At 32.7% G+C, this 55,431-nt stretch overlaps 5 protein-coding genes across 7 annotated transcripts in view; 3 read left to right on the forward strand and 2 right to left on the reverse strand.

The window, feature by feature from the left end:
- Positions 1-1,539, reverse strand: part of LOC101252969 (uncharacterized) — a 4,077-nt gene extending 2,538 nt beyond the window's left edge. For all 3 annotated transcript variants that reach the window (XM_069293340.1, XM_004253192.5, XM_010316592.4), the window contains exons 1-2: positions 1,013-1,539; positions 461-545 (exon numbers count right to left, since the gene is read on the reverse strand). In XM_069293340.1, coding sequence (XP_069149441.1) covers positions 461-545; positions 1,013-1,195 — 268 coding nt within the window. In that variant the 5' untranslated portion in view covers positions 1,196-1,539. The remainder of the gene's footprint in view (positions 1-460; positions 546-1,012) is intronic.
- Positions 1,540-4,392: 2,853 nt separating this feature from the next.
- On the forward strand, positions 4,393-9,508 carry LOC101252673 (protein GET1-like). Its single transcript, XM_004253191.5, has 7 exons — positions 4,393-4,624; positions 5,345-5,424; positions 6,229-6,299; positions 8,104-8,174; positions 8,259-8,340; positions 8,549-8,598; positions 9,120-9,508. Exons 1-7 carry the CDS (start codon positions 4,526-4,528, stop codon positions 9,189-9,191), a joined length of 525 nt encoding a protein of 174 aa, XP_004253239.1. The 5' UTR covers positions 4,393-4,525; the 3' UTR covers positions 9,192-9,508.
- Positions 9,509-10,734: 1,226 nt separating this feature from the next.
- On the forward strand, positions 10,735-13,112 carry LOC101252375 (uncharacterized). The gene is made up of 2 exons (XM_004253190.5): positions 10,735-10,887; positions 12,059-13,112. The coding sequence occupies exons 1-2, from the start codon at positions 10,871-10,873 to the stop codon at positions 12,834-12,836; spliced, it is 795 nt and encodes a 264-aa protein (XP_004253238.1). The 5' UTR covers positions 10,735-10,870; the 3' UTR covers positions 12,837-13,112.
- A 10,947-nt stretch (positions 13,113-24,059) lies between these two features.
- On the forward strand, positions 24,060-29,512 carry LOC101252068 (probable serine/threonine-protein kinase PIX13). The gene is made up of 6 exons (XM_004253189.5): positions 24,060-24,421; positions 24,793-25,121; positions 26,626-26,761; positions 26,845-26,987; positions 28,161-28,284; positions 28,878-29,512. Exons 1-6 carry the CDS (start codon positions 24,340-24,342, stop codon positions 29,309-29,311), a joined length of 1,248 nt encoding a protein of 415 aa, XP_004253237.1. The 5' UTR covers positions 24,060-24,339; the 3' UTR covers positions 29,312-29,512.
- A 6,939-nt stretch (positions 29,513-36,451) lies between these two features.
- LOC138342126 (uncharacterized) lies at positions 36,452-36,910 on the reverse strand. Its single transcript, XM_069294314.1, has one exon. The coding sequence runs from the start codon at positions 36,908-36,910 to the stop codon at positions 36,452-36,454; it is 459 nt and encodes a 152-aa protein (XP_069150415.1).
- Positions 36,911-55,431: the final 18,521 nt, after the last annotated feature.

A 55,431-nucleotide genomic window follows, 5' to 3' on the forward strand; every position in this document is an offset into this window, starting at 1 on the left:
GTTTGCAAGAAACTAGAACATAATAACTACAAAAATACAGCAAATATTAGTATATTCATTTCAGTGATACCATACAACAATCAATATTTACCACTGCATATGCTGGGTTTAAAACTGATTAAAGGTTAAGCTATATCAACTACCATATTAAAACTCTGTCAAGAACTTTTACCTACTATGATAGATAATACTTCAATTCCTATTGACAGACAATTCTAAGGCGAAAGGTATTATATCCAAGGTACTAACTGAAGCTACCGAGTGAGAAGGACATGGAATATTTAATGAGTTTTGGTCACAGATTTTGACCTTCTCACACAATGTGCATCAATACAAAGTGCAACGGCAGTGATTTCCAGCTGAAGGGATTTCATACCGACCCATATAACAGTGGATGTGATTAAATCTGGAAAATGCACAATATAAGCTGTACAAATTAATAGAAGTTACACATCCTCACCTTTCTTAACTGGCTTCTTTAGAAATAACCTCATAAGCAATGTCATGATAAATAAGCTCCAAATATGAAGAGTATCTAGCTTTCCCTGCATTAAAAGACCTCCATCAAATCAAACACAATGTTTTTACTTCATAATTCAGATGAACCAAGTTTTGACCCCAGCTACATCTTTAACAGACTTAAAACCCCAAATGATTAACCACCACAAACAAAATACTATTATCATTGCTAAAGCTATTGAGGATAGAAAAAGTGAGTATTATCCTACCCTCTTCCTTCTAATTCCAGGAAAACGGAAACCCCTAATTGCAATTTCAAGCCAGATGATAAAATTCTTCAGAACTAGCAAGAGAGGCAGTATAAATTGGGGAAAAGAATCACACTTTACATAAACTGGTAGTACTATTACTAATATCATAAATACCAGCATTATGTGAACTAAGAGTTCCATTAGAGATTACATTTCTAGGGTTGATGAACTCTAATTTGAAATGAAATGAAATAAGGAAACAACGAGATTGGCTTGGCAAGGAAGATGAAGGTATAATTTACCTGCCGGAATAACAGAAAGGTGGGATAGGCAAAAAGGAGAAGAGTAAATAGGCATAAATTGAAACCCTTTTCTCTACTCCTTCGAACCACAATATGGTGAGCGTCAATGGCTTCAGGTGGGCCTTTACCCACTTCATGTACGTATGTGTATTTTCCTACTGCAATGGCCAATGCCTCCGCCATGCCACTGTTACTCCGGCATCAACGTCGACGAATTGCAGATTTGATCAGGGATTCAAGAAGATAACTCTCAACGGGTTGATCCGGACCCATCAAAGAAAACACTTATGCTGTTTAAACTCTATAATAACTATTATTAGTAAATACATTTGAAAAGAAAAATAAATGTGATTAAAGTCAAAAATGGAATTTTTGGTAGTTAGATATTGTATTTGCACATTAAATTTATCTTGTCAAATGAAATTATTTATTTCATTTAAATACTCTTTAAATTAATTTTTTAACTTCAAATTATTATTTCATGTTGAAATTGAAATAACTTAACAAATTTTATATCAAAATGATGTTTCTTTTTCATTCATTGACTTTTTATGCACATTAATAATGAAAATAACACACATGATTGATATATATATATTACACATTCAAAACAAGATGAGTTATTGTGATATCCCAGAAATTAGAAAGTCGAAAAGGAACGAAAAATGTAAAAACATTGACTGAAGTGAGGTTCTACGAGTCCAATCAACGGACGTAGGGTAGTACGAAAGGAGTCGCAGACATGGAGATGATATTTTAGAAAATTAAGTTTCTAAAGTTTGACTACGAATGAACAGGACGAATTGTATGGTGGTTGATAGATTGTAGATGACACTCGTAAAATTGATTTAGAGATTTGATTTAGGACCTCGGTCCTACGAAAAGGATTTGACGGGATGTCATTTTATCTACGGGTTGTAGGAAGGTCATGTAGTAAGGGTCCAAACTTAGTGAAATTTTGGAATGAAAGTTGACTTTTATGAATGACTTATGGACCGTCAAAAGTTTGATATGTCGTTGAATGGTCTCATGGAAAATGATTGAATATTTGGGATACTGAAGTTGGTTCTACGGTTGACCAATACGAGCCGTAAAAATACCTAAGCCCTGTAGGTCGCAATCGTAGGTCTGTCGAACAATTATTCTTGGAGGGTATTTTTTGGGTCTTTTCATATGCATTTAATGCCTATACTACATCGTTTTGATCATGATTCTAAGCCCTATAACTATCGTTCCCCTTAGAAAATTCTCCAACTCCCTCACTTAATCAAATTCCAAAACTCTCTCTAAGGTGTTCTCTTAAATTCTCTCCAGATCAAGAAAGAAGAATATAGGGTTCTTTAAGGTCAAGTCTCCTTATTCACCATCAATTCTGGAGCTTCAACATCAACGTATGTAGGGAATTCATTAATGAGTTTCATTTACCCATTGAGCCTCTAAAAATTCTTTAATTCTCCAATTCAATTGATTAGATTTTCCTTCAATTTCTCATGAGTTCTATTTGTATAGATTCATTTGTCTGATTTTGATCATATTACGACTATTTAGACTCAATTGTATTTTTTAATCAATTCAAGTGAACTCATGCATTGATCTAAAGCCGAACGAGTGACGACGACGACGGCGCGAGGGGATATCTTCTTCTTAGCTCTTAAAGAAGTAATGGAAGTGTTTCCTTATATAAGGACAACAATTTCCCTTTCTTATATAAGGACAACAATTTCCCAAATTATATTCTCTCTTTTTCTTTTCCCATTCATGCATAAGTTCATGAAAGTTTTTCTCACATACATAAGAAATGATGAATGGTGAAAGGTTCTCTCAAACGTGGTTTAAATAGAGTTTGGATTAGTATCTTAATTGTGTTTTTCAATGGATGATGATGATTTTATGTTTATGACTATTCTTTTGAGATTTTTACTTAGCACGGGAGTATATTGAGATGGAGGCTCTCCCGTTACCGTTAGTAGAGGTTGGATCTGTAGTAGCAATCTTCTTGTCCCTAACTTTATACCTCAATAGGTTGTATTAAGTAAAATAACTAGTGGATCCATCTAAATTAAAAGTTTAAGGTTGTTGTCTTGATAACAATGCCATCTCTTTTCGGTGTGAAAGCAAGACACCAAATTCTATGTTATAACTCACATGGTTTATGTCAGTTAACGATAAATTTCCCACAAAATTAACTAAGGTGTTTTCAAATGTTTTATGAAGCTTCCTCTTATGATTTTAAGATGCATTGATCATGTTTATGATTATGATTCTATTTAAAGTTTTTTACTCTGTTAGCTTGATCATGCATATCATGTCTTCAGAGAACCTTTCTCTAATGACTTGGAGTATTAATCAACGTAAAAGAGCAGCTAACATTGTTTTAAACCTTAACTTAGAGTAAAAAGTCAGGTTTTAGGCTAGTAATAGGTGAAAAAAGTTTGAAATGCGTTTCTTAAAAAGATGACAAAAGACTTTCACGGGGCCATCTATGGTTCGTGATTTATTCAACGAATCGTAGATCCCATCCGTGAAATTCATACTAAATTTTAAGGCTCAAATTTCATTCCAAGAGTTTGAACTGTAAGTTACTGCATATACCGTAAAATTCATATTCTATTTTAAGACTCAAAAGTTCATTCCGCTATAACAATCAAAGTTATACAAATTTGTACCATGTATTGTTTAATTCTTACACAAATACTAGATTTGAGTATGATGTTATCTAAAAGAATAGTCTTTAAAGATTATACTAGCATTACTTTTAAAAATAAAAACGAAAATGGTCAAAATAGTTCCTGAACTATGTGAAATAGATCAACTATATCATCTATTATATTTTGGTATTAAAAATGCCCCTGTCTTTGTCTCAAGAGATCATAAATCCCCCCAAGAGTTAACAACCCAAATTTTTTACCGACTTGACAAGCCACGTAGACTAACCATCCACCTAAGTGTTCTTAACTAGAATTCACTATAAAAAAAATTGGATCTTTAGCAGCGAAATAAGTCACCACAAAATTCCAAAATATCGCTACTAAAGATTTTCAGTAATTTTTATCATTAGATTGTAAAAATGATTTTGTATTTTTTTTCTTTATAACACGTATATTATTTTCTAAAAATCACAAATAACATCGACTAAGGTGGCATTTGAAGATACTATTTGTTTTATTTTTAATATCATATTTAAATACATAAAATATATGAAAAAGCATTGTGTTGTAAGAGATTGAACAAGTAATTTTAGTAATATTATTGTAGATATATATTACTTTTACAAAATTAGGTCATAATTGAAAATTAATTGTCAAATTCTTTTATTAAAAAAAAAAGATTTTAATGGTAAAACATTTTTTTATCCCAAATAAAATCGAGGATAAAAGAAAAAAGCGTGAAAAATTCAAAACTTTGCATCAGAAATCAGAGAAAGGAGAAGAAAACACGAAATGCGGAGATATTGGTTCAGCAACAAAGATGAGGAATCCATAAAGTAAGCAGGAGAAAGGGTTGGAGAAGAAAATGGAGACATCAATGGAAGGATCCGTTGCGGCGCCGATTATATTCCTTATCGTCGTCGCCGTTCAGTACTTTTCCCGTCATGTCGAACTCAATACCAGTGTATTTTCTCCTTTTCCCACCTCTTATCAAAAATTTATATTAATTTCATAATGTGTATGATATTTGGATTCATGTGCCTCAGTGTTTTTATTTCTCATCCGATACATTGTTGATTTATGTGTTTGTGTGAGAGAAACTGTGTACCTACACATATACAACAATTTATACTTGCATATCATATCCAGACAGATGCGGACCTATGTGTGTACGTATGAGGTGTAACTTCGGGAAAAATTATGTATATATGTGTATATATAGCTTGAGATATGAGATATATTTCATCAGACACTTTAAGAACACTAAAACTGCACTAATAGTGTAGTGGTTTAAACCATGCGCTCCTCCTAGGTGAATATATGGCTAAAATATGGAGCATGTGGAAACAAGATGTTTTATGTTGACAGTCATGCCACTAGTAAGCTAAATGTTGCACTTGGTTGAATGTTGAGTTATTTATCTGTACTACCGATATATATATATATATATATATATATATACGTATACACACACAATTGATCGCATAATATTGATCTTGTCTTTTATTTGAATAATCCATTTGTCAAGAGTTTAACACAAATGAAGTCATCCTGTTTATAGGTCAAAGTTTTTTTCTGTTTCTGTTCAGATAAATCACAAGTCTTCTAATCCTTTTTCTTAAGCAATTAATTTGTTTTATTTTGCTGTTTGACTTATCTCTAATATAACAGTCTTCATTGTCAGAGAGTTGCTGTTAATGCTGCGGAGTTGAAGTTGCGTGCAGAAATTAAGCAGCTGCAAAAGGAAGCGAATGCCATGTCACAGTAAGTGATTCCAATAGTTCAAGTAATTAATCTTATCTGATCTTGTATAGGAATTCAATATCTTCTATTGTAATTCGTGTTACTTGCAGTTCTGCACATGAGTGTTATATTTTCTCTATCTCTTAAAGTTCACTTGATCTATATTAATCTTTGATTATTTCTCTATGAATATGACAAGTTACATCCTTCTAGTAATTCTCTGTCACATTCTATATGCTTTAATTATACTCGAGGTAGAGTTTAAGATGTCAATTTGACTTTTACCTTACCTGATCAAAACAATATGCTTGTTTGACTTATATTATAACAATGACAATGGATTAGAATGTTAATGTAAGCTTGATATAGAAAATCATGTATCAAAGTTCAAAAACTTGAATGATTTAATGAATCTGAGTTCTTGAAGGTTGCAAAATTGTAATTAAATGAAACGCTCTCTAACATTTTTGAATGTTACGATACCGAAAGGGTGTCATATGGTGGAGTTTTATTTATCTTCATATCTATACGGAATGGAAGACTATATGTTAATAGTTAATGGTAGATGGTGAAAACAAAAGTTGCTGTTTTTAAGTAGACACATGGTTCCAAAAATTTCCCTGTTATGCCGTATAAAACTTATGATGTGTCTTAGGAAATGTTCAGGTTTCCAACCAAAGTACTAGTATTTATTCTGTTCCTTCTGGGATTTTAGTTAAGAAAGCGAGAGTTGCCATAGGCTGGTAATTCACTTTGTAGGTGATAATAATTTTGTACAGTATATATGATATGTAAAAGCTTATGTTGTTTTCATATTGATTTCAGGCCTTCAACGTTTGCACAAGCTGCCAAACTAAGGAGGACGGCAGCAGCCAAGGAGCAGGAGCTTGCAAAAAGTATGGCATATACTACCATACTAAGAATAGATACTATTGTTTATCCATAATTTTTATAGACTTGATTTATGGGAATGCTTCTGCATAGGTTTGAAATTCTCCATCAAAGTATAGCTGGACAAGTAAAATAGCATGTAGAAAGAAACTTAAGGTACTCATATTAGAAAACACTATAGTAAGAAATGGCAGTCAGAGTCCCGAATACTCTATTTTGTCTGGTGTACTTGGGCTACCATAGAAAGCAAGCTAATAGAAAAATGCTTGGAGATACTTCTGTCAAATTTAGCTATGCCAGTACTAATTAGTCTTGTACCAATATTCCTAAAGTATATGGGTGGTGAAACAACCCGACTGAGATATCTTTAAGAGCAAAACATCCGTCCCTCTAGGTTCAGAAATAACAAGGTTTGGCGTGCTAATAGTTTTACTTCAACATCTTATCTTTTCTCGTACTGACCCATGATATTCACTCAGCACTTCACAATTAGCGTGCACCCTAATTTTCTGGAGGATGTGGGGAACAAGGGTTCTCAAGGCTGTCATTGCAAATGGTCAGTTCCATTAACAACGTGTTGTACTCCATGAATAACAAGCTAGGCATATTAAAGGGCCAAATACACCTCCCTTTTTTTTAGGACCTAAAATTACTTGAGCGACTATCCTTTTAAGTAGCAAATTTCCATAATTCTCTGATTATTGACACTTTTTTTCCTGCCAGTTAGAGCATAAATAGTTAGAAACCAAGTCTACTATCCTTCTTATGGTTAAAAACTAATGACAGCTTGGTGTGATTTTCTATTAAAACCTATGTTGTTCGAACTCTTCAAAATTGTTGAAGGGTGCGTGTAGGATCCTACGAAACCAGTATTGTTGGAGGATCCTATACGGGTGCGGCAATATTTCTGGAGAGTCCGAGTAACATAGATTAGGACGATTTATGAATTTTTTTTGGAAGATGTAGAAAAATCTCTACATGATAATCATCCACTTAGGAGGAGCAATGATTGAGTGCTAACAAAAGCTAATGGTGGCGGTTTGAGAAGAAAGTAATTCATATCAAAATATAAATGGAACATAATATGTGCACATGAGTAGTTGCTAGTGTAAGTACACTCAGAAAATGTAGACCAGTTCTCATATATGGAAAAAGAACTAACCAATAATATACACATATCATGCATGCTATTTACAAATTAGATTTTGTTTATTTATGTAACTACTGAAGGAGTCAACAAGAAAGTTGGAACTGCAGCTAGGTAATCTAGAGAATAAGGGTATTAGGATGTGTAGAAGTAAATCTGCATCTGAGTGCTGCAAGTTACGTCCCTCATAAGAAGAACAAAGGTGATCTGAGATTAAATGGGATTGTGGCACTTATGTGCAGACAAATTCAATCTTGGTTCAGATTCCTAGAAGAATGGTAATATAGATGCCGATATGACACATTGAATCCATCCAGACTTAGCAAAGAGAAGAACTTAATGGATACATAAGAACCAAATTGGCGGCACTCTTGTAAGTTGAGAGTATTGATTAGTCATGTTGGTATACTCACATTTTATCTCATTTTTGCCAAAATTATTCTAGTTGACTTTTAGATTTGTATGTCAGTGAAAGAAATAAAGAGATCCTCTAGTATTAGAAAACCCTTAAATTTGTCGTAAAAATAAATTATTGAGTAAATGATTCTCAGATGGTTATCGAGGCGAGGATTCATATACCTGTTTCAAATATAATGAGATTGAGGTGTATTTGCTGTTCCTGTTGTCGTTTACTCCTAATAACTACATTTAGTTCCATACAGATCAAGAAAAGCTCATGAAAGAGATGAAATCGTCATATGATAAACACAGAAAGGCCCTAATGGTTGTAAAGGTAATGAATGTGAGCTTTGCTAGTCAAGACATTGATAACATTTGTTAAAATTGTAAGATACTTAATCTCAGCTACTGATCACAGGTCTTGACTTACTTCATGATGATTGTCTGGTTTTGGCGTATCCCTGTGGCTTCCATACCTAAGCAGCTCCTGCAACCCTTCGGTACTGTTATCCCCTAGTATTTTTGGTTTCTTTGATCCTGCATGTCATTTTATCAACTTTAGGACGTTTGTGATATATTCTAGTAATATTTGCTGTGCCATGCCTTTCGATGGGATAGACAGTAAATATATATTTATTGCTTTCACCAACATTGTATGACCGTGTCACTGACCGTGTCACTGATGTGCTGTAACTTTCCATGTTGCAGGTAGGATATTGTCTTGGCGGTCTGGAGGTTCATCGAATGAAAATGTGATGGTAACTATCGTGAGGTTTAGCGTTGATTGGAATTTTCTTTTAGGAAAAATCGCGACTGTATGAACTAGTAATGAACTTAGGTCTTGAGTTTGAACCTTTGAAGGTTGGGAGTACTCACTCAATTTCTGGGAATATATCGTTCCTGATATCTTGAGACAATTTTAAGAAGTTAGGAAAAGATAATTTGTTTTTTGTAGGTGGTGTGTGCGGGGGTTGGGGTGCTTATTCTCTCGTATTTCCATCAGTCCTCATTTCCTATGAAATCCCAAGTTCAATCAGCTATGAGAATTCCTTGATCGATAATTTTGGTGTCCATTCACTTAGAAAAATGTGACTGAGAGTCTGGAGATTCAATCTTCTTTACCATTACTTTCTGTGATTCATTTGTAACGTTTATTATGTAAAATCTTGTCCTTCTTAGTGTGCCAATGTGCTCTAATCCAGTATTCATGAATCATGTCACTTCCAAAAATGCCTTTTTATTGAAGAATGTTCGATTAACTCTGTGTATGCAACTGCAGGTGGGAGTCATTCCATGGTTAATGCTGTCCACTAGAGTCAGCAAACTTATCTGCCGGAAAATATTCAAATAGGAGAGTAAGGCTCTAGATACACATCAATCGAAAAGAATCAAGATGGTCAGTCTACTGATGTGTATTTATTTGATTGCAATTAATATTCACATCGATTTGTAGATGAAATTTTGTCCTCAACGAGTCGAATAATACTGTATCATTTTTGACAAGATACATTAGTGTGAAGAGTAAGTCGTAAACCTTTGTATGGTAGTGCCAACAGTGGCATTGCCACAAAAAGCATAAAGCTATGCTCACTATAGCTATAGAAGTGTGGAATCATGAATAGTAACTGAAATAAACATAGTTATAGGTATCATTTTTTCTTTTATCAATATTTCCAGGTGCCTTGCAAAACTTACAGTAGAAGCTATACTTCTGCTCAAACGATTGATGAGATTTTATGTATAATGTAAGGGAAATGATCTAAACACGATACAAATAATGTAGTAAAATCATATGATAAAAAGTCGACAAAGAACTTTTGATTGATGTTGGAGAGAAAAGTCATTCATACTCCTAATTTATTTTTCGAAGAAAATAAATCTGTCCCCAAATACTTAAATTGAAGGTAAGGCCGTTGTTCTTTCTTTTTCTTCATTTTTTCAACCTTCAAACAAAAAATAACAATATGAACTTTAATTTCTAGCATCGATAGTGTAAAGGGGATCTTTTTTTAACGCAATTGGATTAACAATGTAGACTTTTCAATACGAGGGATAAACATGAACCCGTTTTATACCTAACTTTTAAATGGTTGAATTTCAACACTCTGCAATACCGTGTTGCAAAAGATTCAGGAGCTGAATAATGTGTACTTGAGTTTTCTTTGGTATTAAGAGGTCGATAAATAGCTTTGACATCGCAATTGGTGATTTTGAGAACTATTGATAATGAAATGTCAAACTTAATTTGATGGTGCAATTGATCACTGTTCGAGTTCCATTAAAATTGAGGTTTGAGGGCGATTAATAGAAAAAAGAGCACCTATTTAATGGCATAATGTTGAAGAATATTATTGCCAAATGATGACAATTTTGTTAATTGAAATTTAAGGGCAAATTTAAAATAGTTTATTGGCTATTAGTTAAAAAAGAGTTCACATATTGAAAACGTTATATCTGAAGTCCATTAGGATAAACCAATCTAACACATATTTTCACAAGAAACGTAGATTTAACCAAATGTATTTACAAAATAGAGGACATTACTGTGAAATAATAACAATCTTGTTATTTGAAATTCAAGGACAAATTCAAACTAATTTATCAATATTTATTAATCTTACAGTTAGTAAATAAAAAATAATAAAATCTTATTTTGAAAACTTTATATTTTTAAGTCCATAAGAATAACTAATCTAACATATCTTTTTAATAAGTAGATTTTAAAAAAATGTATTTTACTGAACAGAAGACAAATTTGAATCATTTCATAAATTTTGTGGTCAAATTAGACCTCTGCCCCCTTTTAAATTGAAATAAAACTAAAAATATTTAGTCACTAAATAACGACGTCGTTTCGATTTAACTGCCTAAGTCTAAATAATGAGTATATATATATATATATATATAAAATCTCCTCATAATACAATTGAGAGCTTTCTGGGCCTTTACACAGCACTTGTTCGCTAGGGTTTCGGTGCAGATTTTTGATTTTCGCTTCATCTGAATCGTTTTCTGCAAACTTGCGAAGCTATGTACGGATCAAGGGGGTAAGTTTATCTTACTTGATTCATTCTTCTCCTATCTGTTCATGTGGGTGTTCTTTCTTTTTCTATGTCGATGTTTGTTTTCAAATTTTGTTTGTAGCAGTTGACGAATTTATATGATGCTTTCTGTTTGTGCCTTGTAGTAATTAATTATTGATTCTTTTTCTAGGTTGATTTTGCCTTTAGATTGTAAAATTAACACTTTCTTTTGCTATATATGGGAGGGTGAATTCGATAGCATGGGGTTTCTGAGCTGCTCTAGCATGCTTGTTACTTCAAGATTATCCTTTGATTGTTTCAACACCATAACTGAAGGATAAATTACAGTTACATGTATCTATAACAATTATCCTATATATTAACGGTTCATTATAACCCCCAAGTTTTTTTCTTTTGGTGTTTTATGATCTTTATAACAACATTATGATATAGCATCCAAGTAATATCCGTTATAGAGAAGTTTGCCTCTACACCTTTTCAGGGAGTTGTGGATTTCTGGTTCAAAAATAAAGTTACTGATCTCTAGGAAGTTCTTACTAGCAATAATTTTTTTTTTGTGAAGTAATTAGTTCTATTGCAGGCATCAAGATGAATAATAGTTACAAAAGCTTAGGAGCAAAAGGTCAACTCTCCTTTACATTATTAATTAAGAATCAGGGAGTGGACATAGTTCAGAAAGGAATCAGGGCAATCTAGAAGAGATAAATAAACCCAACTATACAAAAACATGAGGCAGTTAGCTTTTAAAGATTGGTATCCTGGCTTGGAATGTTTAGGTGATTTCACCCTTTTTTTATGTGATGGTGGAAAACTTTTGGGTTATGATCGTGTTCTTCAGCATGATTATCTGCCTTATCTAGCTACTTCGTTTTTGTTGCTAGATATATTAAGAACATATTGAAGGTTAAGAAATAACCCCTTTAAACTTGATAATTTTATGGTTCTGGTTTATGCTTAGGTATTGATTTCTCCTGATGTCTCCAATTTATGTGTTTTATTATCTTTTAATTATGCTTTTCGGTTGGAAGCATGTATGAAATGTTGTGTTTTTGTTTGGAGAAAAGTAGTATATGAAACTAGGTGGTAGGAGAAAATATGGGTCGGGTTTGGTTTCTTATTAACAAGGTTGAGTGGGGGAATTGTTTTTTTTCTTTTCTGGGTATCAATAATGAAGGGCAATGTTGGGGAGCGGGGGGTTTTCAGACGGGTACGAGATCGGCTCAAAGAGACCAAGAATGATGGAATCAAATCCCTACTTCGCAGTGAACAGCAGTGCAAGTGGCTATCAGCAGGCTTTTGACTATGATAACAGATGTCAGCCTTCTGCCTTTCCTGTTGTTCGTTTAAGGGGTCTTCCATTTGATTGCACTGAAATTGACATTTACAAGTTCTTTGCTGGCCTGGACATTGTGGATATTTTTGTGGTCAACAAGGATGGTAGGTTCTCTGGAGAAGCATTTGTTGTCTTTGCTGGTCACATTCAAGTGGATTATGCTCTTCGGAGGGATAGACAGAACATGGGGAGGAGATATGTAGAGGTTTTCAGTTGCAAGAAGCAAGATTATTACCAAGCTATAGCTGCTGAGGTGAAGGAAGGAGGTTATGAATCTGACTACCGTGCTTCCCCTCCACCTCGTCCAAAGAGGGCCCAGAACAAAGATCAAATGGAGTACACAGAGATATTGAAGATGCGCGGTCTCCCTTACCGTTGTAAGAAATCTGATATCCTCAAGTTTTTTGGTGATGAATTTAACCTTACAGATGACAAGATAAACATTACCTACCGCTCGGATGGAAAAGCTACTGGTGATGCTTATGTGGAGTTTGCATCGGCTGAGGAGGCAAAGAAAGCTATGTGCAAGGACAATATGGAGATTGGATCAAGGTACATCGAGCTATTTCCTTCATATCCAGATGAAGCAAGACAAGGTGGATCAAGATCACGACGATGATGGAGAAGATCTCCTAGTATGAAATTTTTCATTTTGGGTTTAGACATTAAGTCCAGTTAAAGACTTTCTCACCCTGTTCCCGTATTATGTTTTCTACACAATATATATGAACCTGTGGAAGTTATCGAACTGTCCGTCTTGGATGTCTTAGTTGTGGTATCGGCCAACTCACTTTCAACTCTTGTGCCATCAATTGATTGTCTTTTTGTTGTGTTGTTTCGTTATGCTCAGTATTCTTGCTTGCAAGTCAATTACATACAAGATTATATGTCTTTATTTCTTTCTCCAATTTATTATGTAGATTGTTGGCCTTTCTGGTTTTGCTCAGAAGGGTTGGGAAGGCCCAGGTTACTATTTTCATTGTCTGGGTACTTCTGTTTGTATGCTTATATCCGTTTGCTCGTTTGCTTCCTAGAACGCTTCTCTTTCTGTCTTCTTTATAATGATCTGACTCGATTGAGGTGTGAGGTCTTCAATTTCTACTTTCAAGTGTCAATTATAGTAAATATGACAAGTTTAGTGTTCTGTTATAGTAATTATGATGACTGATGAATTAGAGAGAGATTGAGTGTTCTGTTATCATAGGAGATTATTTATGCTATTGTCATGAGATGATTTAAATCTGTGTTGCTAAGAGAAATGCTGAAAGAGGATTCAGTAATTTCCAAGAGATTACAAGTTTGAAGTGAATGGTATGTTCAAAAACTGCTTTATACAAACACAACCCCTTGAATTTGCTAGTAAAATTTATTTAGGCACTTGAATTCTAACTTGTTCCAATTGAACACATGATAAAATGTTCTTATCAGACATTTTCAGTTCCAAGTTGTGAATTTTTTTTGTGTATGTTCTTAAGTGCACATTACGTTGATTAGTTACTACCTAACATATTATTTACCTTCTTTGGTTATACACAGTATCCTCAGTATATCGTAAAACCTTAAGCTTGTTTCAGTTGAGTTTGATGTGATAATCGAAGTGAATGGTACATTTATTGTGGTTAAGTTAATTACCTAATAAACATTTGAGAATGCGTGCAATATTGAATTGAAAGTGTATAACAGGAACACTTTATCATATAGTAAGTTACAGTTCAAATGTTTAAATTTCAAATTTAAGAGGTTGTTTATGTGTTTTGAGCCTTCTAAAAATATTAGGATATGTTCATCTCATCTTTGGGTAACAATTTATTAGTGGTCAACTCCCTGGAATTTGATTTACTATTGTATGGTTGACACTTGAATAAGCTTTTCCTAAGAAATAAATCAGCTTGTAGCAGTTTTTACTGATGTTTTTTTTCTAGGTTACTAATTAATGCTTACTATTGAGAGTTGCATGAATTGTGTTTAAGTGATATAATTGCATTTTTCTTTAATCGGAAAAGGGCCTAAAATACCCTTAAAAGTATTGAAAATGGTATAAAATTACCCTTCATCTACCTATTGGCTTCAAAATGCCCTTTTCATCCACCTATTGGCTCCAAAATACCCTTGTCATCCACCTTTGGGTTCAAAATTGACCACTTATTTAATTTTTTTAAAATTAAATACTTTTTATAATACTTGGCGTTCAATTTTTAATTATAATTTAATTTATTAATATAATTTAAAAATCAACTCACTACCCATTCATTACTAACTAAACCCCACCCAAGTAATAATCCAACTATAGAATAAAAATCGTCATAAACACTACTAAAACACAATGAAATTATATATTCTTGAAAATGACATCCAAAATTATTCAAGTCCGAATCGAAGTCCCAATTAAATTTAAATTGAGCTGCTTATTTAAGAGGACACTTTCAATAGGATTGATTGAATTTAGAAATTTATGTTTGAAGATAAAGAAGTAATACATCCCGAATTAATTCATGCACTTTTTTATAATATAATTTTATAAATACTTATGATTTGTTTTAAAATATTTAATATATTATTTTAAAAAAAAAGTTACCTATGAAGTTACATCACATAATTGAGACGTAAGAATAATTAAGATGTACATAGTCTGACTTTTAAGTTTATCGATAATTTTTATTTAGACACTTGAATATATGATAATTTATTTCTATAAATATTTTCGCCTCAAATTTTTAAAAACACTCAATTGGCAGTAGATTTTCTTTTGTTGCTTTAATAATGTAACAGATTTATTAATTTGGAGGGGTTTAATTCGCAATGAGTGGGTAGTGGATTGATTTATAAATTATACTAATAAGTTAAATTATAACAAATAATTGAGCGCCACTTATTTAAAAAATATTTAAATAGTTTAAACATAAAACCGTTAAATAAGTGGTCAATTTTAAACCAAAAGGTGGATGGCAAGGGTATTTTGGACCCAATAGGTGGGTGGGAAGGACATTTTGGAGTCAATAGGTGGATGGAGGGTAATTTTATACCATTTTTATTACTTTAAAGATATTTTAGGCCCTTTTCCGTTCTTTAATTATATCCACTTGCACTCTCACTACACAACACAAAATATAATTTGATAGAACTGCACATGGTTTGACCAAGCAACCTTTTTGGTGAATCTTCAATATGTAGCATTAGCATTTTCCCTGAGATATTTTGAATTATTCTTCATTTTGATATCTTATTTTAAGTGAATGAGAAAGAGTATATAGTGAATCTTTGACTACGTGAAATTGAATAAATATGTTTTTATTGTTAATGGTTAATTCAGAAATATTTTTATCGCTAGTAGTTTCATCTAAAAATACTCTTATTACTACTTAATGAATCAAATATCCTATGATTAATTGTCGTTTCCTGATAAAGTAGGGGAAAAGTATTTCTTAATCTTGTGTGAATTAAAGTAAAGACAAACATTTGTTAATTAAAAAGAATATTCTTTGGAAAAGAATAAATATAAAAAGAAAAAATATATATTTATTTGAAAAATAACACTTTTTTTATCCATTAAGTAATAATATAGTATTTTTAGATTAAATGACAGAAATATTTTTAAAAACATATTACTATCAACAAAAGACATTTTTATTCAATAACACATCTTTAAAAATATTTTAAACTCTTTTTCGTAGTTTTTTTATTTATATAACACACATTGCCGGCTCAATTGTATAAAAGAAAAGGCATGTGCTTTTACACTCTCAAATTTGAGAACCTCATTTTCCATTTATATATAATATAATAGCTTACAGATTTGTACGAGATTAAGAGTATGTTTGGCTTAGCTTAAAAGCTGGTCAAATTGATTTAAAAGTTGGTTTTTGACTTATTCAGCTGTTTGACAATACTCAAAATAACTTATTTTAAGTTAAAAAAAAACTTATTTTAAGCCAAAAGTTAAAAGCTGGGATAGGGATACTTTTTTTTTTAGCTTATAAGCTGTTTTAAGTTGACCACATTTTTATCTTTTTGTTCTTAATATTTTTATACAATCTCTAAATTACTCACATAACCCTAACATCTCTTTCTTTCATTTTTCCCTTTTCACGTTTGGCATAGCAACTTCAACACTTTTATCCAAACGCATAACTGCTGATTTTAAAAATAAGTTTCAACACTTGCAAAAGTATTTTTTTAAAGCTACTTTTATTAAACCCATCCAAATGGATTAGATCCCAAAAAGTTATTCACTTCAATTCCGCTTATATTTAAAAAAAAGAAGTTGTTGAATGATTTATAATAGATTATGATATTCCCTTATCATAAAGCATAGCTGTCCTCTAGGGTCTAGACTCTCAAAAGTGGTAAAATCAAAGCTTATTAGCACTTTGATTATATAATTATCATATAAATAATTATTGACCATTATTTAATCTGACCAATCTTTGTTAAAGAAAACTCCTCAACTTATTACACCAATTATCGACTAAAGTAAACTCAAATCACCAATTAATAGTCTGCCACTTTAACATGGTTTGAAATTTGTATGCACTTTACAAGTGGCTCTTTAGTATTTCAACAATAATGTCTTTCTCCTTTGTTTAAAATTTAGAGAATAAAGTTATCGATATCTATATTGCAAAGGTTTAACAATATATCGCGAAAATTTAATAAATAATGGGAAAATATACAAGTATTTTTTTAGACTATGATGAAAATCTCACATACACACCTAACTAAATTACAGTCCTATTACCTCATGAACTTTTTTTTAAAAAAAAATTTTGTGCACCATTTTGACTTATGTAGCATTTGAGTATCTCTCACACGTCTCAATTACTTGAGTCACGGAGTCTGCTATATAAACAAAAGATGTACAAAATTATAAAATAATAAATTTAAAAAGATAATAGAATCTTGGTTTAGTTGAGATGTGTCTCTAAAATTCGAATATTAATCTAGGAAATACTTAATACATTTTTCCATAAATAATTGATAAAATAATCAAATGTAGGTAAATTGATCTTGACATCATTTTTGATTTTTCTTCTAGAAAGAAGACTTAAAGATTTGATCTAAGTAGTAACTATTTGTTTATTCATAAGATGAAGTATATTATACATCAATTCTGGTGTCATTGACAAAAGAATCTTTTTAATTTTCCACTTGCATTTTCAAACTTTGACTTTCTATTTTCTAACGTAAGATGGTTGAATTTTGAAAGTGAAAAAAAATTATCCTCTCCCTATCTTCATTTGTTCGTTAAATTTTAATTTTATATATGTATTAAAAAAATAATTATTAATATAATATTTTCTATTTTATTTCTATTAGTTAATAATGTATGAACAAATTTACTCATTTATATTTTTCAAAGACAATAACTTAATGATATTCCCTTCGGATTTTTTTATATGTTATACTTTTGATTGCACTTGCATTAAGAAATTAAGAAACTTTACCGTTCTATCCTTATTTAATATTTTCTTAAGACAACTTTTCAATAAATGGTGAATATGTTAGATTTCAAAAATTAACATGTATTTGGATGTCTACTTAAATTTTTGAGTTTTCTAGACTCAAATTTTTTCACCAATTGATCTAAAAATTTAAAAAGTTTATTAAAGCTTCAACTTTCAATATTATTTTTTGTTTTTCTTCCATTTTTTATTTTTAATTATTTGTTGAGATTTCTTTTCAAAATAAAATTTTATAGAATAAGGAATGGAGAGAGTAATTAATCAAAGTACTCCAACATTGAGTACTACTTAATTACTTATCAGTTTTCGTAGACTAATCAAAATATATATTTTAAAGACTATTTAAATATTATACCAAAGTATAATAGGAAAAATATGATTCAACTATTTATGAAAATGAATAACATATAAAAATAAATTGAAAAGGCATAAAAAGATATCAGATAAAAGGAAAGAGCCTATATGTAACAACATTTATTGGGATTGAAATTAAATTATTACAATTTCAATATAATCTGATTTGTCACATCATATGGTTAATCCAGACTAGACTAACATAAATAAGATATAAAGTTAATTGAGAATTTGATGTTTTCTAATATAGCAATAATTATAGCTTAACTACCCATGTATCAATTCCACCACATATCAACTTTGACCCAAACAGATTCCTGCTATACACACGAGTGGGGGTGGGGTGGAATTAGTAGTTCAGTCAACATTTTCATTACGAGAGTTTAAAATATAAAAAATAAATATATAAAAAGGTTCGGTCGAAGGGAGGGTTCGCTTTTGATTGGAGACGTTAGGAGTATTGATAAACAAATACGAGCTCTCTCAGTTTACTTTTACATATTTGAAATTTTAAAAAATAGATTTCACTTTTAATAAAATAATAATTTTTTTCTGTATACCCTAACATAAATTGTTTATTCGTCAAATTTCTTTTCTTTTTTTTTTAAATGTAATGTTCTTTTCATTAGAAGCATCAATCTCTTTCCTTTCCTGTGTATGAGTGGAATTTTGAGTAATCGATGAGACTAGTAAGGATTCTCCGGTGTGTAATTTTTCTTTTTCTTTTCATGAGTTTTACATTGGTGATACTCTCTTATATGTCATCACTTCACTTCATTTGGGGATATTATGTTCTTGTCCTATTTATCTTACATAATTTTTTTTTATTTTAAAAAAATTAGTTCATTAAAATAATATTTTTTATTTGATAACTATTTAATATCCTTATCCCTATTTTATATTTTATTGTGTTCCACTTAATATTTTATTGTAAAGAAAAATCAACTAAAATAAGTATCAAAATAACATTAATAATGCCAATTTGATTAATGTTATCTTTTCTTGTTTCTTAAATTATTTTATGTTCAGTCAAAAAATGCCACATAAATTAAGTTGAATCGAGTTTTTCGAATATTAAGGTGTGTGAATAATTATTGGAAATAAACTAAGAGACAAAATATGTAGAGATTAGCTGAGAGTTAAGTAGCAACAAAAACCTAAAGCTCACTAAATTAAGGTGATACACATGCAACAAAAAAATCAACTAATAATATAATGAATCAATACTTTTAATATTAAGAAAAAATATCAAATTTTTTTTTTTGTTAAAAATAGAAAGGAGAAATTAGGGGGAGAGAAAAATATTAAAAAGAAATAATTGCTTAAAAGTGTTATCAGTTACAAAAATTCAAAACAAAGAACTAATTGACAATTTATCAAAACACATCAACTTTCATCTCTTTCTTCTTCTTTCACCATTCTAAAAAACACGTTTATCACCATTGTTCTAAAAATTCAAAATTTAATTTTCTTAATTTTTTTGAAGCAGTTTATTCTACTAAGGCATATTTTAACGTTACGAAATTATAATTTATCTTTTAAAATGTATGAAATTTTATGAAGTTATTTGGCTATCATGTTAAGATTATGAACTTTATGTATCTCATTTTAACCAATTTTTCAGTATTCAGAATACAATACTCATGTATTCATGATATAGGTATTCATCCATCTTACATATGTATTTTATGTTGCTTATTTTCAATATTACTTTGTATATCAAATAGTTTGTATTTAGATTTGATTTCGTATTCGTCCTAATGTATACCATAAAATTTGTATTTAGATTTGATTTCGTGTTCGTCCTAATGTATATCATAAAGTTCTGTATTTATATTTTGATTTCGTATTCATTCTCAACTATAACAAAATACAATTTATTTATGTATTCATTATATGTGTATTCATCCTAATTGCATCAGTCAAATAGTTTTGCATTTTATTTTGCTCATTATATATTTATACCAACTAGTTTATTTTTGATTTCGTATTCATTCACAATTTTAAATAATCAATATACATGTTTGTATTTAGATTATCACTTTGTAAACATAAATTTGAGTACAAACTACAGAACATTCAAAATACTTTCAAATACTTTTGCGAAACAACTAAATACCTAAATGCTAATGTGTATTCTACTAAATTTGAAATATAAAAACAAATTAAAAAAAAGATCGACAAAAAATATTTTAAATCCTAAAAATCTAAAATACATAAATATTTGATGAGTAAGTTAACAAACTCACATAAAAACTAAAAAAAAAAATGACAGAAAATCCTCAATGCATACAATCCAAAAATTCAATATAATGTGTGATTTTGAAAACAAAATCTGGCAAAAGAAATAATGAATTCAAAAATACCTTTATCAATTAAGAGATTTCTTGATTAATTGATAGATCTGAACAAATTGTTACGAACTTGAATAATTAGTTCTTCAACAATGAAGAAAATAATGGTGAATTTTGATTGAAAAAAAAAAGGAAAAGCGAAGATGAGGATGGTGAAAACTGAAAGTTGATGAAAGCGAAAAAAATTGAAAAGTGAAAAATGAAAAATAAATTTAATGGTACTAAAACAGAAGTGTAAATGGGTAATGGAGAAATAAATTTGAATACAAATTATTTTCTAAAATATTGACATTTTGACATTTTTCAATAATTACTTTAAATTGTAGATATTTTTACTAATTAAGTTTAGAACTGTGACTAGTTTGATAATTTATCCTTTTTTTGATTGGGTCATTTTTTGTGTTTGAGCGTTGAAAATATTTTGCTGTGTTCTCATTAATACTTTTCAAAGTCAGGACAAAATAATATCTTACCAAATTGTGATCATTCAAACATCTTTTGTTTTTGTCAATTGAGTTACTGTTTTTGTCAACTGAGTTAATTATACGTAGAGTGACAAACCAGAATTTAATGTTTACGAGTGTAAAATTTTAATTCATTTAAGTTGTTAATTTTAAATTAATAATTATTCATTATATTTTTAAAGATAAATATAAGATTTTGGACTAAAAATACTAATTTCTACTGGAAAATCATAAGTTTTATTTTAGCTCCACCCCAAATTGTACACACATAAATATCCAAAATGTGGGTGTTCGTTTTTCTCTGTTAATACCTTTATCTTTATTCATTTAATCTTTTGACTTCAATCTATTGGTAATTTAAAATTATAATAAAAAATTTGAAGGATATATTTATTTCTTTTTGTCTTGATAAATTTAGATACGTAAAATTTAACTTCATTTTTTTTAACCCCTTTTAATAACAAGAAAAAAATACTAAACGATACGTAAAAGTATAACAAGAGTATGAATATTCCAAAAGTGTAATACACAACAAAATTGAGCAATTTGGGTTAATATACATTATATACGAGTTAGTTTGGATCTATTTCCTTAAATTAAGTGGTTAAAAAACCAATGAAATATATGTACATTCCTTCATTTACTTTAAAGATTATAAGTTATAATTTTTCTATATTAATATGATAATATAATACAATCTTAAAATATTAATTAAAATTCAACATCTTTACTCAAAAGATATTTTGGGCTAGGAATGGAATGACAGCTAAATTGGAATAATGCTTAGTGCAACAGCAGTACTATGTTAAAATTCCATTGACAAAGTCTGATCAATTACCTAAATTAAGTATTCCCAATAATAAGGATTAGTAATATATTAATTAGATTAAGAAGTGCACTTGATTAGAATAATGATTGCTCGATACATTATTAGGGTACTAAGGTAATATACATATATATATATTTTAAGAAATGGGTATTTTTTGGAAAGAAAAATATTCGATTAATAATGATATTATCAAATTGGACAACATTTTGATTATTGGATTATTGGAGATCGATATCATATTTAAATAGAGTACACAATTTTATTATGAAAAAGTGAATGTGAATAGACTAATAAAAAACTTGTAAAATGGAAGTGCTCAGCCAAAAATTTCATTTAAAATAAAGTAAACTATAACAATGACCTCAATATAGAATGATCTTTGATATCGTATGATAAAATTTCTAATAAAACAACCTTTGCTTTAGAAAATTTGCTAGACAAAAGTTTTGTGTCTATCAAACATAAATTGTGGGCATAAATTAGTCTTCGCTTAGATAGCATAATTTTAGGATATTTCAATAAATCAAAAATAGTGCATGTTTAATTGATCACAAGCTAAAATCTTAATTTTACGCAAAATTTAATGTGTTGCTCTTGCTCAATAGATCACAAATCATGATAGATGGATAAGATTTGATAATATTCATTCTTACATATCATTTGAATTAGTCACAAATTATCATGTATACACAATAATTGTTTGAAGGATATAATTTTATAACTTTACCTTCGTCATTCTTCTAATTTATAAAATAATATTTTTCACTTTTTAAATTTAAAACGTGAATTGCTAAATTAATCTAAAAAAATAATAATAAACTTTAATCATAATTAATTTACTAGTAAAGTAACTTAATCAATACGAGTCATACATAATATATAGAAAGAGAAATTGCATTTATCTTTTAAATTCCGTAAGTTGATCCCAAATTTCCATCTTATAAACAAAGTCAACTATGCACATTTACCATTAAACCTATGTCTGATGGACAAGAAATTTTGTCAAACGATTTTTTTTTTCTCAAGATTTTATCATGCACAAAAGTACAAAATCACCCCTTATGTTTTTTTTTTCAATATTCTTTTAAAAAATAGTGTGAATATTATCTACTTTATATCCGACCCTTGCAATCTTTATTTTTATAGCTATTAATATTAAAATTCTATTTACAATGGGAAAAGGGTCTGATATACCCCTCAACTTTGTCATTTGGAGCTGATATACCCCTCGTTATAAAAGTGGCCCATATATGCCCTTACCGTTATACAAACGGCTCACATATACCCCTGCAGTTACAAAATGACTCATATATGCCCTTTATTTAACAGAAGTTAAAAAATTAGTTTTAAATTTATATTTATTACTTTTATTTTTTTTAAAAAAATTATTTAGGGACATATATGATTCTTCTATCAAATTTCAAAGTATATTTTGATTTTTTTCATACATAAATTATTTTTTGACTTCTTTTATTATCATTATTTGAATTTTTTATTCTTATTTTGTTTTTTTTCTTTCATTCCTTAGTTTAAAGAATAAACAATTAAACTATTTTTTGTGTGTGTATTGTAATTTAATTTCGTATTCGAAGAAAAAATTTGGTCATCTACAATAAGTTTTACAAGAATATTAGTGAAACATAAATAAATTTGATTATCAAAATAATAATTATAAATTAGTCATTGAAATAAAAAAAAGTCAAAAAAAATATGTTTGACGAGGATTAAATTTACTCATATGGGATTATATTTTTTAGAAAAAATAATAAAAATTTAGATTAAAATTATTATTTTTTTCATTTCCATTAGAGGAAAAGGGTATATGTGAGCTATTTGTTTACAAATAGGGGTATATATGCGCCACTTTCATAACAAGGGATATATCAGCTCTATATGACAAAGTTGAGGGGTATATCAAACCCTTTTCCCATTTACAATTAGTGTGCATGCTGTAGGTATATATTTGCCAAGGAGTATATAATATTGTATTACTCATTGATTGATGATGAATTCATGAGATTAGTGCAATTGATAGAAAAAAAGAGAAACTATTCGATTCTCTTAAATTTGACATGAATTAATTATTTTCTTAATAGGTATGTCAATTTAAAAGCGTACAAATAAAAGTAAATATAAATTAATTATTTTTTTAATAGATATATCAATTAAAAAGTTTACAAATAAAAAGGGACAAAAAAGTATGATTTACTCTTTTAGACAATTTATTAGTAATATAAACAAAGTTCAATTTATGCATATGTATTTTAAACAATATGACTAAATTATCTTTGTCATGTAAAAGAATTAGTAAGAAGAAAAAATGGTTAATGTAAACGGCAAAATTGGGCATAATTAATTTAATGGTGACTCGGTCGTTGACTTGCATTTGAGATTGTCATTGACACCATCACATAAACTTCAACTATCAGCTAAATTAGGAAACCACACTGTAAAATCCCAGCAATTTACAGTTGAAAATTTTGGCGCATTATATCTTATAATATAATATGAAGGAATCAACAACAATATTAGTAGCTTTTCCCTAAATTCCACCGCTTTTTGTCAAAAGTTTCAACTTTGCTCTAAAAATCAAGATTTCTCCTTTTGAATGATGGTAGCAATTTAGTATTGAGCTGAGAATAAGAAGAAAGTGTAAAAATTGATGGGGAATTGTTTTGGATCAGAGAATCTTGATCCTAATCCTAGTAACAAAAGCAACTCATCAACTAGACCTTCTACCCCAGGTACACACAAACATACTACCGTTTTCTCTTTGTAGGTTAAAAGGTTTGTTCTTTTTAGGAATGATTTTGTTCGAATTCCCAAATGGGGTTTTGCTTTTGCTATTTATGGGGAAAATTTTGGACTCTTTCTTGATTTTCTGTATGTCAAATATTCTACTCTTCTCTCTTTGTTGAGTCTATACTAAAGGACCCAAAATGGCTTCTGTTTCATTTTCTTGGCAATCAGAACTTTTGTTAGGACTAGTTGACCATAATTTAGAGGAGTAATTTATGTTGTTTGTAGTTTTTGGTAAAGCCCCTTTCAGATTTCATAGCTTTTAGCTTAATTGGGAGTAAAAAGACTAGATTTTTGGGATGTATTTTTTGTGCAGATACATCAAAGAACTACAGTGGTGGTGTTGGATTTTCGACTAGTAGTAGTACTGGGCGTAGCCGTTTTTCAGCAGCTGCAAGCGAGGATTCATGTTCGAATGGAGAAATATTGCCTACTCCAAATTTGAAGACTTACAGTTTTTCTGATCTGAAGGCTGCCACAAGAAATTTCAAGTCTGATACAGTTTTGGGGGTGGGAGGCTTTGGGACTGTATTTAAAGGATGGGTCGATGAGAAGACGCTTACTCCAACTAAAGTTGGAACTGGGATGGTTGTTGCCATCAAGAAGTTGAACTCAGAGAGCATGCAGGGATTTGAAGAGTGGCAGGTATGAGAACTTTTGATACAATTTATAGGCATTTATTCTTTGCAGAATGTTGGACCTTCTTGGTGGAAGAAGCCAATAGTTTGACCTTTTTTGTTGGAGAAAGATCTTTCATTACACAAACTAGGAAAATGCCCATCAATGCAAAATGCATAAGCTACCTTGTTGCTGATCATTCAGGGACAATTATGTGGCATTGGTTGTTAAATATGCTGAATAATTTGGGTATCCTGTTTTTGGTTAACTATTATGTATGAAACATTTTCAGTTTATGTTCGTTAGTCAAGTAAAACCTGTAGTTAGACAGGCAAGTCAATGATTAGACAGTGTCTCTGTAACAAACTAGGATTGCCTCTTACATGGCTGAACTCTTTGATGAAGTTGAATGAATAAACTACTAAAGTGATATAAAAATGTATGTATTGATACATCTTTATAGGGGATTCAATCTTGAAGCAGTTATTGATACAGTTTTCAAGCTGAAAACACAGATATTGATCTTGTTAGTTCACATTGTGTACTGATTATACACAATTACTTGCTGAATGTAAAGTCCTCTGTTGGTTTGATTTGAGTTCATATTTCTCCATTTACATCCCAACGATACAGATAAAAAGTATGAGCAAAACTTTTGTAGTTTGCATAGCTATCTATACACAGATTTGTGAAATAATTTCTCATCTTGTTAGATTTGAGCTAACAATATCATATAATGTGTCAAACTTCCTCTCTTACTCCTAATCACACACTTTGAGCAATGAGTACTTATCTGCTTCCTGTTATAATACTACTTTGGTTTTTGTTGTTGAAACAATTTCTAGCAACTTCAAGTTAACTTGTTGCTGAACAGATTTTCTGCAACTGTATAGTGGCCCAATATTTAATTGATGTCTACAGGTAATTGTAGTGTGCAGAGATATGAATAGTATAAGAGCTATCTGGCGATTTATATTGAAGGCCTCTCCAAAATTGTGGTGTCAGACTTAGCAAATTTTATATCAGATAGGTAGTTTGTTGAGTGGATGAGGAAGAATACAGCCTCTGAACATCCAACATCCAGCCAACTCAGGAAAAAAATGAACTATTATAAAAAATTGACCCATATTTGGAATATGATTCGAAAAAAGATCAAGGGTTTCCATATGTATTATTGTTGCGATCTATACTAAGCAAGTGTACGTGGTCGACAAGTATTATTCCTATGAAGACTTATAACTAACTTCAGACTAAATTAAGCTGTTACTAACATCAATTGTGTCAGCTGTCACGGCCATTCCTGAAGTTGCGATGGGTGTACCTTCCTCTTTTAGAGAGAGACGTACTGTTTAGTTATTTAGGTTTCTTATTTAGCTATCAGGAGCGTGTACTTGAACTTTTCAATATTCTTGTTTTGTTTATCAACTAACTTCTGAATTGCTAGTTCACTTTAGAACTTTATATTATTTGTCATATATAGACTATAGTTAGATGCTTTAGCTAACACTCCTAATCTTTCAATTAACTGCAGGCAGAAGTTAACTTCTTAGGAAGGCTTTCACACCCAAACCTTGTTAAATTGTTGGGATATTGTTGGGAAGACAAGGAACTGTTACTTGTATATGAATTCATGCCAAAGGGAAGCTTGGAGAACCATCTTTTCAGAAGTAAGAAGTTCTGTACTAGAGTTTCAACCGAAACAAGGTTAATAATGATATGATGCACTGATCTCTGTTATGTTGCTTTGCAGGGAGCACAGCTATTGAACCACTTTCTTGGGAGTTGCGGCTCAAAATTGCCATAGGAGCGGCACGAGGTTTAGCTTTTCTACATTCTTCAGAAAAGCAGATCATTTACAGAGATTTCAAGGCCTCCAATATACTTCTCGATGGGGTACAATCTTTTGACTTGCGATTCATTTGGTAGGCCAGTATTCTAAAACAATATAACAATAAGAGAATAATGACAAACAAAAGCTAGATTCAAGAGTCAGCTACTACATTGGTTGAACCAGTGGTGAAGATACCCTTTAGTAATGTGGGTAATCCGACACCGTTTTGCACAATTCTTTGTTAACAAGTTGACTAAATTTGTATATGTACAGTAGGTCGGTCCTACTTGTAAAGTATGCGAGGCAATTATATATTTTGGTACACAAAGTGATGTCTTAAAACTCACAATCCCAGACCTAAACCCACTCACAAACCGAATAGTTACTAACTGATCTCTCTTAAAATCATGCATATGCCATTGCCCCTAGGTTTTGGCCTAGTGCTAAGAGCATAGAGCAAGGTGTGTGTTAGGCGCACGTCATTCGTTCAAACCTTGTACTAGACAAAAGCTTGGTATGCTCAGTATTTGAGTGAAGGTAGAGGGGTACCCATCAAGCTTCGAACCATGCAGCACTGTTCCTTGGGAATTTCTTGATTATCAAAAATAAAATAATATCCTGCATATGCAAATTACTTTGACATATACTTGTTTCATATCCAATGCACTTGATACATCTTGTTATTAGCTTGTAATTTGGGTCAGTGGTAGTTTGATTGCCATTGTTTGTTTTTATTTTCTCTGTTTGGAGTACAGGTATGTGACTCTACTATAGCTTAGTGCATATCCCTTACGTTTCCTTTATCTTTTTTTACTTACTTTCACATAATTGAAACATGAGCAAGACCTAGAATCGGCTGGATTTCTGAAATTAATTATCTATTATATGTTGGTCTTTGGAGGATTCTCTTTCCATATGGTTCCCCAGTATTTCTCAAGGAGGCTGTGAGTTTATGTGATGATATGAGTAATAATACTGAACTTGAACGTTTTGTTCTGTTTAATATCATCAAAATCCCTTATCTGATCTCATATTGTTTTTCCTTTTCCGATGGAACTAAATGAAAGTACAAGTACGTTTTTCTTCAATAGATTTTCCTCCTTTCCAACTTTTATGTACATCTGCATAAGGGCCAAATTTTATGTTTTTCTTCAATAGATTTTCCTCCTTTCCAACTTTTATGTACATCTGCATAAGGGCCAAATTTTGAAGGTCTTCTATTTTTCTGTTTGCAGAGTTACCATGCAAAGTTATCCGATTTTGGCTTAGCTAAAGTTGGGCCTTCAGCTGGGAACTCACATGTGACTACTCGTATCATGGGAACATATGGTTATGCTGCTCCTGAATACATTGCAACAGGTGAGCAATAATTTCGAGCTGTTGTCCCATTACATTTTAAGATATACATATCAAATTATGAGTGTAATTCCAGCCATTTTATCTCAAAAAGTGATTCCATATTCTGGATATTCAATGGGCGAGACTCGCAAGTGACTTGAAGGTTTAGCTGTTTGAACTCGAGGTTGCTTGTTTTTCAATAAGAAAATAACCCGTAGTGCTTTATGAAACTAATTGCATTCGCTTGTTTGATAGATTTGTCTCAACTTTCAATTCGAAGTGGCTCTCTGTGTGCAACAAATATAACTTGCAGAAACTAGAACTTCATTATTTCTTCATAAAATTTCATTGTAGTATCTATGTTTTCAATGTCTAACATTTTTCACGCTCTCCCGCATTGGCTCGGATTCAGTACCTAAATAGATTTGCACATCTATTAAACCACCAGTAATATTTTGATCACCATTATGCTATATGCATTAAATTGCATAAATATATGTACATCTGGTTTGGCCGTGTGCAGAGTAAGCGAGACTACCTTGAAAGAGAAAGCTCGATCCCAGAAACATTTGCAGTATAATGTGTTAATCCAAGGATTCTTGTCATGTCAACAGGTCATCTGTATGTAAAAAGTGATGTATATGGATTTGGTGTTGTCTTGCTTGAGCTGTTAACAGGCTTACGAGCACTTGACACAAAACGACCTGGCGGACAGCATAATTTGGTGGACTGGATGAAACCGATGCTTTCTAACAAAAGGAAGCTGAAGTCCATTATGGACGCCCGAATGGAAGGCCAATATAGTTCAAAGGCAGCAATACTTACTGCTCAGCTTACTATAAAATGCCTAGAAGGAGAACCTAAGAAGAGGCCTTCTATGAAAGAAGTAGTGGAAGTATTGGAACAAGTTGAATTGATAAAGGAGAAATCAAAACCTTCCAAAAGCAAATCCGAGTCTTCATCTCATCGATACAAGCAGTCACCGAGAAGTTATCCTTCTCCACGTGGTGCAAGCAACCATGGATCCGGAGCCGGATCTGGAAGATGACAGGTACAACTGGAAAGGCAAACGCGAGCTGCTGAAAAATGAGTTTGTTTATACATTTAATTGTATTGAATTTGTTGTAGTCCAATTTGGTTTAATCATTGTTTTGGATTACAAATTTTGTAAAATTGTCTGTCACATCTGTACTCCATGGGAATAAATGTATTTCTATCGTTTATAAGAAAACTGATTTCATTTGTGGAAGGTATGATTACAGCTAAGATTAACAGGCAGTCCAGCCTGTTGAAATGTAAATTTGTGTAAGCCAAAAGCTCTTGTAAGGCTCCATATGATATCTGAATTTGAATGCTATATGAATATTAAGATGTTGTATTAAGTTTTGAAAATTAATTAATTTAAATAGTTTGTTTTCTCAATATTTGAACAGAATAAAGTTTTTTTTTAATAGAAAATTACTAAATGTAAAATATATATATATATTTCATTCGTTCGCTGCTCCAGTCCCTAAGGTCGTGGGTTCGATTCCCACGCCTCGCGATTTTCTTCCTTCTTATTTTCCCTTTTCTCTCGCGCGTACCTGGAGGTTGTGGGTTCGAATCCCACGCCTCCCATTTATTTGATGAATTAATTTCCTCCTCCTCTTTCCCCAAGGTCGCGAGTCCGACTTTCCCCAACCCCATTTTTCTTTTCCTTTCACGCGAAAAGCAGTGGCCAGAGGTTCGATTCCCCCTAGCCTCTTTTCTTTTCCCTTTTTTCTTTTCTCCCTCGCGATAACCAGCCGCTAAGGGGTTCAATTCCCCTTAGCCCTTTTTTTTCTTCAGCCTTCTCAACATGTGAGGTCTTGGCTTCAATTCCCATTGACCTCACTTATTTATTTCCTTTTTTTACAAATTCAGAATTTAGCCTTATGGGAGGGTATGGAATCTGGATTTTTTTTTAATTCTTCACTCATTTTTAGTCACCTCTTTCATGAGTTTACTTAGCTAAAAGAGTGGTTTCAACCCATCATTTTTCATTATAATGAACACCACATTACACACACATTACACACATAAAATACACCAAAAACACATGAACATTCGATCCCAAAACAATGGCTAAAGCCACTGCCCACAATGCACACACAACACCAAATTTTTTTGTTACATTTTGAATATCGTTTTCGCAATTTCCCTCACATAAAACATGTTCACAATTAATATAAATACATCATTCATGCCTAAATCTAGCAGCACAACATACCCATCCTACAAATTCGTTTGAGAGATAATGACAAGGACATACAAAGGAGAACAACCTTAGTTTTCAAGACTTGAGAATTGTTCAAAGGAAAATACTCTTGGAGAAAGAATTCCTGGAGAGAAACCCATACCTTTTGACGTTGTTCGAGCTTGAAGTTGCTGCCCAAACTTGTCTCCAAACCAAAACCACGCCCAATTCACCTAAAGTTCCACCACCAACTCGACGGAAATCTCCCTTGCCTTAACGTTTTTGATTAACTTGCTTCCTTAGACTTTTTAGTGAGTTCTTCCAGCGGGAAGAATTTTTTTTTAAAAGTTTCTATTTCTTCACGTTAATTGGCAGAGAGAACAAGAGAGTTTTTTTTTGAATGTTGAGAGGTGATAAACGTGATTAGGAGAATGTTAACATAGGTTTAGGAGTATTAATTCAAGACTTAGTCAACATAGGATTTAATTAAATTAATACAAATCTGATTTATTTTAATTAATACGTGAAAGGACCATTATGCCCCTTAAAATTGTAGATTTTTAAATAATAATTAAATAAGCTTATGTACCTATTTATTCGATTTTTAGGATTGTTACAATTTCTTCTTCTTTGATCTCTTGAAACAAGAAAGTTATGATATAGTCTTTAAAATATAATGCATTCTCAATTATTAAATGCTTTCTTCTTTTTTTGCTATTAAAACATTATGACTGAGATTGTAAATGATGCAGTTGAATTTCGTGATCCTGCTTTTCAGGGTAAGCCTAATGAGAAGAACAAAGGAAGCTTGTGATCCTGCTTTTCAGGGTAAGCCTAATGAGAAGAATAAAAGGAAGCGTAAGCGAAAGAGTATTCGAGTAGACAACCAGAAGCTATTACGTGCTGCTAGAGGTCGTAAGGCTTTACATTTTTCTTAGATACTGAACTGTGAACAATGAGGTATATGATTTACCTATTTATCTATTAGTTGAGGTAATACTGTGCTTTTTCTGGCAGTGGGTCCTGTATGCAAGCGAAGAATCATAGATCTTTTAATTGAAGGCCTGAACAAAAACATTCTGGTTATAACATCAGTAGAGTGCTTAGTTAAATATGAGTATCAAACTCCAGTGTAAGTTACGTCATTTTCTTAACTGATGGCCGTAACAGGACAATTGATCATTCTCAGCATTTCCTTTGAAAGTGCAAGTCTGTTCAGCCCTACTTTATGCTTAAATACTTATTTCTGAATGTGTATACTTATTCCACAGATACTATATGCTCAGTGATGGTCAGATGAATAGTTTTTATACTTACAGTGTCCGGCATACAGAAAGAAACAGTAAGCACTACTTTATGTTGTTTTAATGTTTCTTGGTTCATTTATCTATTAAGATCTCAATTCCTATAAAAAGAACTAGTCTAGTGAAGTAGAGTATCTTCGAGAAACCGCGATAAGAATGAACAAATAAATTTCAAGTATTGACACGTTAATTTTCTTCTAAACTGCTGCGGCACTACATGCCTAAAAACTAAGTGAAGGATCTTTCCTCCCTTTTGTCACTTCTTGGATGAAAATTAGATGAAGGGGAGGCACCTCACGTCTTTAATACGTAATCAAACACTAAAGATAAAGATAGAATAGTTATGTGAGTTAGCATTTCTTGTTTCCTGTATGATACTATCAAACACTATTTTTATCCTGATTTTCTCATTCATCCATACTAACAAATTGTTGATTGAATGAAACCTAAGTAATATGGGAGTATTGAAGAATAAGAAGACAACTGAAATGTGTTGTTGCTTTTATTAATCTCAAACTGAATGAATGAGAAAAATGATATATCAGCTTACAGTGCTAACATGTATATATACAATTACATTGTAACTAACTAACAACTAATGAACCAATAGGATACTGACAACTGGATAACAAATTTAGCACAATAATAACTAACTAAGCAATACTCAACTAACTACTAATTAACTCTTAGCAACACTCTTATCATACTCTTCAATACCCCCCTTCAAGCTAGGAGATATGAAGATGTTCTTCATGCCTAGCATGGATACAAGATATTCATGTTGCAAACGACAAAGACCTTTATTCAACACATCAGCAAGTTGCTCCGTAGTGGCCAAATGTTGAATGAAGACAATACCTATTTGAATCTTCTCCCTAACAAAATGACAATCAATGTCAATGTGTTGGGTCCTCTCATGGCAGACAGGATTGGATGCAATCTGAATGGCAGCAATGCTATCACTATGTATAACAACAGGTAAGGTAAGAGGCATATCCAATGCACGAAAAAGACCAATTATCCATGTAACTTCTGCAACAGTGGAAGCCATGCTTCTATATTCTGCTTCTGCAGAACTCTTGGAGACAGTGGATTGCTTTTTTGACTTCCAAGAAAAGTAAAGAGTCCCCAAATTTGACCATATACCCCGTGACGGACTTCCTAGTATCAAGACAGGATCCCCAATCAGCATCACAATATGCTTGCAAAGAATCATAAGATTGTGCAGCCAAAAAAATGCCTGAGCCTGGATTCTGTTTGATGTATCTTACAACTCTAACAACAACATCCATATGAGACCTCTTTGGTGCATTCATAAACTGACTTAAGCTTTGAACAACATAAGACAAATCAGGTCTAGTGATGGTTAAGTAAATCAACCTCTCAACAAGTCTTTGATATGCACTAATATCTGATAGTAGTGAATCAGATGAAGAACCTGCATGTTCATAAAAAACTATAGTAGTTAATTTGACATTCATTTCAACAGGTGTGACAATAGGTTTAGACCCACCTAAACCCAAGTCTGAAATTATCTCCAATATATACTTCCTCTGGTGCATAAGAATATCTTTAGTGTTTCTGGCAAATTCTATCCCTAGAAAAATCTCAAAGTCCCAAGGTCTTTTATTTTGAAGTTGTCCTTCAGATATTTTTTAGTTTCATTAATCAACTTCAAGTTACTACCGGTTACCAACAAATCATCAACATAAATCAAGACAATCACAACGCCTTCATTTGACCTTTTAATCAACAAAGAGTAATCCATATGAATTTGCTGAAAACCAGCAGCTAATAGGGCCTGAGTTAATTTCACATTCCATTGTCTCGAAGCTTGCTTAATTCCATATAATGACTTAAGCAACTTACATACAGGTTGAACCCAGGGAAACCTGGAGGCTATTGCATATACACTTCCTCCACTAAGTCACCTTGCAAGAAGGCATTATAGACATCCATTTGTTGAACATACCACCCCTTAGTAGCAACAAGGGTTAGCACTGTCCTCACAGTGGCCATTTTAACAACTCGAGAAAAAGTCTCCTGCCACTAATCTAGCTTTGAATCTTTCAACTTCACCAGGTGCTTTGTACTTGATTTTAATACCCACTTGCAACCTATAGCCTTCTTACCAATAGGCAGAGATACTACTCCCAAGTCTTATTATCTTCCAAAGCTTGTATTTCTTCCTCCATAGCTGCCACCCATTTCTTGTCCTTGACAACTTGGTGATAAAAATGAGGCTCAATGTTAACTGAAAGATTAGCAATGCAACATTGATATGAAGGCGACAAGCAACTATAGCCAATACTATCTCCAAGAGACAAACAGTGAGACTTTGATCCAGACTTGACTGAGGTCACAAAATCCTTTTGCCAAAGTGGAGGTCTGGAAGTTCTAGTGGACTGTCTTTTTCCTATAGTGGAACTCATAGTTAGTTCCTGAACAACTGAAGATGGACTCATATTTGGCTCCTCAAGAATATGATCAACAGAGTGTCTAGTGGTACTATCAGTATGATCATTCATGCAAACATGATCATCAGCCTTGACATTCAAAACTGGAACTAAAACTTGAATTGCATCATCTGGTACAATTGCCTTCATATCTGCATTAGCATGAATCTGAAAGGGAAATATGAATTCCGTAAAAACAACATCCCTGCTAATAAAAAAACTTTATTTTCAAGATCATAAAGTTTGTATCCCTTTTGTGTAGTGCCATAACCCATAAAAACTGATCTAATAGCTCCAGGTCCAAACTTTTCTATCCTCAACAGTCTGGTGGCATGACATAAACAACCTATTATTCTCATGTAAGATAGATCTGGTGGTTTGCTAAACATCATCTCAAAAGGAGACTTATTATCCAACACAATGGATGAAATTCTATTAATAATATGAACTGCAGCTAAAACACACTCCCCCAAAACTTGATTGGAATGTGACCTTGAAATCTGATAGCTCGAGCTATCTCCATGATGTGTCTATGCTTTCTTTCCACTACACCATTTTGTTGGGGTGTATGTGGACAAGAAATCTGATGAATGATGCCTTTAAAATGAAACAACTCACTCGCTTGAGCATTGAAGAACTGTCCCCCATTGTCTGATCGAAATGTTTTAACCTGGATACTGTATTGGGTTTGAACCATGGCAAGAAATTGCTTTAATATAGTAGAAATATCAGATTTAAGATGCATGAGATATATCCAAGTCCATCTAGAATAGTCATCAACCAATGTAAGAAAAAACTTCGTCTTATTGTGAGTTCCAACTTTGTAGGGTCCCCATACATCCATATGAACTAAATCAAAACATTTTGAACTCCTAGTGTTACTAATGGAAAATGGTAATCGAACTTGTCTAGCCAATGAACAAATATTACAACATTGTAACTGAAACTTCCTTTTATTAGCAAACATATCTATCTTTATAATAACATTCATAGGGATGTGACCTAGTCTTTTTTGCCAAACTTCACCCTCATCAGAATCCTGGACAGCTGTAGTAGCAATACTTTTATGATGTTGTCCAGTGTTTATCAGTTAAGGAGATTTCAAAATGTATAAACCACCATCCTCTTTACCAATCTCCTTCACTCTCCCAGTGAGAAGATCCTGGAGAAGGAATAAATCAGGATAAAACATAGCACAACAATTCAATTGTCTAGTTAGTTTAACCACTAAAAGAAGATTGAAGTTAAAATCTGGCACACATAAAACATTTTTAACTATATCACCTCCTTGTAGTTTAGAACAACCTGAATGTGTGACTCGAGATGAATCACCATTTGGAAGTTGAACATGTCCTGAACTCATCACTGTTGATTCATGAGTCAATACATTCTTAGTTCCCATCATTTGATCAGTTGCTCCACTATTAACAATCCAATCAAAACGAGAGGAATTGAACTTAGAGTTTCCTACAAAGTTACCTGCTGCATTGGCATTAATGTTGGTAGATGTTGCATTTCCTTCATGAATCAATGGTTTGTTCAACATCTGAAGGACTTGCTTATACTGATCAGGTGTAAACTGTGGCACTGAACCAACTCCAAAACCTGAACCATATTGTTGTTGTGACTGTAATGTTGAAGGAACAAAATAACTATTATCATTTAAATCCCCTAGGAATCCACAATATGTTGACACATTGTTAGCTAATCTTTTCCCTTTGTAATTGATAGGATAACCTATTAATTAGAAACAAATGTCCTTCAAATGTCCATGCTTATGACAATGAGTACAATATTTCAGCTTGTTGCAATCAACTCTACTGTGACCCTTCATTTCACAGTGATCACAATACAAATATCAACTCCTTTGTGGTTTATGATGCTTTTATATTTCCTTGACTTCGATAACCTTGACTCCCAGAACCATTACTTCCAGAACCATTGCCTCCAGATCTACTGGAAAATAATGCAGTAGAATCTAATTGTCCGCCTAAGGTGTAGTGATCTCCACATAGCTCCCTTTGGCTTTCATCTTGAATTATCATAGCATAAAATTGATTGACAGTAGGTGGAACACTCATCATAAGAATCTGACTTCTAGCATGACTACAATTGTCATTCAAACCCATTAAAAATTGCAAAAGCTTTTGTCTAAGCATGCTATCAATATACTCTTTAGATCTATCACAATTACAAGAGGGAGGTGGAACAATTTAGTCGAATTCATCCCATATATCCTTTAACTTCGAATAATAAACTGATACAGGGGAAGTACCTTGAGTATGTGTGACAATTGATTTGTGCAGATGGAAAATTCTGGACATATTCACCTTATCAAAACGTTCCTTCAAATCACTCCAAACTAGTGTTGCATTAGAACGAAATAAGATTCCACTCACCAAATCCTTGCTTACATTACTCATCAACCATGAGATCACCATAGCATTACATCGATCCCACTGTTTCTTCTCAGAATCAACTATATAATTTTCACGTTTGATGCTTCCATCAACAAACCCCAATTTATTCTTAGTCAACAGAGTCAATTCCATTGCTCTGCTCCATAAATTATAATTCTCCATGCCTGTGAGTTGAATTCCAATTTGAACAGCTCCTGCTACATCAGAAGATGACAAAAACAGAGGATGAGCATGGTCGATTTTGTTCGCCATTGATGCCTCTTCAGATCTGCAAACTCAGCTATCAATCGAAGCTAGAAAATCACCAAGAATCGCACTCCATGCTCTGATACCATAACAAATTGTTGATTGACTGAAACCTAAGTAATTTGGGAGTGTAGAAGAAGAAGAAGACTACTGAAATGTGTTGTCGCTTTTATTCATCTCAAACTGAATGAATGAGAAAAATGATATATCAGCTTACAGCGCTAACATGTATATATACATTATATTGTAACTAACTAACAGCTAATAAACCAATAGGATACTGACAGCTGGATAACAAATTTAGCACAATAATAACTAACTAAGCAATACTCAACTAACTACTAATAAACTCTTAGCAACCCTCTTATCATACTCCTCAATAACTTCATGGAAAAAATATTTTCACCTCATTACTTAACAAACTACTCTTTTTGACAGATTTAACCAGGAGATGTGGTCACACTATTGGATCCCATTTGTAAATTTGTTTATTTTTAATGGGAAGGAAAGGTCAACTGGTTATAATATCTGTGGTATTTCAGATGCAATGCTATTCCAAATGTCATTTTGCTTTCTATAATGATCATGTCAAAAAAATTGCTTTCCTTGTGATTTGTATCTGCCATCCAAAAATTTTCACTCATCACTAATACGTTGCTAATTTTTATTGCAGCACTATGAATTCAAGTCTGTGCAAGTTAATCTTCCTGAACAAGTCTGTGTAAATGGAAATCGCCTGCCTCCTACTTTCACCACCCGTGATCAAAGAACGTAACCATAATAGAGGGCAAAATACTCTTGTCTATTACATGCATTTGTGAACTTGTAATGAGAAAAACTCTACTGCTCGTGTATTTTCTTTCCAATCTGACAATGTCATTTCCCTTAGATGATATATTTCTTTACATTTGACATCGATGACTAGTATGAAGTAAAACTTGTGTTCTCTTTGTAGTTCTTCGGTCAAATCCTATTTTCAGTGTGGAGTCCTGTCCTGATATCTCTTGCATTGTTTCATTAAATGTTATTTTCCTGATTCTTTCTTGTATCTATGGAAACGTCAAGTTTCATTTAATGGTGTCATTCACAGAATGTCACACAACGGGACAGATTACATGAATAAATCTTTCCATTTAGCAGATCAAAAATTCATTGCAACGCTAGGAAAACGACGATGGAAAAAGTCGAGCAGGTTTTGGCACGCAAGTCCACGTCGTGGACTTGCTCCCTCGGTGAAACATCGGGATCAAAAAATTTATATACATCTCCGCGTTGTGGACTTGTTTTTAGATGGCAATTGATTTTATCTTTTCTCATGTTTCGCAATCAAAAAGACACTCCTAAACATCATGAGATTGTTCCTATCACAAATCACAATCCTTAAATCCATAATTCAATTCAAGAAAATTTAAGAGTCAAGTCAAGTAAAGTTAAGAGTCAAATCTAGAGGTTAAGAAGCAAGTTAAAGAAAAGTTTATAAAATTTTCAAAAGTCTTTCACAAACATTTTAACTTTGTTTTAAGACTTAAGTTTCAAGTTAAGCAAAGAGTAAAGATTTAAGTTCATTTCTCAAAAAGATATAAGGAAACTAAGTATTCTCAAGAGTTAAAAATGTTTTCACATTTGAACAAGAAAGGGACACATCTATCCAAGAGAGCTTTCAAGCTAAGTTTTGATTAATTATCTCAAACCAAAGAAAGAAGTTTGTTTTAAAACATATGAGTTAAACATATTTTGGGAGTAGTGTGCACCAATATGGGGACGCAAGTTCATATTAACTCAAGTCTCCATAAACCATGTAGCCATCATGGGTAGTAAAGCATTATACTTTTTAGATGACTCCTTAAGTGTTTTTTAGCATAGACTAGTGGATCCACTTAATTAAGACGTTTTATATGACGGCAAGTATAAGACAGTTCTTACAGCGTGGGCAAGATGTTGTATCACCACTTAGACTCATAGTGGTGGTTGTAGGTTAGAGAAACTCCTATGGAAACTAAATTATTTTATTTCATGAGTAAAGTTGAGTTTGTTATTGCACTTCTTTAACGATCTGAGTTGTATTCTACTGTTTTAGAAGTTTTCTATATATTGCATGTGTTTTATTACTTTATATTAAGTTAATGTATTCATGAGTTGAGTAAAGTCAAGGTAAGTGTTCCTTTTAGATTCTTTTCAAGTCTATGTTATGTTTAACATTCCAACTCGCATATTCGTACATTTAATGTACTTATGATAGTTGACCTGCATTGTCTTATGATGCAGACACAGGTAATCAGGATCATTAGCCAGCGCCTCGTTGATTAAGTTGAGCACTTAGAGTTAGTTGGTGAGCCTCCTTGCATTCTGGAGGAATCCTTTTACTTTGTTTTTAGTATTCTATTATTAGAATGATCGGGGGTCTTGTTCCAACATCCCTCTTTGTTTTAGAAGCTTCATAGATAGATAGTTATAGTTCTTTAGTCTTATTTATTTCGTTTATAAACCTGTAAGACTTGAGTTGCCATTTTAGCTAAGATATTATCTTTTAAGTTATTGCATGAGATTTATTTTTTATGTTTAATTCTTTCGTTGAGTAAGTAAGTCAGACCAACGGTTCGCTTGGGGTCAAAAATGTTTCTCGAGTTTCAGCCACATCAGGGGTGTAGGCTCGCGGCAAGACAATTAATGTATTCAAATAACTTATTTGTTGTATGCCAAATGATTAGACATTTGATGAACCTACAAAATTTAGTTTGGTAACTAAAATAATGAGTTACATTTTTATGTTATTAGGTCTAAACATATGATATACTAATTTTTAGAAACGTATGTTGCACTTTTGTCCCTTGTAATTACTGCAAGATGTCTATATACTTTTTAAAACATAGAATTTCAGAATAGAAAATATACTTGTATTGCACGCTACTTAGTATAAATATTTGTAAATGATTTAGATACCGTTACAATATGTATAAATAGTTATTCATAAAATTAAGTAATCAAAAGAGAAGAAGTGTAACACAAAATTAGCTAATGAATTCGAAAATGAAATGAAATAGAGTAGACTAAAAATAATACAATAGCTAATGAATTCTAAAACTTTTAAATAACAAAAATTAAAAAGAGAAATAGTTCCAGTTTAATAGAATAGAGGAACTTCCTCAATAACTAACAAAAGCATAAATAGATTATAGATCTAAATCTCTTTTTTATTGCATATGTGATGAGCAATACATCCATCAACAATTATACATTAAAATAACAAAGTGTATGAATTAACAAAAAGTGTTTGTGATGAGCAATGTAATTATATTCACCAATAATCGTTCATCAACAATTATACATTGGAATAATTAAGTGTATGCATTAATATAAAGTGATTTTGAAAATAATTTTTTGGTATGTATAGTTACAAGTTTGGAATTATAAGTAATTTAAAAGTGGCTTAAGTCATACACATTCCTATAAAGTTGTCCGCGTATTTCACTTGAACACATTAACTAAGTCTTTAACCTATTGAACATCTCTAGTACTTTGAATTAACACTCACTTTCCCTCTTTTCCCCCTCCCATACCTGACTTTCTATCTTTCTGCCTTTCCTTGCACCTTTTCAACTTATTTCTTATTTTTCTTTTTTTTGTTACCCTAAATAAAAAATGATGGCCATTTTTTTTTGAACATAATAAACAAAGAAAAATTAGATTTTAGTGGAGTTTTTGATATCTCTAATGAGTAACTTGACCTCCTTTGGTGTCAAAATTATTCTTGTATTTGTAAGCAATTTGGGGTGTGAAATAGTAGTTAGCATTGGATTATGAAAAGTTTGGTTAGATCTGGTTGTTAAGTGGATTTGTTGTTGTTATTGTGGTTGTTAGATGACTTAGGTTGTTGTTACTTTGATCTCGCCTGTAAAAGTGATGATGACGCTGGCAAACATGGACGCCACCGTTAAAAATGGAGATGACGCAATGGCTCCATCATTTCTCTGGCATCGACGAGATCCTCTACCTTGTTCCGACCAGTTTGTATTGCCATCCATGCCGGAAAATCGGAAATGTTATATTGGGTTTTACAATTTGATTCTAATGGGTTTTATGACGCCGACTTGGTGGTGAAATAGTAAAAATAGGGAGGATTAGAAATGTCAATAATAAATTAAAATGGCGCTAGCGAGGAGTAAAGTAGTTTCATGACTTCATCAAATTGCTGGATTGTGAAAAAATCGAAGAAGAAAAAAATGGGGATATGGAGATGGTGGAGTTTTGACAGTGATGGTGGGTTAGGGAAGGTGGACGAAAGGTGTACAAAAATAATTATTTTATTTTATTTGATAAAACAGATTTTTTAAAAAAAATTTATCTTTTATTTAATATTTTTACTAATAATTAAAAAATTATTATGAAGAAAATTATGACTTGGCATTAATATATATGACATGGATATAACATGTCATCTATGTAAGGGAGAGTGAGAAACACATATGGTCAGAGGGATTTAAAAATCTCATTTTGGTTAAGTTTAGGAGTCCAGATGACAAAAATCTAAGTAGAAGAGTCCATAAAACAATCCGATACAAGTACGAGGGTACACCAGACTATTCTGCCTTAAAAATAACGAGATAAATATGATCATATGTTGCAACAAATATAGAAATTTATTACAATAAATGTCTACTATGTATGATTTATTGCAATATATGACCTATTCTTTGAAAATAATCAACTCTATGTGCTCATTTGTTGCAATGGATGATTATTTGTTGCAATAGATGATTCATTTGTTGCAATGTATGATTCACATGTTGCAAGAGATGAGCATCAGTTGCAATAGATGAGCATATGTGTTTGATCATTTTCATCTCTCTCTATTATATATATAAAAAAATTCATAATTAGTGATAAATGAAGTTAATTAATTATAATTATCTTTCAATTAATAAGTTCAATTACTTTTTCAATCCATTATAGGGTAATTACATGATCAATTAGTTGTATGCGTCTTAAATAAAGTGTTCAATTGATTATTCTGATATGAAATGCTTCATTGACTCATAATTAGTGATAAATAAAGTTATTTAATTATAATTACCTTTCAATTAAATAAATTCAATTATATTTTCAATGCATTATAACGTAATTATATGATTAACTAACTGTATCTGTCTTAAATAAAGTGATTAATTGATTATTTTGATATGAAATGCTTCAATAATCCATAATTTGTGATAAATTAAGTTATTTAATTATAATTACCTTTTAATTAATAAGTTTATTTACATTTTGAATGTATTATAGAGTAATTTAAATTTAAGTTAATTCATAATTTATAATAGATAAATACTTACTGTAATATTAACCTATATAGTGTATTACCAACAAATGACACATCTGTTGCAATAGATGAACCATCTGTTGAAAGAAAACAAAACAGTAGCAAACGATTAACTTTTTTTCAACAAATGACCCATTTGTTGCAATGGATAGACCACGAGAACAATACAATACCAAATATTTAATTTTCTTCCAATAGATTATTCATTTGTTGCAACAGATGATCATTTGTTGAAAGTAAGTAAAACAGAAGCAAATATTTAAGTTTTGTTCTAAAAAATGACCCATCTGTTGCAACAGATGGGTCATTTGTTTGAAGAAATCAAAACAGTACCAAAAATTAAGTTTTCTTCAAATAGATCATCCATCTCTATTGCAATTCATGGGTCAATATGGAATCGCAGAATGGGTCCACGAGGACTCAAATGAGTTCACATGCAAACAAAGTAAACGAAATGAGTTAATATATAAACCAACTCGAGACAAAAATAGAAAAATACGTTAATTTGCTGGAATATATATATCACTCAAAAAGGGACAGGCTAACATACAATCCTAATAGATTAACATACAGTCACACTAGAGACACATTGGAAAACAACAAATTTAAAGAAATAACTAGGAGGGCACAGTAGTCAGTCACAATAATATAATTAATATGTCAGCTAACAACATGTACACTGTGCCGGTCCACCTCTTGAGACCATAATTAAGCCAAACTAATTATTAAGACTATGCAGATTAGCTTAAAGCAATAATTGTTAAGACTTGTAACCTTGTGTCACCAAACAATATTCAAAACACTAAAAAGGTGTATACGACAACTAAATTAAAGGACATACGAAAAGAACACATTTGCTTGACTTGCTCCAAATTGAATCGCATTTACATGATAATACGACTAACCACAAATTTGTAAAAAAAATATACCAGAAATTAAAGGGAAAACATAGAGTTGAAAAACAGTGACTATTGTGACATAAATTTTTATTTTTTAAAGCAAAAAGCAATAACCAAGTAACTAAGCAATAGCGTTACTCAAATCTGGCAACATACAAGGGAAACATAAAATACTACAAAGGCGCATACTGAAACTTGAAAGACTAAGAAAAGAAAGAAAGAAAAAAAAGAAGAAATAAAATAATAATAATAATAAAATTCAAACGTCCCTCCTTACCATTTTGGAGAGACATCTTTTTTAGAGTTATTGAGCCATTCCGGAAGAGGAAAGGGGAAGATGGACGCCTTGGATTGGTTTCGTTGTCTTTGGGCGCTGATGAGGACTGAAAAACGCGTGCCTCGTCTGTTGCTTTTGCTGCTATGATATTACAAATTGAGAGGGACATCGAGGAAGAAGACAAGGACATCGTACTCTGCTGCTGTTGTACGCACCCAAGGCGTGAAGTTATCGTTGCCTTCCCGTGTAATTTGACGCAGTGACGACTTCCGTTTGGGATCGGTGTTGTCGTTGAGGCTTCTGGGTTTCTCTTTTGCTGCTGTTGGGTCTCTTGAAGAATTGGAGATTGTTGCTACTGCTTGTAGGCTGGGCATAGAGTTGAAGAGAATTGCTGGGATGCTGGAAATTTAAAGGCAGGCCCGAAAATGAAAATTGCTAAAATTGCAATTACAGCCATTGAACTAACGACTTGGACAAATTATGCTTAATTGGTAATTCCGCTAAAAACTAAATAAGACGAATTGATATTAATTAATGAGCTTTTTCATGTTGAACAAAATAAAATAATTAACTAAATTATAAACTAAATAAATTAAAATATAAGCTATTGTATAAGTAGACTAATTAACCGACGATCTTTTTGAGACGGTTTGGAATATTCATAAACTATACTAATTATATTAAATTATATAAAATATATATTTTCTTTATAACTTATAAAAGAGCGACAAAACTAATTAAAATAACTTGAAAAAAAAACAGTTTGAATTTTATAAATTCAATCATTTTAAATTGTTAGAATTAAGAAACTCGTTAATTAATTTCTATCGGAGAGGGTCAAAATCGTTAGAATTTTGAATTTTATAAAGTCAATCATTTCAAATGTTGTCACATGTGATTGATTTATCACAACATAACAGTCATATATAGCAACATATGACTTACATCTCGCCACAGAATAATCATATGTTGCAACATCTACTTATTTCTTCATAATTACTAATTATTTTTTTAATTAATTTCTTCAGGTACAATAAATGGAGTTATTATTTGTAGGGATTGATTGTTGTGGTGAATGGGTCGATAAGAAAAATTGATTCATATGACGTTGGGAGGATAGTAATAATTGAGGAACCGGTTCAATAGGGATGTATGTCGAAAGAAATATTTTGTATGATGATTTCTTTAATTTAATCATGCAAAAGTCTGGATACAATTGTAAATAGGAAGATCTTGTCATGAGTTACATTCCTCATGTTTTTCAAAATGAGAAGGTTTTACCTTTTAGAATAACTGATCAACTTAGTTTCTTGTTTATTTTGGAGGAGCAGGGAAACCGCCCATATTAAGAGTCTATGTGGAAGAAAATCCTATCGGGGAGGATCATAATGTAGACGAAGGCCAACAAGATATGTTAAATGATGAATTTTATCCTGCAGACAAGACTAATCCCGATGATGAAATTTGAATAGGTGAAGTTGTAGGTGAAGGTGAAGGTCAAGGGCCGGACCTTTAGAGCAACATTCATCCTACACCTATGGTTGGTAACAACAATCCACGTGCTTTTCAATCATCACATGTGAATAATGTTTGAGATGATGAAACATGTTTTTATAATGGAATGACATTCAAGAACAAGCAAAAACTGACAAATTCATTGAAAATTACTTGCTTGAAAAAAGATGTTAGACTAAAAATTTTCTTTTAAATGTTCATAATTGGATTGCAATTGGTTGCTAAGGGCTGTGAAATTTACAAGTAGCGAGATGTTTTCTGTTAGAGTTTATAAAAAGTATCATACGTATGCTCCAGAGCTGTAGACATTGAAATTTTGTGGAGTCTACAAGATGCATTCAATTCGAGTTAGGATTCTATAAATTGTGTTCAACTCATATTAGGATTCTTGAAGGCTACTCAATCCTAAACCCTAGTTTATGCCTATATAAAGGATACAAAATTCTCTTAAAAGGCATCTCCGGAATTTCATAAAGAGATCAAGATCTTGAATAATCTGCAAATTAATGGATTATTCATATAGAGAGGTCAAATTTAAATCATCCTAGTTCGAGAAATACGCCACTAACGGCCCTCGAATCATGGATAAATCTTAGGAGAGTAGAATCAAGGGATCTATAGAATTGTACACGCAATCTATCTTGATCAAGCAAAACTGGCACGCCAAGTGGGACAATCTCTACCTCTCATCTCAACTTTTCAAGCATCAGAGAATATTGAGATGACTTCTATAAACAACAACTCTCAATCAACTGGCTCTAAGGCCATTAGCTCCAAGTTCTCTACTGAAGTTTAAGGCATCCTTGGTGTTACCTTTGGACATTTTGGAGCTATTACGAGAAGCAAGAGTGCTACACTAGGACAACAAACACTTCAAGTGTCGTCCGCATCAACTCCTGTTTTTGGATCTTCGATTCCGAAAGGAGCAAGTTCCTCCACAAATGATCTAGAAGGAGGAAGTAGTGTTGCTGAAAAGATCAAGAAGACATTGGCTCTACTTGAGCAATCTGGTTCCAAGAACTCTACCACAAGGGTGAACTGTGATTCAACTTATGAATCATCTCTACGAACATCGCATACTTCACTAAAAATTAACTTATGCGACAATCCGTGCTACATACATTGCGTAATTCGCTGAAAATTAACTTATGCGACAATCCATGCTACTCTCGTACATCTCCAAGAGTCATGCAAACGATGGTGACCGTTGCTTCCTCTCCTGAGGAACAACTCGCAAATCTGACGAAGTTGGTTCAAGGATTGACAAAGCATGTACAAAACTAAGAGTCTCGAATTGATAAGTTGATGGATAGAATAGAAGGACTTTTATATGGAGATATCGGCCATGCACCTGGAAAGGGTGTCAAAGTTCAAGAAATCAAAGACCATGCGAAAAAAACCTCGCTTGTTAATGAGATACCAGTTTTTTCTGAAGGAATGATCCCTCTCGATCGCTTGAAGGAAGACATTATCAAAGAAAAGTATGAAGTCTCAACAATGTCTTCTCATATGTATGCTAAGCCATACACTACTAGGATTGATAACTTTAAAATGCCTGCTGGTTATCAACCTCCCAAATTCAATAATTTGAGGGAAAAGGAAATCCAAAACAACATGTTGCACAATTCGTCGATACATTTTATAATGCTAGAACTTGTGGAGACCATCTTGTCAAATAGTTTGTCTACTCTCTAAAAGGAAATGCCTTTGATTGGTACACGGATCTTGAACCTAATTCTATTGATAGTTGGGAGCAACTAGAGCACGAGTTTCTCAACTGTTTCTATAGCACAAGTCGTACAGTGAGCATGGTAGAACTCACGAATACTCTCCAAAAGAAGGATGAACCAGTTATAGAATTCATAAATCGATGGAGGAACACAAGCCTAAATTGCAAAGACAGGCTTAGTGAAGCTTCTGTAATAGAAATGTTAATTCAAGGTATGCACTGTATGCTTCTTTACATCTTGCAAGGAATAAAACCTAAATCCTTTAAAGATTTAGTTACTCGTGCTCATAATATAGAGTTGATCATGTCCTCTGTTGGAAAAGACATGACTATTGTCCATGATCTTCGAAAAGGAAGAGACAAGCAGGAAACCAAGAGATGGAGCAAATTTGTTCCTAGAAATGACAACAAAGAATCCATGAGTACAAATGTGTCTCCTGTAAAGTTCACCACGACTGAGGGCATAAAGCAAAATATGAGAATGATTTTCTAAGCACATTTAAATCAAAAGTCGACACTAAGGGAGATGCAAGGAAAAAAGTATCCCTTCTTGGATTTTGACGTTTCTGAAATTTTTGATGAATTGCTCGATTTAAAGCTCATTGACTTTCCAGAGATGAAGCGACCCGATGAAGCTGGAAAAGCTGATGACCAAAATTATTGCAAGTATCATAGACTTGAGAGTCATCCTGTTGAAAAATGTTTTGTTTATAAGGATAGAGTGATGCAATTGGTTAAGGAAAAGAAAATTGTCCTTGATAATGAGAAGGCTAGTTCTAACTAGATCTATATCACGTTTGGCTCACTTGATCTGGTCCAAATATATAACTCTGAAAATCATAAAGAAGAGTCATTAGACCAGGAAGTTGATATAGATGGTGATGAAGGTTGGAATCTTGTAACTAGGAAAAGACGCAACAAGTCAAGCTTACGAAAAGACTCATCCGTGCAACCAGTTAAAGGGAAAATGGTGAAGAAATTAGAGAAGAAAAAATCAATCAAACGCCCAAAAAGGGCAAAGGTAGAAATTCATCACTACCAAAAACCTCGACGTCCTGTGACTCTAGAGGGATTCTTACCAAGCTTATTCGACTTAAAGTCTAATCAAGACAATGTCGAGGAATCATGTTTTAATGCTGACAAAGAAGAAACGGTGAAGGCGCCTTCTACTGGAAAAGAAGGAAAACCGAGCGAACCCTCACAAAAAGTGTCTCCTAGTAACGAAAAAACAACAAGGGAAATATCAACAATGATATCTCTTTCATCTTCTGAAAAATCTGTTGAACCTTCTTTTCAAGAAGCACACACATATGATACTAAAATCACATTTACAGATAATGATCTTTTATTTGGCAAAACACTACAATCATCCTTTGTATATGGTGGGTCATGTGCTAGAGAAGAAGATAAATATAATCTTAATTGATGAAGGATCTGGAGTCAACATTTTTCCTATCCACACATTGAAAGAACTTGGCATCACGACTGGAGAACTTAGTGAAAGTCTTCTGTTGATACAAGGATTTAATCAAGGGGGCGGAGGTCCATAGGCTCTATTAAGTTAGAGATCCACATAGAAGATTTGCGATCAAGCGCACGGATACATGTGATCGACGCAAAGACATTATAAAATATATTATTTGGCAGGACTTGGGTACGTGAGAATAGAATTATCTCATCTTCATACTATCAATGTTTGAAATATCTTAAAGGTGGAATTTAAAGGAAGATAGTTGCAGACGATAATCTTTTCACCAAAGTTGAGACACACTTTGCAGATGCGAAATTCTATTTAAGAAGTTATGTCGTTAAAGGGGCCAAATCCAATGACGTCAAATCGATCAAGTCTGATAAGATCATAAATAAAAGAATTGACACGAATGTCGAAATGGTGAAAATTGACACTAAAGACCCTTAACCTATTCTTAATGAAAGGAAGATCATGTATTCGAAGAGGAAGCTGACTTCTAGCCTTTGCTATGTTCCAAAAGCGAAGAAAGAACAAGATCAATCATCTAACCTTCAAGAAAATGCATTGAGAGGGCTAACTCTTCCTATAAGATGAATTGATGCAATAAATTTGTCTTCAAAGTTACCAGAAAAGCCAATCGCTCAAGATCAAGTGCGAGATATTACGCTCCCTACAAAACGCACAAGAGAAGGTTTTGACCCCAATGCTTACAAGTTGTTTGTGAAGGCGGGGTACAATCCTAATTAGCCATCGACGCTAGGGAAACTTCCATCAAAAGATACGACTAGGCAAGCACGTGAAGGCCTAGGTTATAGCCAACCGCCGCCAATTCACATTTCCATAAGAAGGGCTAACAATAATCATATAACTTTTGAAGATGACGTCACTGCTCCCAATAAAAGTTCTTCTGTCTTTGATCAACTTGGGTAAGAGACTATAAGAACTTCGGTATTTGAGAGGTAAGGTCCTTTGAAGAAGAATAAAAAAAATCCGAAAAGTTATTTAAAAGTTACAACGCCTACTTCACATTTGATTTGAAAGGATTTCAGAAGTTTGATTTCTTCGAGGATGAGGTAACGAGTGGAACTTGTGGTTTGTGTAAAGAGGAACTCAAGGCAAAGTCTCACACTGTGGTTGGTACCAAAGAGTGCGAGAAAGATGAAAAAGATGTAGGTTTCTCAAATCATGTTACAATCCAAAATGAATATGATTCTTTTCCTTAAATGAAGATTGATGAAGAGGTAGAAGATATTGTCTCGAGTTGTCATATATATGTCAATGACAATGATCCTTTGGTGGATGTTAACCTTGGCACTGATGAAGACCCAAGGCCAACTTACTTGAGTGCATTTATAGAAGTTGATGAAGAAATCACTTATATAAATATAATCAAAGAATATAGGGATATATTCTCTTGGAGTTATAAAGAAATGTCTGGATTGAATCCTAAAGTAGCGGTCTATCAGTTGGCAGTCAAAAATGGTGCTCGTTCTGTTAAGCAAGCTCAAAGATGTTTTAGGCAGACTTGATTCCGTTGATAGAAAATAAAGTTAACAAACTCATTAAAGCGGGCTTTATTCGTGAGGTCAAATATCCTATATGGATTTTAAGTATTGTTCCGGTGAGGAAGAAGAATGGTCAAATTCAAGTTTGTGTTGACTTTAGAGATCTCAATAATGCATGCCCTAAAGATGAGTGTCCTCTTCCAATTCCAGAGTTTATTGATGCGACCACTGGTTATGAGGTGATGTCATTCATGGATGGTTCTTCCGGGTATAATGAAATCCACATGGCACCAAAGGATGAAGAACTCACCACATTTATCACACCGAAAGGTATTTATTACTACAAAGTGATGCCATTTGGTTTGAAGAATGCTGGTGCCACATATCAAAGGTCTATGCAAAATATATTTCATGACTTACTCCATAAAAATGTTGAATGCTATGTTGATGACTTGGTGGTAAAGTCAAGAAAGAGGGGTGATCATTTGAAAGACTTAAGAATGGTGTTTGAGTTGTTCCAAAGATATCAATTGAGGATGAATCCAATGAAATGTGCCTTCGGAGTTACTTGATGAAAGTTCCTCGTCCTTATTGTGAGACATCAAGGAATCGAAATGGATCAAGCAATGTTGATGAAATATCAAAGATGCCCGAGCCTCAAAAATTCATGAGTTAAAAAGTCTCCAAGGAAAGTTAGCCTACTTGAGGAGATTCATCTCAAATCTAGCGGGGAGATGTCAATCATTTGGTCACCTCATGAAGAAAGGTGATCCTTTTAATTGGGACCAAACATGTAGCGATGCCTTTAAAAGTATCAAATCGTATCTAGTGTAACCTCCGATTTCGGGAGCCCCTATACCCGGAAAACCATTGATACTCTACATTGCAGCACAAGAAAGGTTTGTAGGAGGCTTGTTAGGTTAGAGAATAGTGAAGGCAAAGAAAACACTCTTTATTACTTAAGCAGAACAATGATGCCGAATAAGCTGAATTATTCACCAATTAAAAATTTATGCTTGACACTTGTCTTCTCAATTTAAAAGATAAATAATTATTTTCAAGCTCATATTGTCCGTCTTATCTCTAGAGCAAATCCCATCAAGTTTGTTATGTCAAAACTTGTCCTTAGTGACTGACTAGCAAGTTGGTACCTCCAATTCCAACAATTTGAGATTGTGTACATCCCTCAAAAATCTGTGAAGGGATAAGCATTAGCAGATTTCTTGGAAGACCATCCAATACCTGATGATTGGGAGTTAACTGATGAGCTTCCTGATGAAGATGCGATGACCATCGAAATTCAACCTCCTTGGAGAATGTACTTTGATTGGGCTGCACATCTTGGCGGAGTTGGCGCTGGCGTAATGTTCATCACTTCGCAAGAAGAGATTCTACCATTCTCCTTTACTTTAAAGCAATGTTTCTCTAATAATGTCGCTTAATTCCAAGCGTTGATACTTGGACTTGAGATGGTTGTCGACATGAAGCAATTACACCTACAAGTCTTTGGTGACTCTCAGTTGGTGATTAACCAACTCTTGGGAAGTTATGAGGTGATGAAACCTGAATTGCGTCCTTATTATGATTATGCTCAAAATTTGATAGGATGGCTTGGAGATATAACCCTTCAATATGTGCGTAGAATAGAAATAAAAAAGCTGATGCATTGGTTGCCCTAGCTTCAATGCTAACCCTCCTGATCAAACACAAGTTACTATTTGTCAAAAATGGATAGAACCACCACCAAACGAGGAAGAATATATAGAAAATAAGTTTGAGAATCTTGTTAGCGTTTCTGAAGACGCAGAGGAAGATTGGAGAAAACCCATTGTTGACTACATGTGTTATAGGATACTTCCAAAAAAACCAAAGAGAAGGACTCGATATTCATCGGCGTGCACCTCGTTTCCTTTACTATAAGGACAAATTTCTTTACTATAAGGAAACATTATATAGAAGATCATTTGAGGGTGTGCTATTACGATGTTTGGGAGAGGAAGAAACATTTAAAGCTCTGCAAGAAGCACACAATCAAGTGTGTGGATCACATCAATCTGGACCAAAACTCCATTTTCACATAAAGAGGATGAAATATTATTGGCCAACCATTGTAAAGGATTGTTTATATTATGCTCGGAGGTGCGATGCTTGTCAATTTCATGCGATTTTCATACATCAGCCACTCGAAGTAGTGCACCCAACTATCGCCTCTTGTCCATTTGATGCCTGGGGATTGGATATTGTGAGACCACTACCAAAGTCTTCTGGTGGACACTTGTACATCTCGGCTGCAACTGATTACTTTTCAAAATGGACTGATGCTCCCGCTCTTAAAGAGGTGAAGAAAGAGAATATTGCAAATTTTATCCGAGTAAATATTATCTATCGCTTTGGCATCCCTCACTATCTAATAATAGACAATGTCAAGCCATTCAATAACAAGTTAATGAATAAGATTTGTGATCTTTTTGGCTTCAAGCAGCGTAAATGTTCTATGTACCATGCTGCCGCCAATGGTCTTACTGAAGCATTCAATAAGACTATGCAACCTTCTCAAGAAAGTTGTCTCCAAATCCAAATGAGATTGTCATGAAAAAATGGAAAAATATTTATGGGAATATTAGACAACATATCACACTCTAACTCAAGCAAAACCATATTCACTTGCTTTTAGAGTTGAAACAGTCCTGCCACTCGAGCGTCAAATAACTTCCTTAAGACTTGCTATTCAAGAAGGGCTCAATAAGGAAGAAAATGCTCGACTGCATCTTACTGAGTTGGAAGCTCTTAACGAAAAGAGTCTAGAAGCCCAAAAGAACCTTGAATGCTATCAAGCTCGTCTATCTCGTGCTTTCAATAAGAAGGTTCACTTGTGGTGCTTTCAAGTTGGAGACCTTCGCACAAGTCTGGGGGCAAATTTACCTTAAAGTGGGATGGAACATATCTCTTACAAAAAGAATATTCAAGTGGTGCTTACAAGCTTGTTGATGATTATGGCTTAAGGATCGGTCCTATTAATGCCAAATTTCTAAAGAGGTACAACTCTTGAATTTAGATGACGCTCATTAAGATATGAGCCTAAACTGCTTGTCACTCCTGGCCTGAAAGAGTATATACTGTGTACGGCACAACCAATAAAAAAACACTCAATCCCAGAACTACGTTGTGACTTGATCCTCTTCATTGAGTTACGTAGGCGCTTAAAACCATATTCTAAGTTCAATTGCATGAGTGTCAAAAAAAAGTTCCCACTTAATTTGTCGCATGAAAGTCAAAGCGATATGTATTTTATTTTATCTAAGTATACACGTTGAAGTGTTCAAATCCTCTAAGTATGAAGGTAAGACTTTAAGTATGTAAGTAGAAGTCTCCAAAGTCTCTAAATACGCATGTAATAGAATTTCATGCCATAATGTGGGTGAGGGTTGTCCATTGTGCACCTTAAGCTAGCCTTGTTGCGGATTATCCTTCAATAGATCTTTGAATTTCTATGCTTTAAGGTCTTGTCCTTTTACACCTTAAGCTAGGCCTTTCACAGGTGTATACTTAAAAGGATCTTTAAATTTTCATGCCTTAAGGTGGACAAGATTTGTCCCTTTGCACCTTAAGTTGGCATTTTCACTGGTGTATAGTTAAAAGGATCTTTAAATTTCCATGCCTTAAAGTGGACAATATTTGTTCCTTTGCACCTTAAGCTAGCTTTGTTGCGAGCTTATCCTTTGACGAATCTTTAAATTTCTATGCCTTAAGGTGGACAAACTTGTATTTTTACACCTTAAGCTAGAGTTTCTACAGATTAATCTTTAAAAGGATCTTCAAATAACATGCATTATGGTGGACAATATTTGGCCCTTTGCACCTTAAACTAGTCTTTTAACGGGTTTATCTCCCTCAAGTTGGTTAAGTATTGGAGACCTTGTAACACCTTGAGTTTATTTTCTAGGAGGGAAGATTATACCGTATTCTAGTAAAGCTTCAAGTTGGTTAAGAATTCGGGACCTTGTAACACCGTTAGTTTATTTTCAAAGGCGAGAGCGTTACACAATATTCTAGTAAATCTTCATGCTTAAGCATTCGAGACCTTGTAACACCTTGATATTTTTCAATGTGGGAGGGTTACACGGTATTTCAGTAAAGCTTCAAGTTGGATAAGCATTCGGGACCTTGTAACACCTTGAGTTTATTTTCAAGGCGGGAGCCTTACACGATATTCTAGTAAAACTTCAAGTTGGTTAAGTTTTGGGACCTTGTAACACCTTGAGTTTTTTCAAGGCGGGAGAGTTACACGGTATTCTAGTAAAAAATCAAGTTGGTTAAGCATTCGGGGTCATGTAACACCTTGAGTTTATTTTCAAGGAAGAAGCGTAACACGATATTTTTAGTAAGCATTCGGGACCTCGTAACACCTTGAGTTTATTTTCAAGGTAGGAGTATTACACGTTATTCTAGTAAAGCTTCATGGTTAAGCATTTCGGGACCTTGTAACACCTTGAGTTTTTTCAAGGCGAGAGCGTTACACGATATTCTAGTAAAGAATCAAGTTGGTTAAGCATTCGGGGCCATGTAACAACTTATATTTTTTCAGGCAACAACACATTTTTGTGTGATAAATATTTCCATTATGTAGCCTCCGTAAAATGTAAAATTGCTTTTGCTGATCTACAAAAAAAGGAGGAAATTACAAGTGAAGGAGAGATTGTTACCCATCAAGATGTTTGAGACTCGGAAGGTATTAAATCTTGAATCTTAGATATTTTTAGACCTTTGTGTCTAGATTCGGAATCATTAAGCGGATTGAGATTTCATCGTTCCTATGTCAAGACACGAGATTATTAGTAAAGCCACACAAATTTGAAATTTTTAGCATGGCATGTAGAAATATTCCAATGGTATTAAATTTTAAATTTTGTATAAGTTAGATATCGAGAAGCCTAGTTTTGTAAAAATCAAACAGTTTATGATTTCGATTTTTCTAAAATGAGATATGAATTTCTACGACAGACATGTCAAGCTGTGAAAAAGTGACGAAAATAAAAAAAAAAAGGAAGATTACCTACAAATTGTGTTCAACTCAGATTAGGATTCTTAGAGGCTAATCAACCCTAAACCCTAGTTCATGCCTATATAAACGATACTAAATTCTCTTTAAAGGCATCTCAAAAATTCCATAAAGAGATCAAGATCTTGAATAATCTGCAAATTGATGGATTATTCATATATAAAGGTCAAATTAAATCATCCTAGTCTGAGAAATACGCCACTAACAGCCCTCGAATCATAGATAAATCTTAAAAGAGTAGATTTGAGGGATCAACAAAATTGTACCTGCAATCTATCTTGATCTATAAAATCATATTTTTCCATATTTTATTTGTATGATTTATTTATTTTCCATTTGTTTAAAATTTGTTGCAAACAAGAGCATCTTACAAGCCATTATTTAAATTTCACGGCAAAGTCATAGGTAAGTACTTTGAATATAGGTTTTCCAATGGTAAAGGCCCATCCACAAGATTCATGTCAAATCAAATCCACACGAAATTGGGTTGTAAGGTAAGCTATTGGAATATATAAAGGCCTGGAGCATACTAAGTCCAATGTTAGGGGAACACATGATCATGGGTACACAGTGCTTAATGCGTACCGTTTTACTCGAAAATGAATAAAAAATAAAAAAAGAAAAAATGAGTTTTTGAAAAAAATCGATTAAACTTATGATTTAAGAGAAATTGAATTTCCAAAAGAATAGAGTCACCACTAAATTTTTTAGTAAAAATAAAAAAAAAACGTAAGGTTTACAAAATGATTTAAGCAGAT

Source organism: Solanum lycopersicum, chromosome 2, assembly GCF_036512215.1.
Source record: "Solanum lycopersicum chromosome 2, SLM_r2.1".
NCBI lineage: Eukaryota > Viridiplantae > Streptophyta > Magnoliopsida > Solanales > Solanaceae > Solanum > Solanum lycopersicum.

Bases quoted from the DNA above. Each gene is read 5' to 3' on its own strand.
- LOC101252673 (XM_004253191.5), top strand. From the start codon at position 4,526: ATGGAGACATCAATGGAAGGATCCGTTGCGGCGCCGATTATATTCCTT. The intron at 6,300-8,103 runs GTATGGCATATA...AGTTCCATACAG, and splicing joins GGAGCAGGAGCTTGCAAAAA to ATCAAGAAAAGCTCATGAAA. The intron at 8,341-8,548 runs GTACTGTTATCC...TCCATGTTGCAG, and splicing joins GCAGCTCCTGCAACCCTTCG to GTAGGATATTGTCTTGGCGG.
- LOC101252068 (XM_004253189.5), top strand. From the start codon at position 24,340: ATGGGGAATTGTTTTGGATCAGAGAATCTTGATCCTAATCCTAGTAAC. The intron at 24,422-24,792 runs GTACACACAAAC...TTTTTTGTGCAG, and splicing joins AACTAGACCTTCTACCCCAG to ATACATCAAAGAACTACAGT. The intron at 25,122-26,625 runs GTATGAGAACTT...AATTAACTGCAG, and splicing joins AGGGATTTGAAGAGTGGCAG to GCAGAAGTTAACTTCTTAGG.
- LOC138342126 (XM_069294314.1), bottom strand. From the start codon at position 36,910: ATGGCGAACAAAATCGACCATGCTCATCCTCTGTTTTTGTCATCTTCT.